Below are 72089 nucleotides of genomic sequence, written 5' to 3'. Positions count from 1 at the left end.
TTCCCTTCCTCTCCCTCTGCTCCTTCACTCGTTTTTCTACCCTTTATATCTTTCACCTTTCTGCATCTCTTCTCTTTTGTGCCTTATTTCTGCCCATTTTCCCTTCCTCTCCCTCTGCTCCTTCACTCGTTTTTCTACCCTTTCACCTTTCTGCATTTCTGCTCTTTTGTGCCTTATTTCTGCCCATTTTCCCTTCCTCTCCCTCTGCTACTTCACTCGTTTTCCTACCCTTTCTATCTTTCACCTTTCTGCACATCTGCTCTTTTGTGCCTTAATTGTGCCCATTTTCCCCTTTCTCTCCCTCTGCTCCTTCACTCGTTTTCACTCATTTTTCTACCCTTTCCATCTTTCACCTTTCTGCCCTTTTCTGCATCTCTGCTCTTTTGTGCCTTATTTCTGCTTATTTTCCCTTTTTTCTTTATCCCCTTCTTTCCTCCCTTTACCTTTCCCCGCCGCTGCTGCCCCCACGGTCCCTCCCCCCCCAGCACGACCGGCCCAATCCAGCTCCACTCCCCGCCTCCCATCTGTCCAGCCCTCCCCGACCCCTACTTAATGGCGGCCACTGCAGGGACAGGCGAGCAAGACCACCGATTCATTGTCAGTGAATTTGCTCTCCCACCCTCGCAGCTCCACCATTAAGTGTTAGTGATCGAGGCCCTCCTCCACCCACAGGTTTCCCTGCGCCTCATCCCTGGTGGTCCAGTGGACCTCTGTCTCCTTTCTCTCACTCTGCTCCTTCACTCGTTTTTCTACCCTTTCTATCTTTCACCTTTCTGCATCTCTTCTCTTTTGTGCCTTATTTCTGCCCATTTTCCCTTCCTCTCCCTCTGCTCCTTCACTCGTTTTTCTACCCTTTCTATCTTTCACCTTTCTGCACCTCTGCTCTTTTGTGCCTTATTTCTGCCCATTTTCCCTTTCTCTCCCTCTGCTCCTTCACTCGTTTTTCTACCCTTTCCATCTTTCACCTTTCTGCCCTTTTCTGCATCTCTGCTCTTTTGTGCCTTATTTCTGCTTATTTTCCCTTTTTTCTTTATCCCTTCTTTCCTCCCTTTACCTTTCCCCGCCGCTGCTGCCCCCACGGCCCCCCCCCCCCCCCCCCCCCCCCCCAGCGCGACCGGCCCAATCCAGCTCTTCTCCCCGCCTCCCAGCTGTCCAGCCCTCCCCGACCCCTACTTAATGGCAGCCACTGCGCGGCCGCAGGCACGCCGCTGGTGCACTGAAGGCGCATCAAAGGCAAGCACGTCTGCGCCCAGCACCAGGAACCCTGGACCTCTGCCCCGCCAACGCTACGACTCAGCAGCACTCCACGCACTCAACCCAGGCTGCAACAACAACTGCAAGCTAGCATCACCAGCCAACACCCATGGACCCTTCAGCTGTCACCGCTGCCGGCACACCCGCAGCACCGCCAAGAACACAGATCCAGCACAACCCACCCACAAGAACACAACCGAACCGAACCGAAGACCCTGCAATGCATCCTCCTCAACGTCCGATCCCTCCACAAACACGCCACAGAAATCTGGGACCTCCTCAACAGCACCACCCCGGACGTAGCATTCTTCACCGAAACCTGGGCCAACGCCACCTCAGGACCAGACATCCCAATCGCCATCCCCCAAGGATACAAGATCTACAGGAAGGACCACCCCACCCACCCACCCAGGAGGAGGAATCGCCATCGTCCACAAATCCAGCCTCCGCCTGAGCACACTCACTGACAAGTCCACAGAACTGATGGAACACCTTCACTTCAAGATACTGGCCAGCCCCACCCGCCCTCCGAGGAACCCTCATCTACCGACCCCCTGGACCCCACGGACCCTTCGTCAACTCATTCACGGACATTATCTCCCCGCAGGCCATCGCATCCACCAACTACACCCTGCTGGGAGACCTCAACTTGCACCTCGACAATCAACTGGACCCCAACACCACATGCCTCCTGGACAACCTCCACAACATTGGACTCTGCCAGATCGTGACCGAGCCCACGCACTCGGCAGGACACATCGTCGACCCCCTCTTCACTACAGGAAACTCAATCACCTTCAGCCACACCACCGAACTCCCATGGACCGACCATTGTTGCGTCCACTTCACCTTCAGAACACCCACCATCCACAGACACCAGCACCTGCTTCCACAAAGAAACTGGACCAAAATCACAGACGACCAGCTCATCTCCTCACTTAACAACTCCACCCCAACCATCGCGGAAAACGACGACCCCAACACCGCAGCCCGAACCCTGCATAGATGGATCTCGGACAGCACCAACACCATAGCCCCCCCTCAAGAAAAACAACAATACCCGTGCCAAGAAAGCCAGATGGTTTACCACCGAACTTCGAGAGTCCAGGCGCACATGCCGCCGCCTCGAAAAGGCCTGGAGAAACACCAAATCCACAGAACCCCACAACAACTTCAGAGCCGCCACCAACGCTCACCATCAACTCATCAGAGAAACGAGGAAAAAAGCGATTGAAGGCAGAATCTCCACCCCGCACACAACAGCAAGGAACTCTTTAGCATTATCAAGGAGTTTGCCCAACCAACCAGCGAGTCTACCGACATCCCTCCCTCACAAGACCTCTGTGGTGGAAAAAGGTGCCGAGTTTGTCGCAAATTCAAGAGCATCTACGACAACTTCGACGAAGACAATCAACACACTGAACCCTCACCAACCACCCCAGACACCCGGAAACCAGCGATTGATGACTGGACAGCCCTCACCACCGAAGACACACTGAAGACAATCCACTCAGGGGCCCCCACGGACCCCTGCCCCCACCACATCTTCAACAGAGCCGCTGACACCATCGCACCCATGCTCTGCCATACCATCAACCGCTCCCTGGCGACCGCCTCGTTCCCCGACGACTGGAAACACACCAAGGTCACCCCCTCCTGAAGAAACCCTCAGCAGATCCCACCGACCTCAAAAACTACAGACCCATCTCCCTGCTCCCTTTCCCAGCGAAAGTCATCGAGAAAGCCATTAGCAGCCAACTCGCCACATTCATTGAAGAAAACAACATCCTCGACTCCTCCCAATGCGGCTTCAGAAAAAAACACAGTACGGAAACCGCCCTCCTCGCCACAACAGACGACATCCGCACCCTACTGGACAAAGGAGAAACAGTAGCCCTCATCCTCCTAGACCTATCAGCGGCGTTCGACACAGTCTACCACCGCGCCCTAATATGCAGACTCTACGACGCAGGAATCCAGGACAAGGCCCTCGACTGGATCTGCTCCTTCCTCTCCGGCAGGACGCAACGGGTCAGACCCCACACCTACCACCTGCGGAGTCCCCCAGGGCTCCTCCCTCAGCTCGACACTCTTCAACGTCTACATGGCTCCACTTGCCCCCATCGTCAGAACCTACGGACTCAACATCGTGTCATACGCAGACGACACCCAGCTCATCCTCTCCCTATCCAACGAGCCCAACACCGCCAGACGCAACTTTCGAGAAGGCATGGAAGCCGTCACCAAATGGATGAAAAACAGCTGCCTACAAATAAACACCAACAAAACAGAAGTACTCATCATGGGCCCAAACCCACACGCCTGGAGCGACACCTGGTGGCCCACCGCCCTCAGAAACCCGCCAACCCCCACAGACCACGCATGCAACCTGGGAATCATCTTGGACTCAGAGCTCAAAATGGACCGCCAGATCAACTCTCTCATCTTCCTGCTTCCACACCCTCAGCCTCCTTCGTAAGACCTTCAAATGGATCCCCCTCGAACACCGAAAGACAGTCACTCACGCCCTGGTCACCCGCAGACTCGACTACGGCAACGCACTCTACGCCGGAATAAACAAAAACCTCATCCGCAAGCTACAGAACATCCAGAACGCCGCCGCAAGACTGGTCCTCAACCTGCCAAAACACTGCCACATCTCCCAGCACCTGCGCACACTCCACTGGCTCCCTGTCGAGGCGAGAATCACCTTTAAGATGCTCACCCACGCACACAAGGCCCTCCACGGCACCGGACCAGCATACCTGAACAGCCGGCTCAAATTCCACGCACCCCAAAGGACCCTACGATCAGCCCAGCTCTCCTACGCCGAGGTCCCCCGCACCAGAAAGACTAGATCGGGAGGCTGCTCCTTCTCCTTCCTCGCGGCCAAAGCATGGAACGCCCTTCCGCTCCACCTCAGACAGACAACACCGCTCCCCATCTTCGCAAGAAACCTCAAAACCTGGCTCTTCGACAGACCTCCTCCTTGATGGAATGGAACCTGCACACCCCACCCCTAGCGCCTTGAGACCCTTACGGGTGAGTAGTTGCGCTTTAACAAACTCCTGATTGATTGAGTATTGCCTCGCCTTGAGATGTTTTAGATATAGCAACTCTATGTCGAAACACCAACATTTCTTGGTCAGAGTTAAATGGTTGACTCTCAAATTTAATAACGAAGTGCATCCAGTCCAAGATGTAAGCTTTGTTTTTTTAGAAACAAACGGCTTAAGGCAAAAGTCATTATATTGAGATAATGGTTCAAACAGAGACCTACATCTGGAAATGATGGGCTTGCCAAGAGGGTTGGAGGAGTTTTTGTGTACCATAGAAAGTATCACTGTCCCCTTCAGTCAAACATTTTTTATTGAAGGCCTGGGTGGGGAATGGTGGGAGCAGGTGTACTGGGATCTTCTTGGCCAGAATCAGAAGATGTATCTAGACGGTAATGAACCTCCTTTTTGAGCATCATTAACATTGGGGGTTTCGGATTATTTGGATTGATGATTTTAAAGACATGGATATGTAATTTTTATATTAAAATGTTTAATGTCTCAAGCCAATTTAGTAGTGTACTGATTGACTGAAAGTTTTAAATTCTGAAATTTTCTGGTCCGCATCCCACTTTTGCACAATGCAGTTTCAAAGGAGAGTGCTAACCTCAAGAAAACCTTGTGCCTACTTCACTGCACTGCGATACATATTGTTTATCATTGGGGAAGATCACAGGTCTATTTTTAACCTGTAGATTCTAAGGGACAATATTGTTGTAAGATGTTCCAATAAAACCTGGGCATACAAATAGGTTTGGATTTGTTTCTTTTTCAGCCTCTTAAGGTTTTAGACATTATTAAATGTAGTGCTCTTAGGTGAATCGCTGTTAGCAGTAAGAAGCGATATGTTGTCAAGCAGAATACGGATTTGTTCCTTTGTGTAACTAACAATTAGTGGCTCGGACAGACTAAGGACAATGGAAAAACTGAATTAAAATAATATATATTGAGAGAACCAAGTAGTATTATCTCAACTGTTTGTCCAAAACATATGACTTGTTACTTTTTTTATCCAAAACATTACTTGTTACTAGTCTCTATGAAACCTGGGCTATATAAGGAGAATAGAACATTTCCTCAATGAATGAATATGAAAAAAAAAATATATATATATATATACACACAAATAGAATGGTATATAATTAGGGCTCCTGGTTTTATGGTATTTATTTTATTGCCATTTCCGTCTATATTTATCCATATTTACTTTGGGTTTGGTTTAAATGATAAATATGCACTCATGCTTGAATATCTGCCAGGTTTCAGTGCTGTGGACAACCACAGAAGATAAAACAGTGCATATATATAAAAAAAAAAAAACACATGCAAATTTCAGTATCAGCTTAGTGCCTATCTGCCGCTGCTTTACTAAAATCCCTTTCTTTTTAACCCCCTTATCATTCCACACATCTATTGGCCTGGCAGTTGTGACAGGCAGTATTTAGAATTACTCAAAAAGCAATCCAATTTCCGTGTTTATCCACATTTAAAAATAAATACAGGCAAGAAAATAAATATCTTCTGTCTGTATTGATCTGTAAAAATGAGTAAAAACAGAAAACCAGGAGTCATATATAATTTACATTATCAATATTACTTATTTGTGTGGAACTTTTGGGGAATACAATTTCCCTAAAAACCACATTAGTTGTCATTTTGTCCATTTGGGTACATACATGTTTAATACCTTCCTGGAAGGAAATCGGAAGATGTATCTGAGAAGTTTCTGAAGCTTCTTTTTAGGCGCCCCTAATACTGGAGCTTGGATTACTTGGGTTGTTAACAGACGCATACTGTGTGCCTATACAAATATGGTAAGGCCTGCACAGGAGCTACTAATAAAGAATTTTCACTGCTCCATTTTAGGTTATTCACTAAGCTACAGGTTTTTGCTCATTCAAAAGAATTAACAATAACCAGACTTCAACCAAGGGAACCATTCCTTCACATGGTAGTATTTTGGTAAGCCTAAACAGTCTTGCCACATCGGACTACACACACTATCTTCACCAATCATATATAACGTCTTCTTTATTATATAGCTGATGCCTTTTGTCACAATTACTTGTCGTAATGTGGGAGCACATACATTCAACCTATAATAAATAGTTCACTCCTTTCTCACAGATATTTGCCATGCCTTTGATGGTGTCACTGGGTTATCTCATCTTTTCACCATGTTTCACCAGTGGTTTATATTTGGTCCACAAACAGATACTTTAGTTGCTATGTGATTAGGTTTATACCTTATGAGCCAGCACAATTATCTTGTTTTTGCCCTGATGCGCCTTGAATAGCCCGGCAGAAAAGTGTTGCCCCCTTGACAAAGGAGTCCACATTATTCCCCTTGAAAACAAGCAAGGAGGATCTCAAGAATTGAGAAGCTCTTTCATTATCTTCTCGCTTAGTAGATTGTGCTACCATTGGGTGTTTTACAGACAACTTACCATAAGTATGCACTTTCCCTATATAAAAGGCTCTATAACAAGGACTTTTTTTCTGGGTACGCGACACAAAATAAATTGGAGGCTATCATATATGAAAAAACACCTTGATAAATGAGACCCTGTTAGACCTGGCACCTTGGCGTGAGTTTCCCTTCCACTTTTTGCTGGTGTGCCTCCGATGTTTTGCTGGTTTTCCGATACTCAGGGCACTGCGCCACGGCCGATCCGTGCCGCAGTGCAAGTGCTCCCTACTGTAAATTGTACATGTGATTGATGTCCATGATTGGTGCATTGGATTTACTGTTGGTCCCTAGTAAAGCGCACCAAGAGTGCCAGGGCTTGTAGATGCCAATACTGCTAGTGGGCCTGCAGCGCTGGTTGCGCCACCCACAGAAGCAGCCGTAAGATGTGTCTGGGGTCCGCCATTGCAGACCCCGCGTGCAGTCTCGTACTGTCATGCCGGCTGGGCAAGTGCACTCACTCGCCAGCCCCTGAACCTTCCCTTGACTGCATATTAGTCACCCCTATGGTAGGCCTACGGGCAGGGTGCATTGTAGGTGTAAGGTAGGACAAGCCCTGATGTGTGTGGCATGTCCTAGTAGTGAATTACAACTAAATTCGTATTTCACTATTGAAGGCTACCTGCTTCCGTTAGGCCAGAATGGGCTGCTGGAATTATTACACGCTATAATCCCAGCAGGCTCAGGGAGCACGGTAGAGAGTCATGTTTAGTATGCCTGAACTCAGAATAATAAAATATTTCTTTTAGTAAAGTTTATTTTAATATCCTGTGTTTGCAAATGCTACTTTTAGAAAGTTAGCATTTGCTTGCCTAACCATTTCAGCCCGCCTCTGCTGGTATGTGTATCTGACTGTCTGGGATGTGTGAGTGACAGGGCTGGGGGATGACAGGTGGTGAATGCGAAGATGACACCTTAGTGGGAGGTAGGAGTGGCTCTTGACTCTGGATCTTGCTGTGCTCTGCCACCACAATGATGGCTCCACCCTCCTGGGGAGCGACTGATGACTCAGCCGACACCTGGCCCAGGAAGGGCGAAGCCTCATCAACAAGGTACTTCTGGCTGCCCCTGTCCACACAATGCTGGCTCCACCTCCTGTGGGGCATCTGATGCGCCTGCCCCTCACACTGAAAGCAGAAGCCGGATTACACCCACCAGAGTACTCAAGGACTGAAAGTGGCTATGCAAAGGCCCCCCTGGCCTGCGAGAACAAAAGAAATGCAGTATAAAAGTAGGAGCCCTGATCCTTGTAAATTAGATCCTGTTTGTGCTACAGAAGGAACTCTGCCCGACGAGAAGGACCTGGAAGGACAAGGCGGAGTGCTGTCTCTGGCCTGTGTCTGGTGCCTTGCTGCAGAAGGAGAGGAAAAGAAAAGACTACAAGAAGACTTTTGCTTTGTGAAACTTTGTGCCAAACTCTGCTGAGAGATCTCCAAGGGCTTGCTGCTGAACTTGCCCCCTGACCAGCGCCCCAGGACCAGTGGGCGCTACACCCTGAAGAAAGCGACTGTGTGTGCTGCTTATCGCTGCAGTACTGACAGAGGAGACAGAGCGCTGGGCAATCCTGCCACGCTCCCCGTAATCCAAGGCATCGACATCCCCCCCCAAGCACCGTGACCGGGGCCCAAAGCAACAGCGAGAGCAACGTGAGGTCCAGCCGCCGCTGGCCTGAACACCGTGACCGCATCTGCACCGGGAGCCCGAGAGCAACGTGAAGGAGGACCCGTCCGGTCCAAGCTCCCGAATTGACTGCGCTTCGAGCCGTCAATCCACCTGCAAAGACGGACAGCCGCCCTGTGAGAACACCCCCTCTGGTCGGTATCCTGCCCGACAGCTCAGCTGTGAGCGCACAGCTGCAACCGGCACTTGGCTGGGTACGTCCTGCACTTGAGGACCGTACTGCCACTTGCCGCCACCACCCAGCCGCCGCCTCCAGGGTCGGAGCGAACGACGAAGGAAGGACCCTGCCGCCACTGAACACCGCCGCCCCGGATGACCCGTGACCTGCCCGGCTGAGAGCCGCAGCGAACAGCGACCCCGGAAAAGCAACGCGTCGTGGGACAGCTCCCCTGCAAGCCGCCCGCTTCACAAGATTTTGCAAGGTACTGTGTTGTATTCTCACGGTGCGAGCGTCCTGCAACTCGAGCTCGCACCGCGCTATCTGCTCCCAACGCGAGCCGCCTCTGAAACCGAGGCTCGCACGGCTCCTGGTCCTCGGAGCCCACGCGGGAAGCGTGAACTCTGGCCGGCCGGGCCCGATCTCCTCTCTGAAGCGGGCGGAGACAGCGGAAAGCGCATTGAGGCGCTACAAGACACTGAACCTTGTTGAACCTGGGCAGAAGGCCCAAAAGATTGCTTATTGCTAAGAAAGAACTGTGGCAACCTGAACTTAAGTAACCTGGAACCGCTATTGAAAGTTTGACAACTGTATTTACAAGCCTGCTTGGAATTTATATAAAGATATATATTTTTACAAATACAGTTTGGTGTCATTGTGTGGTGGGTTGGTTGTGACGGTGTAATATTGCAAATGTTTAACCCTATGTGCCCCAGAGATTAGCCTAAAACTGCTTAAGCCACACTACCTAGAGGGTAAGCAGAGGTTGTCTTGAAGGTAACCCTCAGCCCTGACTAGGAAGAGAGAGTCCCTGCTTGTCGCTAGTGTTGCACTGCGCCAACTAGAGACTCCCCCTTCCTACATTGGACGCAGCGGTGAGGATTTTCGAATTTACATTTGCAGTGTTTATACCTTAACTTCTGACCATTGCACAGTGATTTCAGTCCAGTTACTTGGCCACAGGTTTTGTTGCAAGTTTGCCGAGAGAAGATCCCTAGCGAAGAAACCATGCCGGGCACAAAGAGCCTGGATGGAGCGGAGTCCACGACCTCCGAGATGTTGGAGGTGGAATGGGATGCCGCAAAGCTGGATAAATACACCAGAGTTGAACTGAAGTTTTTTTGCAAGAAACTCAAGGTTCCGCACGCCGGTTGCAAGAACAAACCGGAGCTCTACAAGGCCCTGAAAGCCTGGATTGAGTCTAGGAAGTCCCCTGAGGATCAAGATGCACTTGAGGATCAGGATGCAACTGAGGAGCAGGGTGCACCTGTGGATCTGGTGGATCTCGAAAAACAAGACAGCCTGCACAGCTTTGATAGAGGACTGTCGCCAGAGGAGCTGGCGGACAGGAAAGAAACGAGGGATCATGAAAGAAAGCTGGCAGAATTGAAAATCCAACTGGAGCTTGAAACCAAAAGAATGGCGCTGGAAGAGCGAAAGCACCAAATGGATTACGAATTGAAAATGAGGGAGATGAGTCTAAAGGAGAGAAACTTGGATCATCCTCCCTCTGGTGGGAGCACAACGCCGGTGCAGGTAGAGGCAAGAGTGCACATCCCTAAAGACGTAGTTAAAGAGTTCTTCAAGGGGGATGACATAGGACAGTGGTTTAGGGCATACGAGGTAGCCATGTCCTCCCACCGGGTCCCTGACAAGGATTGGGGAGCGGGGTTGTGGGGAAGGTTCCTTAGCGAAGGGCGGGACACCCTGCTAGATTTGCCCGTTGAAAACCAGAGATCCTATTCCCACATGAAAGAAGCTTTAATGAACAGGTATGGGCTTACCCCTGAAATGTATAGACAGACGTTTAGGGGATGTACTAAGCGGCCTGGGAATACGTATGTGGAGTATGTGACTTATTTTTGCAGAGCACTGGATGGTTGGGTGAAGGGTAGCAAGGTGAATGATTTTCAAGGTCTCTTTGATTTAATTGCATGGGAGCACTTGTCTGATCACTGTTTTCCTGAGTTACGCCAACACCTGATCGATAGCAAGCTGTCCAACCCGAGGAAGCTTGCTGAGGAGGCGGACCGCTGGCTCAGCACCAGGGTCCACAAGGGTCCAGTGGGAGACTCCGCCATGGGTGGGCAGGGTCCCCAGCAGAAGAGTGGGGGGGACAAGGGAAAACAGAAAGGGTTCCAAAAAGGCCCCCAAAGTAATCCCCAAGGGGACCAGCAGAAAGGTTCTCAGCCTCCCCCACCCCCAAAGCAGAATGGGGCCCCGACAGGTAAACCTGTTCCAAAGGGGCCCTTCAATTGTTTCAAATGTGGTGAGCCGGGGCACATCTCCAGTGATCCCAAGTGTCGCCTGTTTGGAAAACCCGCACCCACTGGTGCTCCGCCCCGTCAAGTGACTAGTGTTCACTTAGGAGAAGAAGTGATGGTCCCGGGGGGGGTGGAGATCCCGTTCACATGACCCTAGTCTCACTAGGAGACAGTGAGATGATCCCTACGAACTACCTGCCCTCTAACACTAAGAAATATGGGCAGGTGGTGATCATCAATGGTAAGGAAGCTGAGGCTCTTAGAGATACAGGAGCCAGTGTGACTGCAGTGAGGCAGCACCTGGTGTCTGAAGAGCAGGTTGTACCCCATGCCTACTGTAGGGTTATCAACGCTGATAATTCAGAGAGAGTCAGTGTCCGATGGCTCAAGTTCCCTTCGAGGGGGGGGGGGGGGGGGGGGGGTCTCTGGTACTCTGCAGGTCTGTGTGAGGAAAACCATGCCTGTTGAATGTTTGCTAGGGAATGACTTGGAGCACTCCCCTTGGGAAAAGGTGGAGAAGACGACTCACTTGAGGATGGTGGGTCTGCCTGACTGGGCGCGCGTGACCACCCGGTCGATGGCAGCCGGTAGGGGTGATCAAGAGGTCCTGGGGCCTGAAGGAGAGGCCCAGGAACCGGCCTTAGGGAGAAGGCGCAGGGAGCGTGGGAAACCGGCCCCTGAAGTTCCCACGGTCCAGGAGGAAGCAGACCTTGAGGGGGATGCCCTGGAGCCTACAGGGGAACAGATTGCTGAACTGGGGGACCTGCCTGAGCTGACCCATTGGCAGCAAGAAGGAGGACCCTCCAGGGAGGAATTCTGCAGGGAGCAGAAAGAATGCCCTTCTCTCGTGGGTATGCGGCAGCAGGCTGCAGACCAGGCCAATGGTGTTCAGGCCAAAACACATTATGTGTACTGGGAGAACGACCTCCTGTATTCAGAGCCTAAGGCTGCTGAACCTGGGTCAGCCCGTGTGCTGGTGGTACCCCAGAAGTTCAGAGCCTTCCTACTGGGTCTGGCTCACGATGTGCCTTTAGCAGGACATTTGGGGATGGACAAGACCTATGACAGGCTTGTCACCCACTTTTACTGGCCCCAAATGCACAAGAGCTCAGATGCTCATTGTAGGACCTGTCCGACTTGCCAGGCAAGTGGGAAGAGCGGAGGGAAGAACAAGGCTCCCCTCCAACCCTTCCCTGTGGTCGGTACGCCATTCCAGCGAGTGGGTATTGACATTGTTGGGCCTCTGGACCCCAAGACAGCCATGGGCAACAGGTTCATCCTGGTCTTGGTGGATCATGCCACCCGGTACCCTGAAGCCATCCCTCTGAGGACAGTGACGGCCCCCGTGGTGGGACGTGCACTGATGGGAATTTTCTCCCGAGTAGGATTCCCTCTAGAGGTGGTGAGCGACAGGGGGACCAACTTCATATCCAAGTATATGAAGTCCCTTTGGCAAGAGTGTGGTGTAACCTACAAGTTCACCACACCTTACCATCCCCAAGGTAACGGGTTGGTTGAGAGATTCAACCGAACCCTGAAAGGCATGATCATGGGCCTAGAAGGTCCAATGAGGCGTAAGTGGGACGTCCTCTTACCATGCCTGCTCTTTGCATATCGCGAGGTGCCACAGAAGTCCCTAGGGTTCAGCCCCTTTGAACTGCTGTACGGTCACCCCGTGAGAGGACCACTGAGTTTGGTAAAGGAAGGCTGGGAGCAATCTCCCAGGAAACCTCCCCAGAATGTATATAGCTACATGCTGGCCTTCAGAAACCAAACCAAGCGCTTCAGACAACTTGCCGAGGCAAATCTGGAAGCAAGCCAGGAGGAGATGAAGTGGTGGTACGACCAGAATGCCACTCTGGTCGAGCTTCAGCCTGGACAGGAGGTGTATGTCCTGGCCCCAGTGGAACCCTGTGCCCTTCAAGATAAGTGGACAGGTCCATTTGAGGTTGTGGAGCGCAAGAGCCCAGTGACATACTTGGTGGACATGAAGACGCCCAGGAACCCTTTGAGGGTCCTACATGTCAACCGCCTCAAGCCCCACTTAAGAAGGTGAGAGAGCGCAATTTGAATAAAAAATATGTATGTACCATATTCACAAGCATATCGCATAAACGTAGAAGTTGTAACATAAAGGAGCCACTTGTAGCATAAAATTAGCCGATGTAACCAATGTAATAGGAAATGTATCTGTATCTATTCTATAAAGTGTATTAGAATTAGAAAGGCCCGTATACTTAGTGGGCTAATATAGAAATGTATAGAAATGCTTAAGAACAGTAGAACGTGCAAAACTGAATATACGTGTGTAATTATTAAACGGAGAAGAAGGCGAAACGTAAAGCGAAGAAATGTGCAGAGTATGTATAGCACTATGTAAGCACGAGAATATAAATGTTGTATTCTATGTAGAATGCATTTGCGTATAATCATTGCTTTGCTAAATTCGATTATATATAAATGTGTGTTAAAGGTTATACTGTGTAGAAGAGTTTGTAGGAATGTTAGAAAGGTTTGGTCATGTGTGATTTTAACCTAACTGACCAAGAGTTCGCAGGAGTGTAGTCCGCTGTATGTAATTTAGTGGGCTCACAGGAACCGTGGATAGCCTTGATCTGAATGTGCGAGACAAGAGTCAAAGGTCTTGCTAGATTTAAGGTGACAATGCTGGACGAAGTTTATGGCCTAAGTGAGATAAGAGACGCTTGGAATTTGGGTCTTGTTTAGAAATGACCGTTCACAGGACCAAATGAGGTTAAGAATATAGTCGTAAAGAATAAAGGTCTGTTGAGGTGATAGACTTTGCTCTGAAAGTGTCAATTGGAATGTCAATGAAGTCACCAGCAAGAAGACGAAGATGGTGCCTACGAAGCAAGGTCAACTTAACGGACGACGCGAAGAGATGAAGCTATGGAAAGAGCTAGAAATGACATCATATGTATGTGTACGTGGTGGGCGTCAAGGGGCGTTCCACCCATACTGTGATTGTGTATTTAGGGACAGCACCCCGGGGAGAAGATAGCGCAGATGGCATGAGCAGATGGCCAGAGAGAGAGAGATCAGAGCGCAAGAGAGCAGTAGGCCGAGGACCCTTAGAGAGCGGATGGGTAGGCAGAGAGGGTACTGTTTCTCGACATAAGTTACCATTAGAGGCTAAGAGAGTTTGAACTTCTTTGGAAGTCAAACTGCTGACACCTTTTTTAGGTAAGGAACTTGCGAAGTAGGGATGTCACCTAGTATAGAGTAGGGACAGAATTAACTTGTTTATTCTTTTTATAGATGACGCAACGGAACCACTTTGTGTCTATGCTTTTTAATCTGCTGATATTGGAATTGACTTTGATTGTATTCTTTTGTAGGCTGAGGTTCTTTAGGGAATTTATGTTCCTTTTAGTTCCTGTATACTTGTTGAATCTTATCCTGAGAGGATTGTATATGCAATTGATATTGATTTTATATTAAACTTTTAAAACTTTATCAGTCGTAAGTGGTTCTTCAGAGTTGCGTCAGTTTATGGGGTTTATTTAACCTATGCGGGGTTTGTCTTTTACTCAATGACAGAAAATAATCGATCCAAATAGATGAATGAGATAGGTATCTAAGTGATCAGAAAGGGTATCAAAATCTCATTCCCCGCAGTTGGTAGCAGAGAAAGATGGTTTTCTTCTTGAGGAAGACAACCTAGGTCAGGTCTAGATTACCCCAAGGTCCCTAGTCATCGACGACCAGAAGAAGAATCCTTGCCGAAGAAGGTGCTGACGGTGCGAGAGAAAAGCAGCAGAGTCGGTCGAGAGTGAGTATAAGGGTCATGCGTTGCCAGATTGCGGTGTTTTATGTTGTACCTGTGTTGTAATGTCAAGCGGAGTTGAATGCCTGTAGTGTGATTGAGGGAAGGTTGTGAGCGCGCGCAACCGGATAAAATCTTAAGTTCAAGGAGAGCTTAAGTGGTTCGGGTGTATCGAACACCCAGAGTAATTGTCTACCATTGTAAAGGGGGTCATGAGGTACCATTGATCGCCCGAAGGACCGATGATAGAGGGAGTGACAGAGTGAGTGTATGAGTAAACGGACGCTGGTCGGACGTTTACTGTGTGTAAGTAACCTATCAGTTAAGGCGAGCGTCTAACGCGAGAGGGAAGACGTCTCGTCAGTTGAGGTGACAATTACAGTTAGACTGTGGACGTACAGTCAAGAAAAGTGATCGCTTGGACGGAAGTAATCATTTTTCGGCGTATGAATGAAAACGCATGCAAGATCGTGAGACGAGCTGAGAAAGGAGGGGAACTGCTGCAGAGGGGACGAGTGACGTCAGCGTAGAGCCGCGCTGAGATTGGTCGGTCAGCGTAGAGTCGCGCTGGGATAGGCTGGTCAGCGAGAACCGCGTAGTGATTGGGTGGTTTGTCATCGGGACGTAAACAAGGAAGAGAGAAAAGGAAAATCGTAGATTCTTGAAAATGAAGTGTTTTAAACGTTTAAGGGCGATCTTTAAGAGAGATAGAGGAAACTTGTATGCAGGAGAAGAAGCTCCACCAGAAGGCACACCAGCTTACCATATGGCAGTGAATGTAGGCTTACACTCAATACTATGGATCTCTGAGTGGAATAAGCTAACAGAAGGGAATAAGGAACTGACGTTTCCGAGATACGGGACGTTTAAGCTAGAAGTATTGAACCAACTGAAAGCAGTAATGCTTGCAACGAGACCTCTACCGAGGCCAACACAGTTCGAAGCCCTTAGTGCATGGTTTAGAGCGGCACACGAAAAGAGCTTGAATAGGCGTCAAGAAAGAGTGAGACGATCGGTAAAAGCAGTGCAGGATGCTAAATGGGACGATGAAGCTAAAAAGTGGAGGGTGCAGAAGATAGAAGCAGACAAACTGTTCACAATGTTAGAGACTACGGGAGAAAAGAAACCTCTAGAAGAAGATGAGGATAGCGAGCCAGATGAGGATCTGATAGATAGGCTATTGTTAGATAGACCACCTCCGTACAACAGAGAAGCCGAAAGTCCCGAACTACAGCAAGGGGACGGAGCTAGATGGGGGGAATATAAACCGCTCCCAGTATCAGAGTGGGATCCCAAGAAAGGTGAGGAAGTACCTCATTCTAGTCCCGTACAGAGAGTAGTAGGAAGATTCGTGGTCCAGAAGGTGCCAGAAACGCAGCATGCAAGGTCGTATCAATTGCCAGATGCTCTACAAGTACCTGTTACCATAGGTCCTATAGTGTCAATCTACAACCCAGAGGGAGTCCAGCAGGAGGAACAGGCACGATGGGACAGAGAAAGGGCAGAGATGGAGAGTAGGAATAATACGATCAATTCCCAGAGGCAGTTGTTAGGACCAATGAGTCGGAGTACCCCACTAGATTCCGCAACGGGTCCCTGGATAGAACAAGGGGGTCAAAGAGGACAGATGGATTTGAGGGGACCGAAACCGAAATCCTATAAGGAATTAAGAGAATATTTGAGAGAATGGGACGCGGCCGAAGAGACTCAGAATAAAAGATTAGAAACAGGAGCAGAATGGAGAGATCAGGATAACAGGATCCTCTCTCATTGCGGAGCTGGCGAAAGCAGCCCGGAGTGGGAGAGAGGGAGTCAGGGAAGCAAAGGAGATACTTGCCATATTACCAGTGGCAATAGGCAAATGTGCGACGACAGGAGTGCAGGGTGTGGGGGAGTGCCTCGCGTCATCCTTAGTGAGGGAGAACGAAGGACGCAGGAGTACCGAGATAGTTTCAGGTGCACTCACCATGCCCCGGGAGAAAACGTGCGACACTGGAGTCACGAGAATATAGAGAGTCGTGAAAGGTCTCGCCATACATCCAGTGATCACGGACGGGATCGCGGGAACATGGAGGACCGTGAAGGACCTTTCCATTTATTAAGTGACACCAGACAGCAAGGAAGTTGCAGTGATGTGGAACAGAACGGAAGATCCTATCTCGCATCTAGAGAGACCGAGCCGAAAAGACAGAATGTATTAATGGGGAATAGATCAATGTTCCACCATACCCCAAGGGAGGATGGAAAAGCTTGGGATCTAGAGAGGTGGGAACAAAGAGAAACAAGAAGGACGCCTCCTAACTCACCTGCACCGAGACGTAGGGCTCGTAGTGGGGGAGAGAGGGATGTAAGCGAACCACCTAGGGCTGAGGTATTGAAAGCTGAGATAAAGGCAAAACGGCTCGATGTAATGAGTTTAAAATCAGACTTGGATGAAATAATAGACGGCACATTGCCAATGGAAAGAATAGAGCTGTATGATCATGATGAAATACTGTTTATGTCTAAGGACGTTACTCGAAAAGCGAGGTCAGTTCATGAAAAATTATCTGAGTTGGCAGACAGGTATATGATAGACATGTCACGAACTAAAGCGTTACAGGGCAACCATAGGCTAAATTGCACGGATCAAGATCTGGATGATCGCAGAACGATTGGGCTGAAAGTACACATAAAGGAACTGATCCTGAGTATCAGAGTATGGAGGGATTTGGATAAATGGGAGGAAAGATGGTCTAAGAGGGGATCCGTCAGAAGGAGTACACTTACGAGGTCCCAAGATGGAGAGCTAATGCGAATGGAAGCTTTTCCTTTGCGAGAAATCGCGAACGGAAGCTACGTGCATGTACCCTGGAGTAGGGGGGATTTAGCGGCATTTACCAATTCCTTTCCAAAGCTCAGAGAGAACCCCGTTGAGTGGTATAAGCAGGTAGAGAGGTTTGTGAAGATCTCTAAGGTACTGTGGATCGATTTGAACACTTTGTTTGATATCGTAGTACCCGGAGATTTGTGGACGGCATGCAAACTTAGTATTGAATGGCCCGCTTGTGAACCCCCGAGGGATGCTCAGACAAACGGTCCATCAGAGAGAGTAATGGAAAAGTACGAGAGAGTAATTGCATGGTTAAAAGAGAAAGTACCAGTGCAGGACATAGACTGGGTTAAGATAGATCGAACAACTCAGGAACCTAAAGAGACCGTTCACGAGTTCTATGAGAGATTGCTGAAAGCATTCAAACAGTACAGTGGGTTGGATGTAATGGACCCCAAAGACATAGGACAGTTTGTGTCGAAGTTTGTCCTAGGATTGAGGCCAGACATAAGCCTAATGATTCAACAGCATTTGATTTGTTGGCAGAACAAACCTTTAGATGAGATTCTGAGGTATGCAAGGTACTGTAGCGACGAAATAGATTCAAAAGCAAAGAAACTTAAGGAAAAGCTGATGTTGGTGCAGATGCAATCAGCTGGAAAGGGTGGACAGCGACAACAGGGAACAGGAACCCCAGGAAAGAAACAGAATAATCAAAGCAGAGATGAGGAAGAAAGACCGAGACCGAAGGTAGATATCGCGACATTGAAAAAGACAACGAGGTGCCATCAGTGTAACGAGGTGGGACATTGGAGACGCGAGTGTCCCTATAATGTCGAGACGGGGGAATTAGAACAGGAGGAGGATGAGGTTCAAACCAGCATGGTAAAGGGAGCAGCAGTCTCGAAGGGAAAGTTTATCAAAGGGGGGACTCAGACTCCTCGAGCACCGTTCCCTCAACCGCCTCGCATTACAAATGGAGGAAAAACCTATAGACAACTGCCACTGTTCGTAGGAGGAGAAGAATGTTACTACGTTGATCCTCTTACAGGGCAACGAGTGAATAGGGAAGAAGACTGTACTCTAGGAGCAGCCCTGGAGGTAGACCAGAGAGGACCATACGTAGAGGCTGAAGTAGCTGGATGTCCTACGACCTTTTTGGTGGATACGGGGGCCACTCGATCCACTTTGAGATCAGCGGTAGTCCCAGGTCTGCCAATGTCGGGAGAGACGATTCAGGTGGTAGGAGTCGCAAACAGGAGAATGACGAATCCTCTAACTGAACCAGTGTCAGTGAAGATAGGGAATTACAGTGATGAACATCAGTTTGTGATTTGTGATTCTAGCCCTGTGTGTCTGTTAGGAAGAGATCTGTTGTGTAAACTAAATTGCACCATATATTGCACGCCTGAAGGAGTAGAAGTGCAGACTAACGATGATGATGCCGATTTCAAGGTTGTAAACTCGCAGGAATGCGTGGAACTATATCCTACCCTAACGGTGGAGGAGCTTCCACAGGACTTGAAGGAGACAGTGTCAGCTGAAGTGTGGGATTTTACTGGAGAAGAAATAGGACTGATAAAAGGGGTAGAACCGGTGAAGATCATGGTAAAACCCAATGCTGAGTATCCAAGAACACCACAATATAAGTTGACACCGGAGACAATTGCAGGAATAAAGCCTGTGATCGAATCCATGATTAAACAGGGAATACTGAAGGAGATCGTGGGAAGTCCATGTAACTCCCCGATTATGGGTTTGCAGAAGCCTAGTGGAAAATACAGAATAGTGCAGGACCTTCGAAAGATTAATAATATTGTTGTTTCATGTTGTCCAGTGGTACCGAATCCATCAGTGATATTGTTTCAGATACCGTTCCAAGCTGAATGGTTCACAGTGATAGACTTATGCCAGGCTTTCTTTTCGATTCCTTTAGATGAGGAGAGCCAGTATCTTTTCGCTTTTAAGCTGGAAAATCGCGTTTTAACATGGTGTCGTATTCCCCAGGGGTATACAGAAAGCCCATCGATTTTTAACCAGCTGTTGAAGAAAAATCTTGAAAGTCTAGTACTGCCCAAGAACTCGGTTCTGGTCCAGTACATAGACGACCTCCTAGTGGCGTCAGAAACTGAGGAAGCTTGCAAGGTAGACACCATCACCTTGTTAAATCACTTGGCCGAGAACGGACACAAGGTGTCTCCAAGTAAATTGCAGTATTGTCTCACCGAAGTGCAATACTTGGGCCACAGGATTGAAAAGGGAAAACGGAAGGTGTCTCCAGACAGAATAGAGGCGATCATGAAAATGAACGCGCCTAAAACACAAAGAGAAGTCAGGATGTTTCTAGGCATGGTCGGTTATTGTCGGCAGTGGATAGCTAACTTTTCACTGAAGGCAAACCCTTTACTACAACTGACGCACAAAGGAGTGAGTGATCCGGTACCATGGGACAAAGATTGTTTGATGGCATTTTTGCAGCTGAGGGAGGACTTGTGTCGTGCCCCGGCTTTGGGAATGCCTGATTACGAAAAACCATTCTCGCTCTATTGCTGCGAAAGAGAAGGTTGCGCTTTAGCAGTTTTGGCCCAGATACACGGCAATGCGCGTAGGCCAGTTGCTTACTTTTCGGCTACATTAGACCCAGTAGCCGCAGCGTTGCCCGGATGTCTCAAATCCGTTGCTGCAACGGGTGTCAGCATTGAAAGATGTGAAAGTGTGGTAATGGGACATCAGTTAGTGGTGTACGTACCGCATTCTGTGGAATTGTTAATGACCAGGACTAAGACTCAGCATCTGACTAATAGTAGGCTCACACGCTACGAGCAAGTCATTTTGGCTGCCGAGAATGTGACCCTAAAAAGATGCTCCGTCTTGAATCCTGCTACTTTGATGCCACTTCCAAACGAGATTGATGATGAAATTTGTACAGATCATGACTGCCTTGATGTGACTGAACTATGCACCAAACCGAGACCAGATATCGTAGATGAGCCATTGACTGACCCCGATGAAATATTCTTTGTTGATGGTTCATGCGTAAGAGACGATATCGGTCAGCTGAGAGCAGCTTATGCAGTTTGTACTATTACCAGAGTTGTGGAAGCCGCCTGCCTGGAAGGAGTACATTCCGCTCAGGTAGCTGAAATTATTGCTTTGACCCGTGCCTGTTTAGCAGGTAACAAAATTCGAGTCACCATATACACCGATAGCCAGTATGGTTTCGGGGTAGTTCACGATTACGGGCAGTTATGGTCTCAAAGAGGTTACATGACCTCCTCGGGTTCTCCTATTAGGAATGGAGAATTCGTGAGATTATTGTTAGAGGCATTACAAGGTCCGACAGCCATAGCGGTTGTCAAATGTGCCGCGCACACAAAGAATGTAGATTTTGTGTCGCAAGGCAACAGATATGCCGACGAAGTTGCACGTTACTGTGCAGAACAAGGTTATTCTCACACCAATGTAGAAGTGGGGGGAATACAGGAAAGAACTGAATTGACCATGTTAGACACTGTAGATACGTGGGACGAGTTGAAATGTGTTCAGGAAAATGCTCCAGATGATGAGAAAAAGAGCTGGGAAACAGCTGGATGTACTAAAAGTGAAATGAATTTTTGGATTTCTGCAGATGGGAGAGCAGTTTTACCAAACGAACTTGTTAGTCCAATGGCAAGGAAATTGCATGGATCAGCACACATAGGTAGAGATGCTATGGTGAGAGTATTCAGACAAACGTGGTTTAATCCGAAATTTAGAATAGCGGCAGAAGCAGTATGTCAGCGTGTCAGCAACTAAACGTAGGAAAGAGAACGCCGGTAACGTTGAGTCACATTGGGAGATCTGGGGGGCCTTTCAATAGAATGCAGCTGGATTTTATTGAAATGCCCAAGTGCAATCGACTCAGATATGTGTTAGTGATTGTCTGTATATTTTCTAGATGGGTTGAAGCTTACCCTACACGTAGGTGCGATACACTCACAGTAGCGAAATTGTTGCTTAGAGAGTTGATACCGAGGTTCGGGGTGCCATCCTCTTTGGAATCGGACAGAGGAACTCATTTCAACAGCGAAATAGTGAAGATGCTATGTTCAGCCTTGAGTATCGATCAGAAGCTCCATTGCAGTTATCGACCAGAAGCTTCAGGGATCGTAGAGCAAATTAACAGTACGATAAAATCCAGACTTGCCAAAGTTTGTTCATCGACATCTCTGAGTTGGCCTGATGCACTTCCATTGGTTCTTATGAGCATACGTAGCACACCAGATAGAAGAACAGGTCTTTCTCCACACGAGGTGCTAATGGGAAGAGCTATGAGATTGCCATCGGTTCCGACTGCAGCGTTGTTGAACATCACAGACGATTTGATCTTGGACTACTGCAAGGGACTATCTGATGCCATTCATTCTGTGTCCCTCCAGGTCCAGGCTGCAGAGGTTCCATCAGCACAAGACTTGTGCCATGACCTGTGTCCGGGGGACTGGGTCCTGGTGAAGAAGCACGTCAGGAAGAACTGTCTAGACGTGCGTTGGCGAGGACCGTTCCAAGTCATACTAGTTACGAACACTGCAGTAAAGTGTGGAGGCTTGCCCAACTGGATACACGCCTCACACACCCGAAGAGTGCCAACACCTCTGGAAGAAACAGCTCCTCTCTCGGATGAGAATCCAGCGGAAAGCGGAGAAGCCACAGAGGGGGAAAGCCAAGCTGTAGAGGTGATCGAAGAGGCTGAGCCTGTGTCGGAGCAGGCCGACGACGGTCAGGACACCAGTGAGACCGAAGTCGTCTCAGAAGAAGAGAGTACCTAGGAGTTCGAGTCAGATATCGAACAAGCTGTAAGCGATCAAGAAACAAGTCCAAGGACAAGGAGCAGGAGGACAAGGAGTGACGAAGCTAGTTGGCCGGAGAGAAGGAGAAGGCCAAGCTTAAAAGCAAATCAAGAGAGAACCCTTGTCCCGATCTCTGAAGAGTCGGATCAAGAAGAAGAAACTACAGATTCAGGATCTGAGAGTCCGAGAAGATCAAGAAGGGTACGTGTGCCCTGCAGAAGGTACGCCACCCCTGAGTGGACTTATCTAGCTGATGTCTTGGGGACAGAAATCTGGGAGAGTGAAAGAAGTGAAAGTGATCAATCTCGATCCATTTGTGGCAGTGGAGATATGGATGTTGACGCCTGGAATCGAGACTGAGGGGTTACTGACTTTCACACTTCCCATACCCCCTTACCTGAGTCGGATCAAAGATCTAGTGCTAAATCGATTAGAGTTTCCGACTTTTGGTCATCAAATACCAGAACAAGAAGAAAAAGTCATTCGTTTGGAATTATTGGAACATGTTATTAGAGCTGCAGGTACGAGAATCATTGTAGATGCATAAAGACTTTTGTGTTTAAGCTATAAAGAAGAAGATAACCTAGCGCCGAGTGGAAAGAAGAATAAAATTAGGGATTACATTTAGAGGACGGAGAAGGGTTAGGGTTGTCTATTGTTGAAGACAAAAAGACATTGTTGCGAAAAAGAGACTTTTTGTTGATTAAGAGCACTTTACAGACTGAGAAAGCAAATAAAACAAGACAAAGACTTGAAAAGAAAACTTTTCTTCGAAAAGGAAAGAGCTACGCTGTTTTGATAACATGGAGAATGGCAACCCAAACCGAAAAGCCAAATGCATAATAGGTACACTAATAGCGGTAGTAATTTTCCTTATCATTACAGTAGTTACCACATCGTACATGGTAGGACATGCAAGTGAAAAAGAGACAACAGATGTAAAGCCTGTAACGACTTTGAAACCTGCTCTTGTTGGGAAGAAGGAGGAGAGCAATGTCATCCGTGAAAAGACGTTACTGGCAGATGAAGCTCGTAGGTTACACGTAGACGAGTCACAGGGAAATTTTAGATCAAATGCATATGCCAAGCTATTGTATGAGTATATCGATGCCATGGAGGCCAAAGAATGTTATGTATGCATGCAATTGCCGGCTTCCGTAGATGAAGGCATCAGATATCATCATCTCTCACTGACTTATGGGATAACATGTAGTTTATTGCTCAGTATATTTTATGGTAGAGAAGGGTTTGAGTACTACTTTTCAAATTATGATTCGGTACTGCCTGAAGTCCCGAATTATAAACAAATGAATAAGTGGGACTATTATAAAAAGGAAGACAGATTAACAAAATTCTTTCTTCCTTGGGATACACTAGATACTTCATATGCACGCAGGAATAATCTGACTTGCAAAGTGTCAGAGGTAGAGAAAAAGTTCATAGGACAAGTAGATGACCGATACAGAAGGCAGAAGATTCTAAAAATGTCAGGACAGTGGAAAACAGATTGGACCGAAGAAGAGAAAGCACACAAGCAGAAGGGTAGCAATGGTCCAATAGCTTTGGATAGAACGCAGAAAGGAAAGTTATGTTTAACTCGAAGCAAGACGTATTATGAGAGTGTATTTGTAGGTGAAGTAAATTGCGAACATGCTTTTCGATTAGAGTACTATACGAAAGATTTCATGAAAGGGATGCAAGCTATTCCTAATGTATATTTTGTATGTGGAAGAAATGCCTATGTAAAACTGCCTGACAATTGGTATGGTTCGTGTTACTTGGCAATTGTCTTCCCCAAAATATATCATGCAAAGGATTTAACGATCATAGAAGGAAAGGTTTCGACAAGAACGAAAAGGGAAATAGGAGATGCTGAAGTAGTTGGAGACATATTTGGAGCGATGTTTCCCATGTTAGGTTTAATACTTAACGATGTTAAGATCAGGAGACTAGCTACAGTTGTAGATAGATTATCTGCAAGTACTGCTAGGTCATTGATGCTAGTAGAAGGAGAGATGCAGTCGATTAGAGCAATGGTTCTTCAGAACCGTCTTGCTTTAGATGTACTGCTAGCAAAAGAGGGCGGAGTCTGCAAGGCTTTGAAGGTCCAAGAATGTTGTACTTACATTCCAGATAATTCAAAACCACTTGAGAAAGTCATACGGAACATTACACAGATACATACAGAAATCGAAGATTTAACAAAAACAAATGTTTGGGAAAAAGTAGGTCATGGAGTAGGAAAGGTTGGAAATTGGTTTGCCAATCTTGGTAAAAGCATTGTGTGGTACATATTAAAGCCTGTATTAATAGTATTGATTTGCATAATTACATTGTTAGGGTTAGTGAAACTGTACAAATAGTATAGGTCGAACCGGTTACAAAGGTCCAGGAGAGAGCAAGAAAGGAGATTAGCTGCCTTACAAGATCAACAGTACAAAAGTTTAAGAGCTCTTGAAACGATAAAAAGAGGGAATCTTGTAACTAGTTCTGTGTAGGGTGTTATTCAAATTGCATTTAGTGATGACTCCTAGAGGTCATCAAAGGGGGGAACTGAGAGAGCGCAATTTGAATAAAAAATATGTATGTACCATATTCACAAGCATATCGCATAAACGTAGAAGTTGTAACATAAAGGAGCCACTTGTAGCATAAAATTAGCCCATGTAACCAATGTAATAGGAAATGTATCTGTATCTATTCTATAAAGTGTATTAGAATTAGAAAGGCCCGTATACTTAGTGGGCTAATATAGAAATGTATAGAAATGCTTAAGAACAGTAGAACGTGCAAAACTGAATATACGTGTGTAATTATTAAACGGAGAAGAAGGCGAAACGTAAAGCGAAGAAATGTGCAGAGTATGTATAGCACTATGTAAGCACGAGAATATAAATGTTGTATTCTATGTAGAATGCATTTGCGTATAATCATTGCTTTGCTAAATTCGATTATATATAAATGTGTGTTAAAGGTTATACTGTGTAGAAGAGTTTGTAGGAATGTTAGAAAGGTTTGGTCATGTGTGATTTTAACCTAACTGACCAAGAGTTCGCAGGAGTGTAGTCCGCTGTATGTAATTTAGTGGGCTCACAGGAACCGTGGATAGCCTTGATCTGAATGTGCGAGACAAGAGTCAAAGGTCTTGCTAGATTTAAGGTGACAATGCTGGACGAAGTTTATGGCCTAAGTGAGATAAGAGACGCTTGGAATTTGGGTCTTGTTTAGAAATGACCGTTCACAGGACCAAATGAGGTTAAGAATATAGTTGTAAAGAATAAAGGTCTGTTGAGGTGATAGACTTTGCTCTGAAAGTGTCAATTGGAATGTCAATGAAGTCACCAGCAAGAAGACGAAGATGGTGCCTACGAAGCAAGGTCAACTTAACGGACGACGCGAAGAGATGAAGCTATGGAAAGAGCTAGAAATGACATCATATGTATGTGTACGTGGTGGGCGTCAAGGGGCGTTCCACCCATACTGTGATTGTGTATTTAGGGACAGCACCCCGGGGAGAAGATAGCGCAGATGGCATGAGCAGATGGCCAGAGAGAGATCAGAGCGCAAGAGAGCAGTAGGCCGAGGACCCTTAGAGAGCGGATGGGTAGTCAGAGAGGGTACTGTTTCTCGACATAAGTTACCATTAGAGGCTAAGAGAGTTTGAACTTCTTTGGAAGTCAAACTGCTGACACCTTTTTTAGGTAAGAAACTTGCGAAGTAGGGATGTCACCTAGTATAGAGTAGGGACAGAATTAACTTGTTTATTCTTTTTATAGATGACGCAACGGAACCACTTTGTGTCTATGCTTTTTAATCTGCTGATATTGGAATTGACTTTGATTGTATTCTTTTGTAGGCTGAGGTTCTTTAGGGAATTTATGTTCCTTTTAGTTCCTGTATACTTGTTGAATCTTATCCTGAGAGGATTGTATATGCAATTGATATTGATTTTATATTAAACTTTTAAAACTTTATCAGTCGTAAGTGGTTCTTCAGAGTTGCGTCAGTTTATGGGGTTTATTTAACCTATGCAGGGTTTGTCTTTTACTCAATGACAGAAAATAATCGATCCAAATAGATGAATGAGATAGGTATCTAAGTGATCAGAAAGGGTATCAAAATCTCATTCCCCGCAAAGGTCCGAAGTGGGCATGTTGTTGGCCACTGTTGATGGAATGGAGGAGGAGTCGGAGCCTCTTCCTGACCTCTTAGTGGCCTGTGAGAATGATGGGTCAGTGGATGGAGTAAACCTCTCACCCACCCTGACCCCCGAGCAACAGGAAGACTGCCGCCAGTTGCTGGGGCAGTTTCCAGATCTGTTCTCCCTGGTTCCGAGTGTCACAGATTGGTGCGTCCATGATGTGAACACAGGAGACAGCTTACCTGTGAAGCATAAGGCTTACAGAGTGACTGACAGGGTCAGGGCCTGCATCAAGGAGGAGGTCTCCAAGATGCTTGCCCTTGGGGTGGTTGAGTCTTCCAGCAGTCCTTGGTCCAGCCCCGTGGTCTTGGTCCCAAAGGCTGCTGCGCCGGGAGCCACACCCGAACTCCGGTTCGACTCAATTCAGTCACGAAGACTGACGCGCACCCCATCCCCAGAGCTGATGAGCTCATTGATCGGCTAGGGGCTGCCCGGTTCCTCAGCACGTTTGATTTAACGTCTGGGTACTGGCAGATCGCCTTGACCGATGGGCCAAAGGAGAGGTCGGCATTCTCTACACCAGATGGGCATTTCCAGTTCCGGGTTATGCCATTTGGGATGAAGAATGCCCCTGCCACCTTTCAGAGATTGGTCAACCAGATGTTGGCTGGATGAGTTCAGTGCCGCCTACCTGGATGACATCGCGGTGTTCAGTGGCACCTGGCCAGAACACCTGCGACACCTCTGGGAAGTGTTGATGGCCCTGCGCAGAGCAGGCCTCACAATCAAGGCCAGCAAGTGCCAGATTGGGCAGGGTTCAGTGGTGTACTTGGGACACCAAGTGGGGAGTGGCAAGGTGGCACCCTTGCAACCCAAAATTGAGACCATCCTGGCTTGGGAACCCCCCAAGACCCAGACTGCAGTGAGAGCCTTCCTGGGGCTCACTGGGTATTACAGGAGGTTTGTCAAGGGCTATGGCACAATTGTGACCCCCTTGACAGAGCTGACTTCGAAGAAGCAGCCCAGGAATGTGATTTGGACTGACACCTGTCAGAAGGCTTTTGACACCCTGAAGACTGCCATGTGCACGGCGCCCGTGCTCCTGATTTCTCCAAGGAATTCATAGTGCAAACAGACGCTTCAGAGCATGGTGTAGGGGCTGTTCTTTCACAGATGACTGAGGAGGGCTTTGACCAACCCGTAGCCTTCATCAGTAGGAGGTTACTTCCACGGGAAAGTAGGTGGAGTGCAATAGAGCGTGAAGCATTTGCTGTGGTCTGGGCGCTGAAGAAGCTAAGACCCTACTTGTTTGGGTCTCACTTCCGAGTTCAGACGGACCACAGGCCCCTCAGATGGTTGATGCAAATGAGGGGTGAAAACCCGAAACTGTTGAGGTGGTCCATTTCTCTACAGAATATGGGCTTTACGGTGGAACACCGCCCTGGCACAGATCACGCCAACGTTGACGGTCTGTCCAGATTTTTCCGCCTTAGTGATGTGGAACTCCCTGGGGAAGGGTAGTTCCCCCCACATTTCAGCTGGAGGGGACACACGTTAGACCTGGCACCTTGGCGTGAGTTTCCCTTCCACTTTTTGCTGGTGTGCCTCCGATGTTTTGCTGGTTTTCCGATACTCAGGGCACTGCGCCACGGCCGATCCGTGCCGCAGTGCAAGTGCTCCCTACTGTAAATTGTACATGTGATTGATGTCCATGATTGGTGCATTGGATTTACTGTTAGTCCCTAGTAAAGCGCACCAGGAGTGCCAGGGCTTGTAGATGCCAATACTGCTAGTGGGCCTGCAGCGCTGGTTGCGCCACCCACAGAAGCAGCCGTAAGATGTGTCTGGGGTCCGCCATTGCAGACCCCGCGTGCAGTCTCGTACTGTCATGCCGGCTGGGCAAGTGCACCCACTCGCCAGCCCCTGAACCTTCCCTTGACTGCATATTAGTCACCCCTATGGTAGGCCTACGGGCAGGGTGCATTGTAGGTGTAAGGTAGGACAAGCCCTGATGTGTGTGGCATGTCCTAGTAGTGAATTACAACTAAATTCGTATTTCACTATTGACGGCTACCTGCTTCCGTTAGGCCAGAATGGGCTGCTGGAATTATTACACGCTATAATCCCAGCAGGCTCAGGGAGCACGGTAGAGAGTCATGTTTAGTATGCCTGAACTCAGAATAATAAAATATTTCTTTTAGTAAAGTTTATTTTAATATCCTGTGTTTGCAAATGCTACTTTTAGAAAGTTAGCATTTGCTTGCCTAACCATTTCAGCCCGCCTCTGCTGGTATGTGTATCTGACTGTCTGGGATGTGTGAGTGACAGGGCTGGGGGATGACAGGTGGTGAATGCGAAGATGACACCTTAGTGGGAGGTAGGAGTGGCTCTTGACTCTGGATCTTGCTGTGCTCTGCCACCACAATGCTGGCTCCACCCTCCTGGGGAGCGACTGATGACTCAGCCGACACCTGGCCCAGGAAGGGCGAAGCCTCATCAACAAGGTACTTCTGGCTGCCCCTGTCCACACAATGCTGGCTCCACCTCCTGTGGGGCGTCTGAGGAAATATAAATTTTATGGTCAAGTAATGTTCCCTAACGTGTACCCCACCGTCTCCATGTACCAGCTTAAAGTGCATGTAACTTCCCTCCTGTGCCAGCTATGAAGACGCAAATATATTTGCGTCCAACGTTAACATGTCCTCTTTCAGACCCACCCTGAATGGGTTGAATATTCCGTTTCTAAGTATGCTATGCCAACGTCTTTTTGTGGTGTACTTTACACGTTTTTCAGCTCTGGCGAAGTAGGCCCTGAATTCTGCCATCGAGCCTTTTTTCTGTCTTCTGACTCTGAAAGCCTCAGCCCAGGCTGTCTCTGTACCCGTGACCTCTGCCTTACTCCCTGTGCGGCTCATGGCGCTTAGCTCAGCCCGCTGCCTGCCAAGATTGACTACAACCTTCGAATTATCTGTTCCGCTCCTCGAAAATACATTCCTGCCTACTAGTTTAAGTAAACATCCCCCCAGCTGCAGAGCAAAGGGCCCGGCCTCACTGTCTCCGTGCAAGTAATTCATACCCTCTGTTACCATGGTAGGCCCATGCCCCTCGCATTCTCATGTAGACACTTAGGCGCTTATACACGCACTCACAGTCAGTATAGAATAGCTTCTGCCCCAGGGACCTTTTCCGTTTAGATAATGTAGTTCCTAAACATCAGATATCAGATATGATAGAGTACGAGTTGATCTGACATGCCAGACTTCTGTCTCTTTCTGCCAGTGTAAATGTCAAGTCCCCTGCACCCTCTGGTTTCACGTCAATCACACGTCATGCAGCTGCGCGCGCATCCAGGCCTCAGATTTCTGCTGACATTGCAACATTCTGCTTTGTGCCACCCACTTGTGACACCTACCTGTGACGTTTCTAGCACACACCTCTATGTTCACGCCTAGCTCACGCCTTCTAATTACGTATCACTACCACGTGTGTGCTCTTATCTTGCTTCTCTCAGCTGTTACGCCTACTGTATTGGTTTCTACTGTACGATTTAAGTATATAAGCTATGTATTGTCAATAAAATATTGCTCTATCCCTTCCTGCACCCCAGTGGTGGCAGGAACAAGATATCCGGTCTTGACCATTCCTTTTTAAGGAATAAAACCCCTAAGAACTCTAACACCACGGACTCTGCCTCTTTCTTTCCGATTGAGTTATTATTGATTAAGTACTTACCTGCATAGAAATTAGGACGGTAAATCAAATATTTACCACAGTCTGATGCGCCTGCCCCTCACACTGAAAGCAGAAGCCGGATTACACCCACCAGAGTACTCAAGGACTGAAAGTGGCTATGCAAAGGCCCCCCTGGCCTGCGAGAACAAAAGAAATGCAGTATAAAAGTAGGAGCCCTGCTCCTTGTAAATTAGATCCTGTTTGTGCTACAGAAGGAACTCTGCCCGACGAGAAGGACCTGGAAGGACAAGGCGGAGTGCTGTCTCTGGCCTGTGTCTGGTGCCTTGCTGCAGAAGGAGAGGAAAAGAAAAGACTACAAGAAGACTTTTGCTTTGTGAAACTTTGTGCCAATCTCTCCTGAGAGATCTCCAAGGGCTTGCTGCTGAACTTGCCCCCTGCCCAGGGCCCCAGGACCAGTGGGCGCTACACCCTGAAGAAAGCGACTGTGTGTGCTGCTTATCGCTGCAGTACTGACGGAGGAGACAGAGCGCTGGGCAATCCTGCCACGCTCCCCGTAATCCAAGGCATCGACATCCCCCCAAGCACCGTGACCGGGGCCCAAAGCAACAGCGAGAGCAACGTGAGGTCCAGCCGCCGCTGGCCTGAACACCGTGACCGCATCTGCACCGGGAGCCCGAGAGCAACGTGAAGGAGGACCCGCCCGGTCCAAGCTCCCGAATTGACTGCGCTTCGAGCCGTCAATCCACCTGCAAAGACGGACAGCCGCCCTGTGAGAACACCCCCTCTGGTCGGTATCCTGCCCGACAGCTCAGCTGTGAGCGCACAGCTGCAACCGGCACTTGGCTGGGTACGTCCTGCACTTGAGGACCGTACTGCCACTTGCCGCCACCACCCAGCCGCCGCCTCCAGGGTCGGAGCGAACGACGAAGGAAGGACCCTGCTGCCACTGAACACCGCCGCCCCGGATGACCCGTGACCTGCCCGGCTGAGAGCCGCAGCGAACAGCGACCCCGGAAAAGCAACGCGACGTGGGACAGCTCCCCTGGAAGCCGCCCGCTTCACAAGATTTTGCAAGGTACTGTGTTGTATTCTCACGGTGCGAGCGTCCTGCAACTCGAGCTCGCACCGCGCTATCTGCTCCCAACGCGAGCCGCCTCTGAAACCGAGGCTCGCACGGCTCCTGGTCCTCGGAGCCCACGCGGGAAGCGTGAACTCTGGCCGGCCGGGCCCGATCTCCTCTCTGAAGCGGGCGGAGACAGCGGAAAGCGCATTGAGGCGCTACAAGACACTGAACCTTGTTGAACCTGGGCAGAAGGCCCAAAAGATTGCTTATTGCTAAGAAAGAACTGTGGCAACCTGAACTTAAGTAACCTGGAACCGCTATTGAAAGTTTGACAACTGTATTTACAAGCCTGCTTGGAATTTATATAAAGATATATATTTTTACAAATACAGTTTGGTGTCATTGTGTGGTGGGTTGGTTGTGACGGTGTAATATTGCAAATGTTTAACCCTATGTGCCCCAGAGATTAGCCTAAGACTGCTTAAGCCACACTACCTAGAGGGTAAGCAGAGGTTGTCTTGAAGGTAACCCTCAGCCCTGACGAGGAAGAGAGAGTCCCTGCTTGTCGCTAGTGTTGCACTGCGCCAACTAGAGACTCCCCCTTCCTACAGACCCAATGAATTTTTTTGTTGTATTTTTTATTGGTAATGGATCTTCTACAAGAGGCCTTCACTGAGGCAGACCGCTCTGGCTTCTTGGGTTCACTGTCGAACAGGGCACCAATTTCAGTTCTTTCCAAACCAGGAAAAGATACTCATTTGTGGCAGTTATCGTCCCATATTCCTAATGGAGACATCAAGATACTGGCAAGGATTCTAGCAGCCTGCCTTAAATGAGTCGTCCCCTCCCTTATTCTTCACTCACAAGTGGGTTTTGTCAAAGGCCGATTATCATGCAATCAGTTTTATCCAATTTCTTATGTGGCCTGGCTAGAAGCAGACCTTCCGGATGAAGCCTTAGCATTGCCATTGGACTGTGAGAAAGCCTTTGATAGGATAAAATGGAAATTTCCAGAAATTTGGCCTTGGTGAGAACTTCATCTCCAAAGTGAGATTGCTCTATGAGTCCCCCTTGGTGCAGGACAACTGTGGAGACTTTCTTCCAGACCCATTCCTGGTCCGCAGAGAACATGTCAAGGCTGCCCACTCTCCCCTCTATTATTTCTTCTTGCAAAGGAGCCTTTAGCCGCGTCTATGCAGCAATTCCAATGGAGGAACGCTTACCTCAGGTATCTGGACATTCAAATAAACAGGGGCTTAGAGTGTATGGTGGCGGATAACCTGAACCCATTAATGGAGCAAATGGGACTGGAGTTCGCAAAGTGGTCTCACCAGAGTCTCCTTCTTTGGAATCAGAGCCAGGGTTAAAAAATGGTTACCCTTCCCAGAATCACATATGTATTAGGCATGCTTCCCTAAGTAATACCCCTTAAGGCCTTAATTGGGGGTTCGGTGAGACCTTGTCTAGCAATTCAGAAGTTTATAGCCCACAGATCAGCAGGGGGATTGAGTCTGCCTGCTGTGGTACATCACTGCTTAGCTCTACATTTGGCACAAATGGTGTACATGCATCCCCAGATCCAAGACCCTCTATTAAGGGTCATGACTGAATGTTAACTCCAGGAGGCCCCCTTAGGATTTTACAGGTCCTCTATTTTCCTGGTCCTGCCACCGCCGACATACCAAACCCCATGTTAAAAGGCTTGTATGCTGCCTGGATGCTGGCTCACAAGCTCTCATCAGTGAACGTGCATCTTCATGGCAGAGCTCTCATTTGGAATAATACTGATATGCATGGGTAGTGGGGGGCATGCTTGAGTGGGGTCCTTGGTACAGAGCTGGGATCCTCTATCTTACACACCTGATCTCTGATGGTGAACTCAAGACCTTTGAGATGCTACCAGGTGAATTTGACTTGCTGCATACCAAACAATGGCGACATACACATCTACATCATTGTCTGAAGAGCAGATTGGGTACTTAATTCTAGACTATCCCATGCTCCTTGGTGCTCTCTTACCTCAATACTTGGGGTCAGCATAAAGGTGTGATGTCCTATATTCTACAACCTCCTGATTCGCCATTTTTACATACCAACACATTTGGCAAGTCTCAGGACGACTTGGCATGCTTGCCTACAGTGGAATATGATGAGGTAGAATGGACTGAACTTTTGGAGGCCCTAGAACGAGGATTCCACGAGGCACAGATGAAGCTGTCTTTTTTAACATCCTTCAGGGCTGGCAGCGGACCCAGGCACGGCTTCAGGGTTGCTCCCTCACTCTGCCGGTTGGCAATGTGATAGCGTTTATATCTTGGACAGCAGTAAGGTCTACTCTTCGGGAATGTTGGATTTACCCACACCACTTTCACAACTCCTAATTCTCCTTCATGACTTCTCAGACATCCCTGAGCTGACCCACCATGCTAATCTCTTGCTTATCACTGCCTTACAGTTGCCAACATTTATTTTACAGCATTGGTGTTCTCCAGTTGACGTTAAATGTGGAACGGCTCGGAGAGATAGAACACCGGGTACTTTTAAAGAGTCATTTACAACTTAATGGACAAAGCAGATATTTTTCTTGTTATACGGTCCCCCTTTATACAGGATACCCCGGCCCCCATAATTTGCATGGATTCTGAAATCTTCCTCATCACTATTATTGGGCCACCTGTATTATTATACTTAAACATTGCCAAACCGGTTTATCTTCCCTGTTTTGTAGTTCCGTCTTTTCCTACCTTAGTCTTCTCACTCTCTCCTTCTTCCTTTCCTTTCCCCTACACCAGTGCACTGCACCCATCACTGTGGCTAGGTGTACCACAGACATTTTACTAATGTGTCTGTGGGTTGCACTGTCACCAGTGCTGGGTGAAATAGCCTGGATTTGAATGAGGTCAACGAGAGTTCCTTGGTTTTGCTTTGACTTCTGGAGAGACCTCACAGACCCTTTATTAGGATGCCTGTGGTAATCCTTGTGCTCTCACTATGCCTTATCTAGGTGATGCCACAAAACCGCTACTGTGTCACCTATGATATTACTTGGAATTTGCCTCTACAGGAATTAAGGTTGTTTGTACAAGCCAGACATTAGGCTACAGACACTTAGATTTGTGACTAACATCATTTGTTTATTTCCTCTATTTAGTTTGTGTACCTGCAGGCTCGACTGCGACTTAGGGATGCCAGACGTCTGCAACCAGTGGATTGCCACTCAATCACTTTAAAGAAGGAAAAAACTGCCATCATTTTTTTTCTCCAAGTGTGTGCTTCACAGGTTGCTCCAGCCAGAGGAACATGTTCAAGGTAACTTTCACGAAAGGACCATCAATAATTGGATTGGACTGAACTTTATACTTTGACGCAACCATAGAAGCATGTGGATGCCCTAAATAACAGACTCTTCTTAAACTGTGTACAAGCATCTGAATACAAAATGGGTAGACTCCACTTTTGGCGACCCAGTGTGAATGACAACTCCTTGTGCGTCGCACTCTTCAGTATTTGATACCTGCCTGGGTGTACAGATATCGGGACCGCCATCAGTGGTGTGCATCTCATTTTCTTTAGTCACCCTACCTAACTTGTTTGCAGCCCCATCACTCTTGGATGAATTGACAATACGTGCTTGTGCATCTCATTTTCTTTAGTCACCCTATCTAACTTGTTTGCAGCCCCATCACTCTTGCATGAATTGACAATACGTGCTATGGCTGCATGCTTGTGGGTTATTCTCTCACTCTTCTTTATCCCTACAGATGACTACATACAACACCCTGAGAGAAGATCACTGCTCTGATCATTCAAGCATACCACCAAGCCACCTCCCACACAATGCAGCTCGACTCACCCAAGGTGCAACATACTACCAGTCCACTAATGATTTGGTGCCTCATCAGGGTGAAACGTGCAATTACCAAACATGGCCAACTGCCACTCTTGGGTGGTCTCCACAGAATACTGTTGGCCTCAACTGTGTCTCCAATGGGTTAGCCCTCTTGCTCTTGGGTGAAAGTCATTACACCTTCTGTTGACAATTGGCACTGTTGATTCCTGTTGGACTCCAGATATTTAATCCCTCGTGGTTCAACACTGCCACCAATGGATTTGTAGGTATCTTGACAATACCAGGTGAGCTTAGGGAGTCAACTGATGCACACCCATGATGGTTTTTATGCATGATCCCGTCCTCTATAAATATGGTCAAGACCTGCATGCATGACTGTTTTCACATCTTCATGACACCCCATGCACAGCAACATTCTAAGCACCAAGCTTCTTACACATTGTCAAACTATGCACACCTCAACTTACATGTCTCTTATGGGTCAAATGACAAACATCATTCCAGTCTTGCGCTCTACATGTCCCTAGCGAGCAACAGGAAACATCCTCTACCCCGCAGTCACAAAAACGACCTGCCTACAAAACGCAGTAACTAACCCGACAGACTTTTCCACGCGTTCTTTTGAACCGCAAGTCATTACAACAACTTGCTTTCAGGGGCGCGTTGTTGGACTGGTGTTGGATGTATAAGTCCCACACCATCCCTACTGTTGCGTAGACTGGAGTTGGAATAGCAATTTATAGTATTCCAAAGTCCAGCGCGCCCTAAAGCAAGTCTCTATGTGAATAATGGAAGACAAACCCAAAAGTACTTTGAGACTTTCAAGGGGTAGGAAAGCGATATATAAATACAATATAAATTAACAAAAGTGTGAAAACAGCAAATAAAGGCTTGTGTTTCACTTGCTGTCTTTTTGTTCTCCTGTGCTTTGTATTTTTCTTGAAGGCTAGCTTCGGAGTGGTGCTCATTTGTCTCCTACTTTAAGCTGACCCTCAGTATCATATTTGAAAGATGGAGTCGTGCTTACAGCTTTGCACTTGATGGCAGAAATTCTAAGTGAGCTGGGCTTTTTGACTGAAAAAATAATAATGCAAGATGCACAATTGCTGGGGGCTACTGAACTGCCTTATATTCTGGTTCACAGTGTTTACCATTGGATGCCTCATTTCTAATGTACATTGAGGGCACAGCTTTTGCATCTCTACATTTTGACTTTGAAGGATGCGGAGCACAAGGTGTAACAACTAAGCAGAAGAGTTTCCCTTCCCAAAACATGTTAGACACGCAATGGGCAAATATACTATTGCCTTCGCTGTAATGTACATTTACCTACTAAATAAAGTTGCACTTTTCCACCAGTTCGGCCTACTGGCATCAGCCAGGCCGAAGATAAGGGAGAAGAAGCCATCTCTAGGAGCTATGTAGTTCCATGCTCTGATTGACAGTGCAACTTTCTTTTAGCCATTTTGGGGTTGGAGACTCGTGGTGGTAAGTTTGGAGGACACAGCACACAGTGAGGAGAAAATAAGAGATACAGTTTTATTATTATTTATAACTCGTGATCACCTCAGTCCCATACCACACACCATGCTCATTACACCAGTGGACCCAGCCTCTCTGGGATACAAGGGGAGCATAGGCCAACCCCTTAGGCACATGCAGGGAGCACCTCAGCTGTGAATCGGGCTGGACGCGTTTGGTTTATTTCTTGATCTTCTGTGCTCCCTGCCTGTAAAAGGTTGTGGAGATGTAAGTCTGTGCCAGCTCAACCTCTTCGAAGGCTTCCATCTTTCAATGGAACAGAAACCAGGCTGTGAAGAAACAGAGGGGGATTAGTGAAAAAGGCTTAAGTCATACAACACAGCACCCAGGAAAAGAAAAAGATTGTAGCGGAAATCAGACACAACAGCTGCTCTTCACAGAACTTTACCACAACATTCAGAGGAAACAAAGGTCACATCCTGAGAAAACAATCACCAAAGCACTGTTCTGTAGGAAGATAGGACAAAGGGTGTATTGGACATTTGGCACCAAAAGTGCTTGGTGGGAGTATTTGCCATGTCCCTGGCTAAGTCCCACTTGGTCTCGCTTCTAGGGACGAGTGGGTGAGGGAGGGCATGCAACGATTAAGGCCACCTGCAGGAGTGTTTCTGAGTAACCAATAAGTAACACATAAATAACAAATAAATAACAACCTAGTCTTTGTTCACTGCTTGGATTTTCCATACCGATAAATTCTATTCTACATCATTCGATGTACATGAGGAAAAAACCTCACAGTGCAAATATGTATTACAGGGCCCCCTTTTCAATTGGGCCTTGTATTTTAGATATCTCTGCCACACACAGATGTGGCTGAGGGTGCAGGATGGGCTGGCATCAATTGGGCCGATTGCAACAGAATCATTCTAAAACACACATCTAAAGGTGATAAAGAGACACGAGGTTGGAAAGTGAATGTAAACCTTAGGTAAATAAGCAAGCATTGGCAAAGCAAATTGGTCTATCCTTTATGGCCAGTGGCTCTGCCACTTCCTTTTGTTAATGCTGTACAGCATGGGCATTGTCGACTTTGGCAATGATGTGTTGCCATGCTGGATGACTAAAATAGTTTAAGAGGACTGATGCACTTTAAATAAATACATTTTTTATCCCTCCCTGCCTCAACTCTTTTTAAATTAGTTTTAGCCACACTGCAATGCTTCTGCAAAGCTGTACAGCATAGCTTTAAAACACTGCCAAAACCAATAGCTCTCGTAGGCGAGACCGATTGACTTTGCCAATGCTTGTTATCATCATAGGTCAAACATACCCAGTTGTAAGGTAAAACGTCATGTGCTTGGAGCAAGGGATTACAGGACTAATATATTGCCGCCACAGGGATGCTATGATGTTTTTAAGTTACACGGCTGGGGTTGGATAAACCACATAATAGGGTGGCTTGGTATCTGATAGGATTTTCAGAAGGTGCAGAGTAGTGACGGGGTAAGAGAGTTGAACTCACATTGTATTTTGGGAGTAGAGGGGATGAGACCATTGTAGCAGGGATTTCTGCTCCTATACAGAACTGTGCATAGAGACTTGTAACCTCAGTGAATTAGGGTATGCCAAAACTCCCTTTATTATCCAAAAGCCCCAACCAGACTAGCAATCAGTGTCTCATTGGTTCTTACCGACCCCCAATGATTAGACAACCCAGAACATGGATTTAGAACACCTCAGGTAACGTGGAACACATGAACACTCTTTCGTTATACTAACATAACAATCCAGAACGAGGAGTCAATGAGGACACGTGCGAGTTTGAAATGTTTATTTCTAATGCAGTGTTCTCAAACGCAGTATCTTAGCTAATACAAGCAAACATATCATAAGGAACAAGGTTAACAGCATGGTTACTATTCCATAAAATACAAAGGGTGAAAGCATGTTAAAATACTAAAGGAAAAAGGTTTAAATAGAACCTCAGTTTACCCTCCCTAGCTAGTATATTATAATCTATCTACAGAAGGTCTCTTTGGGTCTAGAAGGGCGGGCCCATACCTTTGGGTTCAGCAGAAAGAGATCACATCTTCTGCACCAACTCTCTGCATACGGATATTCATCAAGTGTGTGTCTCCTGCTTCACGCAGTGCATTATTAAACGCACCTAAACCCAAAGTTGGCCACAGCTGCATCCATATTATGTCTACTCTGTGCGCTGATCAATCCAAACAATAAGCGCTGTGTTAATATAACCTTGAAGGCCTCGGCACTCACTGTACAGACATAGCTTACCAAGCAAGGCTGATATTATAAGAAAACATGTTATTCTTGTGTAAAGCAAAATCAACTAGGCAAAAAGCTGTAATAACAAAATGTGTCGTGTGCAGAGGCAGCAGAAAAGGAAAAATGGCGTTTAAACTTCTAACAATCTCATGCCAACTTAACACAATGCAAAGGTGAAACCAAAACACAAGACACCCTCCCTTTGATCCGAGCACTGATAGGACAAGTATGAAGAGACGAATGTAGGAACGCAGAGTTCAAGTTCGATAGTTCAAACACAAGTCTCTAATTTGGCACTTTAAAAACCAAGAGAAAAAATATAATTGTTGCGAAAAAATCTTAGTATTGGACATTGATAAAGTCAATAGGCAAGCGTTTCAAAAATTCTGAGTCCCCAAAAAAATCCAACCAGATGTGTAGGTCAAAAAACCGAGACTACAAACAGTTCATCCTAATAATGAATATGCAAAAAATGCTGCAACAGCCTCCAACAGGAAGTCATTGTTATCATTCGAAAACAAATCGGCCATCCAATTTAATAAAGGTAAATAACATGCATGCTCTTCAATTACCGGAGCCTCTTGCACCATCAGAGGAAAACTCGGTGGGTTCTCGAGGAAGCTGCGAGCCAAGAAATCTTGCGCCGCTGCAAACACATTCCAACAACCCAGTATACCATGCATCGCTGCAAAGGCCATAATCCCGCCATCAGAACAAAGCAATTCATGAGTAACTAAGGGACTCATAAATTGATTATAATCCGCATCGGGAGACACCGTATTGCAGACACACAAATCCAGGGCCCATGAATCTGAAATCGAACAGCATCCCATACAATCCCATCTAAGACAGGCCAAGCAGTGATGTTAACAAAGGCCAAGTCTCTCTTCAATCACACTATACTGCATTTAGGCTGTAATGTTTTACAAATCATGTGCAATTTATTGGATGAGGTCTTCTAAACTACAAGTCCCAGCATGCATACCTGACAAGTATTTCCTTCATTTCTATACATCACATGGAGGGGGTCAAAGCATCACATTTTGAAAAAAACTGTATAAAAACTAAAAGTGGACTACGTGTTTGTAAATTGAGAAAGAATACAAAGGTATTCGAAACGCGTCTGACTAATTTGGAAAATAAAGACCTGCATTTCCACGATACTTTGAGTCGGTTGTTCATCCTTTGGCGGGGTTCCGGCTGGGCACTGCAGAGAGGAGTGGAGGTATCGATATTTATTGCGGAACACCGGGTCGATTTCGCAAACAGACCCCCTGCCCCGGAAGCGGCTGCTGTGTATATATAACACTCGTACCCAGTCAACAGATCCATCACCGTTTTTTAGCTCACTGCACCATCACAGCTCAGAACCTGGCTACATGCAAATTAGTCAGTCCATGGCCCAGTGCATCATGGGAACAGGGCAGACCTTTTCTGAATCGTTTTGTCCACCATAAGCGTGGAAGGGTATACTCAGATGCGAGTCCCTTGCTCACTGCTCCATCAGGATTCAAGCAAGACGGGCCGAAGACAGATGTAATGCCAGAAACCGGTCCCCGGAAGCTTGTTTCCTTTCCAGTATAAGAATTAGCTTGGTAGTTTGGTCTGCCCTGTTCCCATGATGCACTGGGCCAGGGACAGACTAATTTGCATGTAGCCAGGTTCTGAGCTGGGATGGTGCAGTGAGCTAAAAAACGGTGATGGATCAAGCCCTTATCTTTGGACTGGGTAGGAGTGGTCTGCTTAATTCAGATACTCTGTCCATCACCACCCCCTTTTCTGAATCGTAATATCCTGACGTGCACCTGGAGCTTTGTACTACCCACGTACTTCAAGCCACAGGTGCACGTCAGGACATAGACAGCATGGTTGGTTTTACAACTAAAATTGCCATTGATCGGTTGGGGGTCAACACTAAAGGGTGTGGAATAATGGGACGTGCTGACCCCAAATTTACAAGCCCGACAGCATGAACATTTGAAAAAGCCTTTGGAGGGTGCTAACCAAGATCTTTTGGCTTTTAACTCTGGGTCTGCTTTGTCCAAAGTCATGCCCATGTTTTTAGCCCGTCTAAAGGTGATGATGGGATTAGCGGGTAGCCTAGAGGTAAGAACATGATCACGGAGTACAATAGGCCAATTCTTTCTATGGATGGCTGTCAATTTTCTCTCTTCCCTGCTAAATGTAGTGATCAACCGTGAACAATCATCCTGTGGTACAGAAGGGGATGCCATCATGGGATCCGAAGGTGCTTCAAGGAATAGACTCACTCTTGACCTCAATTTTGACTTTTCAATAGCTTGATTGAGGATTACATCAGAATAACCTCTAGTTTTTAATCTCACCATGAGCTCATTAACACACGAGTCAGTCAGATGTGGAGCTACATATCCTTTTTAGCCTGAGGATCTCACCGTACGGGATACTTGCAATAGTATGCTTAGGATGCATACTCGTAGCGTGGAGGGTGGCATTCCCTGCTGTCGATTTTCTATGTAAAGTTGTATTGATCTGGCAATCAGCTATATACACTTCTACATCTAAAAACTGTATTTTGTGTTTGTCGATATGGGCCGTGAAATTCAAATTATAGGGGTTATCATTGATAGTCTGAATGAATACTAGGGCCTCTTCCTTAGTGCCTTGCCAAGCTATGAAAATATAGTCAATATAACGCAAATAGCAACGGACATGGTTATTCATCCAAGCCCCATGCTGAGTGGCAAGGACCTGTTCCTCCCACCAGCCAACCTGCAAGCACGCATAGCTGGGGGAGAAACAGGCCCCCATCGCCACTCCTCTCAATTGCCTGTAGAGGTCTCTGCCAAAAGAAAAATAGTTATTATCCAGGCACCATTGTATGAGACATAGAATGACTTTATTGTGCTCATAATAAATAATGGGGCGCTTGGATAGATAATATTTGATAGCGGAGAGGCCTTGTGAGTGGTTGATGCTAGTATATAGCGCCTCTACATCTAGCGAGATTAGCCACATATCATGATCCCATTCAATGTGCTCAATTTTGGTTAAAAAAAAATAAAAATAAAAAAAAAAATCGCTAGTGTCGCGCACAAAACTAGGCAATTGTTTGTCAATGTCTTGGGGAAAAATCTATATATTCACCAATTTTCTCCCCCACACTTTTGATGACCGAAACAATTGGCCTTCCCGGCACTGGGCGGGTGCCTTTATGTATTTTAGGAATTAAATACAATGCTGGTAAAACAGGAAATTCCACATACATAAATTTATGTTATTCAAAGGAAATGAGGCCTTCTCTTCTCTATTGTCCTAACATCTTATATAATATGCCTCTGGAAGCAGTGTATTCTTTCTGCAAGGTTTTCTGATAACATAGGGGGATCATCTAGCTGGCGTTTGGCCTCCTGTATATATTGCTTTTTGGGCCAAATCACCAGATTTACCCCCCCCCCCCCCCCCCCCTGTCTGCTTTTTTTATGACAATGTCATGATTGTCCCCAAGTTTCCATTAATTTCACAGACTCCCTGGTGATATGGGTGACTTTTTTCTTTCCTTTAGTTTTGCTGTAAGTCCTTAAATAAAGTTGTTTGATGTCGTTAGTGACACAGTCGTGAAACACGTCGATAGCATCCTTAGGCATTAAAGGAATACATTTGGATTTGCTTTTAAATGGGGTTAGTCCTGCTCCTTTTTGAGAAATGGCAATTTTTTGTAGCCTGGCTTGAGTGGCCACATCTGGGTCATTACTAGAGTCATACTCGGGATTATTTAAGTCGATAGTATCAAGAAAGGTGCGAGTGTCAGAGGCAGACAACTGATTGATATCAGAATCAATGTTTTCTTCAGTAAGATTCTCGGGAGTTAAAGAATCTTTAGCATTTTTTAGAGCAAAATGTTTTTTCAGCTTTAATTTGCGTATATAACAGAATAGATCAATTCGAGTCATAGCGTAGTTGAAACTCTGCACAGGGCAATAATTGAGTCCTAAAGAGAGAAGCTGCCCTTCTGCCCTGCTCAGGGTCACATCAGAAAGATTTATGATAGTGTTGTCAATTATTGTCGTTTGACCACGTTTTCTGCTTTTTTTGAGCAGTGTTGCCACTTGTATCTCCGTTCTTTCCTGCGCTTATTCCTCCTGTTTATTTTCTCTCTTTGTTGCCTCGGACGCAAGGTTTGTAACCTCTCTTCGACTATAAAATCCATTTCCTGCTGGAGGTTTAGTTTGGCCAGTCCTGTTAAGTTTAAATCAGAAGAGGAACCAGTGGTGCCGTCACTTGATCCGCTTGTGAGTGAAATCGTGTCAACGCTCACCTGTTCAACAACATCATCAGTTTCCAAGACAACTGCGCTAGTGCTGGGTCCGGCATTGGCATTGACTGCACGTGTAGCGCTTAGATTGGTCTGTTTCTTACTGCTGTAAGCCTGCCTTTTAGCTGTATTGTATTTTCTTGAAAATGTGAAAATGCGCCCATCGCGGTAATCATCTGCATCGCGGGTGAATTTGGTGACTTTGCGTACCTTTATTCTTTCCTCGTGTTTTTTGAGGCGTTCGTTCATGATTTCAGTAAGTTTTTTGATTTCATCGACCTCAGAGCGGGATGATAGTTCAGATTCGATAGCTTTAATTTCCTCCAAAATTTTGATATATATATATATATATATATATATATATATATATATATATATTTTTTTTTATTTCTTACTGGCGGTCGCCAGTAGGTAGTTATAGTTAGGACCTAGTTTCCATAGGAAATCCCCTAACATTCTATTGGGAATAACGTTGGCGCCGGTTGATGAATCTCCACGAATTTCTCAAAGAAGATGGCCCGCTCCTTCCCTGAAAGTCTCGGGAAGATTCGCCAAGCGGGGGCCAAGAAAAAAGGGGGGTCCCAAAACATGTTTTCCCCATGTTAATTTCCATAGGACGATTAGACACGGCTACAGCCCGAACCGCTGAACGGAATTACACCAAATTTGGGAAAAGGGTAGGGTCTGGTACGCAGATCACGCTTTTGTAAATGGTGTAAATCCCTCCAGTAGTGGCTGAGAAAATTAAATTCGAAGTCAATTATATATCTATGAGCGCGCACCGTGCACGCACCCTGCCGTGCACGAGCTTCATGCTGATTGGCTGCCACTGTCTGTCAACACGCCAAAACAGAAATTGATGGCAGCCATCTTGTGCCTCAGTAGACTGAGGAACAAGAAAGCAGGAAAACAAAAGTGTAGAAATCAAAAAGGGGGCAGGGTAGAAGCACTCTGACCCCCTAGGCCTGCTCAGGGGGTCCCACAGGGACCCCCAAGGCAAAAAATAAATAAATAATAATTTCGAAATATGCACGCACCCCGCAATTTTCCACAAAAAAAACCATTTTTTTGCCTTGGGGGTCCTTGTGAGAACCCCTGAGCAGGCCTAGGGGGTCAGGGTGCTTCTACCCTGCCCCCTTTTTGAGTTCTAAAACTTCGAGCACGAGCTGCATGCTCATTGGCTTTCAACACTTCAAACCAGGAATTGTTGGCAGCCATCTTGTGCTCGGTAGACCGAGGCATAAGAAAGCAAAACAACAAACATGTAGAACACAAAAAGGGGCAGAGTAGAAACACCCTGACCCCCTAGGCCTGCTCATGGGGACCCACCCACAAGGACCCCCAAGGCCAAAAATGTTTTATTAAAAAAACCTGATATGTTTATTTAAAAATTACCCCCCAGGGGGCCAAATTGTGGGGGCATAGTGATAAAGAAGTGTGGGGGTGCCCAATTCCCCCCCCCCCACACTGCCCCGGGGACCGCCGCCCTCCGGGGCAAAGCAATGCAGCCCCCTGGTGCATACTGGAGGCTCATGGTGGGCTAGTTGCCTCCCAGGGACCCCCAGTATGCAAGGGGAATTAGTTGCCCCTCTGCAAACACGCCCGGGGGCTGCGTTGCAGAGAGGTGTAAAAAGGGGCATAGCCTCATTACACCTCTGCAATGCAGCCCCCTGGCGCATACTGGAGGTTCCAAGTGGGCTAGTTGGCCCCCAGGGACCCCCAGTATGCAAGGGAAATTAGTTTTCCCTCTGCAAACGCGCCCGGGGGCTGCGTTGCAGAGAGATGTAAAAAAAAGGGTGTGGCCTCATTACACGTCTCTGCAATGCAGCCCCCTGGCACATACTGGAGGTTCCAGCTGGGCTAGTTGGCCCCCAGGGACCCCCTGTATGCAAGGGGAATTAGTTCCCCCTCTGCAAACATACCAGGGGGCTGCGTTGCAGAGAGGTGTACAAACATTTTTTATCAATTTATATTAAAAATACGTAATGTAATTATAACAATAATATATCTAAAAATAAAAAAATAATAAAAATATAGTAAATCAGTATATAAAAAAAAAAAAGAGTGTTACATTAAAAAATTTTCATTTACAAAACCATTGAAATTCACTGAAAAAACCATAGGTTTCAGCCACGTTATAGTTAGGCATTAGCATTTAAAAAACCTTGCAAATTCACTGAAAAAACCGTAGGCTTGACACCAGTTATAGTTAGCTGGACAGTTCACTCATAAAACCATTGAAATTCCCCAGTTCTAGTTAGTTCAGCTAACTATAACTCGCGCGCCCTCAATGCACTGCTGATGACGTCCCATATTACATCACGCATGACATGGTCAGTGACATCACTCATGACATCACTGATGACATCTCAAATGACATCACTGATGACATCATCCTGGAAGAGTGACAGACCTCTCACCCTAATATAACCTTTATTACACACATTCAAAAATAGAAAATAACATTTTCAATACAATAGACATACCAATGCCACTTACAACACAATTTAGTAATTCCAAGATCTATACACACATCCACTCATTCATCAACAGACATATACAGTCACTCATACATATACTCACTAATCATATGTACTCATACACTGATACATCCTGATCATCCTGTTACACACCGACACTCATCCATAGAGTTACTCACACATAACTCATATGTACTAGTTTAAAACATATGTACTTACTCACAAATACACTATTAAGACAGTCATTCATTCACTAACACACCCATATATACACTCATCAACCCATACAGAAAAAAAACCAAATAATAACCTAAATAGCTACTCACCACACACTCATCCACCCATACAGTCCTGCACATATGCTGCCTTCAACACATACAAGTAGTAAGTCACTCATTCGTGCATCTATGCACTACGTAAGACCTCCCAACGAAGCATACAGACACTCCTACTGATAATCAAACAATAACCCATATAGACACTCATGTATCACTCATATAGCTACTCACCAACACATGCAGACACTTATACAGAAAGTGAGAGTCTGATACAGAAATGTATATATTTAAACATTACTCACTTACCCATGTATTCATTAAGATACACTTAATCAGTCAGTTGTACAATCTATTGTTCACCAAAAAAGCAACAATTTACACACTTATATACCCATTTCTTCTTCCATCAACCTTCAGATATACATATATAAAAAATATTTAATTTTCAGAAAAACACCCATTCACTGGATGATTTCATCAGTGATGTCATTTGAGATGTCATCAGTGATGTCATGAGTGATGTCACTGACCATGTCATGAGTGATGTAATATGTGACGTCATCAGCAGTGCATTGCGGGCGCGTGAGTTATAGTTAGCTGAACTAACTATAAGGGGGGAATTTCAATGGTTTTATAGGAGTGAAATGTCCAGCTAACTATAACTGGTGTCAAACCTACGTTTTTTTCAGTGAATATATATATTTATTGAAGAGACAGCACAAGCGCTGTCTAGGCTCGACCTAAAAAGGGTGCAGGGAAGTTGACCATTTGGAAGAGATTCTCAAGTCTATCTCTCTCCACAGGAACAGAATCATGAGATATAGTACTGCTTTTTTTTTTTTTTTTTTTTTAAACAAGCTTTGTCATGCTTCACATATACTGCAAAGCTCCGCAACCCAGGAGACAGCTGCACATATCCAATATACAATAGCAAATGACATTGACTTTTTATACTGAAGAAATTAACAAGAACACCCCACCCCGCCTCCCCCTGATTGGGCCCATGCCCCTTCGGAAACACTTAGCATTGAACTGGAATCACATACAAAACCCACCCTCCCCCAGGCAGAATCTGGTCTTCTTCACACTCATCAACCTGTCAGATGAGCATCCCCTTCCAACGGTGGACCCAAATCTAGTCCCCGGTAGTCTGCCCATTGTTTCCAAATCTTATGTTTACGGGGACACCCCCTGGCAGTGAAAACTGGCTGTTCAACGCCCATGCAGAAATCTATCCCATTTCTCCATGCGGTCAGCGACGAGGCCTGGGGTGCTTTCACCACCCTCGCTATGTCCCTCTTTGCCACTGTGAGATCAAGCAATAAGAAATGCCGCTTATATCTATTGCCCCCACCAAGACGTGTAACAGTGCCAAACGCGGCGTGCGAGGAAGATCCCAACCCAACACTTCTGACAGACCGGAGAACACCCCTCCCCAAAACCTGTGTAGCGAAAGACAACTCCAGACGGTGTGCAAAAAAGGCGCCCTCTTCTGAGCCACATCTAAGACACTCAGGGGAAACAATCATTCCTGCCCTCCACAACCGCACCCTGGTAAAATACACACAATGTAAGTATTTAAATTGAATCAGGCGCAGTCGTGTAGCTATTGCCGCCCCCGCTGACTTGCTAGTGCCTCTGCCAAATCCTCTTCCTCCAGTTCACCTACATCCTCCTCCCAAGCCGTCTTGAGCTGCTGTAGAGTCGGGGAACAATGAATGATCAGTATCCGATATAAGCGGGAAATCTTGCGGTCTTACAGTCCCCCCCCTAAAGACCTTAGCTTCGATGGGGCTGAAATCAGGGAGAGATTCCAGGCCCTCCTGACAAGGCGCCAGCGAATGTCGGAACTGGAGGTATCTAAAAAACTGGGAGCGTGGCATGGCGTACTCGCCCTGCAGATCCTGAAATGACTTAAGCGTCACATCGGACATCACGCCTCCTAGAACCGAGATGCCAATGGAGCCCCACCCCCTAAAGCCTTGCAGGGCAGCAAGCTGGGGTAAGCGCCCATTACCCCAAAGAGGAGTCTCTCTAGTCAGAACATTCCACCACCCCATCATACGCTGGGCCTGCCTCCAAATATGAAACACCACCTGTGTGGCCGGGGGCAGAGTCTGCCGACGCGGTGCGGAGTACAGTAGCGAATGTAAAGCGTGCCTGCCCATGAGCTGCTGCTCAACCGCATAGGCTGGATCATTTATATCCCTGTACCACCATTTGTTGAGAACCAGCAAGTGTGCGGCTTGGTAATAGGAGAGGACATCTGAAGTAGCGAGTCCACCCGTGTAGGTAGATAGGAAGCATGTGCGCAGGGCTACCCTAACCACGCCTCCCCCCCCATAAAAACCCACCCAGTGCCGAGTTGACCTGTCTGAACCATAGGGGCGAAATTTGATAGGGATGGTTTTGTAACTGGTAGAGGAGACGAGGGAGTGCCACCATCTTAAAAATAGCTGACCTACTGTAGATAGTCGGGGCATGCGAGACCACACCTTAAGATCCTCCTTAGTACGATCCCACACCGGGACCAAATTGCGATCCCTGGATACTGCCGGGACATCGGACAAGAATACCCCCAAATACTTCATCCCCCTGTCGCCAATTGAAGGGCCGATGCCCATTCCCCCGTCCCAGAACCACCCCCCAGGACCCACAGTGTGGATTTAGGGTGATTCATATATAGCCCAGAGGTCTCGCCGAAAATCTGGAGAATGTGCAGTAATCGTGGCCCGAGCTATCTAAGTCCGTAAGAAAGAACAGAACGTCATCCGCATACAATGCTATTTTATTTGTAAGACCTGGTGCCCAACTAAACCCTTTAAGCTGAGCATCTATACGCACCCAGGCCGCCAGCGGCTCCATGGCGAGCGCAAATAGGTAGGGGGAGAGGGGGGCAGCCCTGGCGGGTACCCCTCCGGATAGGGAAGGAACGAGTAATCACCCCCACCCGCACCAAAGCCGTTAAGGTAGTATATAACAGCTGCATATAAGCCATAAAACGCGCGCCCAGATTGAGCCTCCGCAGCAATGCGAACAGGTACACCCAACTCAGAGAATCGAAGGCCCTGTCCATGTCCGCAAGCAGTAGCACCGTCGATTCCCCGAGCCGCCCATGGGCCGACACAGCCACGTGCGCAAGCCTAATATTGTGGCAGGTCGCCCTGTGAGGCATGAACCCTGCCTGGTCCGGGTGTACCAGAGTTGTGATGTGCGGCTTAAGTCGATTGGCCAAAGCATTGGCCAGCACCTTTGCCTCGATATTGAGGAGGGAGATGGGGCGATATGATGCATGCTGCTACGGAGGTCTGCCTGGTTTGTGGAACACCACTATCTCCACATGTCTCCAGTCCGGGGGAAGCAGGCCACCCTCCCGCGCCTCCTCCACCACCGGCCGAAAGTGTGGGGCCAGCTGCATAAAAAACCTTTTACAAAATTTGCTGGGGAACCCATTCGGACCGGAGCCTTCCCCGGATTCAATTCTCCCAGGGCTACACCCAGTTCATCATCCGACAAAGGCCGGTCCAAGTGCTCTCGCACCTCATCCGAAACGGTCTTAGGCGGGAGATCATCACTAAATTTCACAATAACTCCTCCCCGAGACATTCTTTGGGAGAATACAGGTCCTCAAAGTACAGCGCAAAACTCTCGGCTATAGCAAAGGGCTCTAGAATTGGCTCCCCCGCCGGGTCCACGACCCGTGGTAAAGGCTGGGCATGAAATGTACCTTGGCACAGACTGTGATGCATTTTGCTCGATTTATCCCCCCATTGATAGACCCTACTGCGTGTTGCCAGCCAAGCCTGGCGACCCTCGTCCAGTAGGAGTGCAGCGTATGGCTGAGCCAACACCAAATGTCTCCTAGCCGGGCCCCCTTCCACCTTCCTACCCCTACGCTCCAGTGCCTCAATATCCTCCTCCCGACGCACCAGATCCTTCTGCCGCTCCCTCACACCAGGAAATATCCACCCCGCAACGTGGGTTTCATTGCCTCCCAGAGCACCGCCAATGACTCAACTGACCCTACATTCGCAACCAGGTAGTGATCTTTCTCCTTGGTCAGGTGTTCCCTATATCCCTCTTTCTGCAGCTACCACCCAGACGTGCGCCATCTAAGAGGCGGCCTCCCCAGGCCAATCAGAATCATGAGTGCAACGGGCAAGTGATCAGACCGGGTCCTAGGCTTAATATTCGCTGACATCACTCTGTGTACCATCCTCCTAGGGTTAAATATGTAATAGAGTCTCGAAAAGGAATCGTGTGCTGTGGAAAAATGTGTGCACTCCCTGAGAGGACCCTGTATGTGTCTCCAGACATCTGTCCAGTCTAACCCGGCAGCTAGGGAATGTAGCTTGGTGGGGGATCCTCCGACCCCTTCACTCTTCCATCTATCCCAATCCCTTTACATGACATCATTCCAATCTCCCACTACCACAGAGAATACATCTGGCATGTCCCCCATAGTGTTAGTAGCCGTTCCACCAGGGACCACTGTAGTGGCGGCGGTGCACATACGCTTCCCAGGATCACGGTCTCTCCCCCAATTTTGCCCTGTATGGAGACATACCGTCCCTGCACGTCAGACCAAAGTCTTTCGTGTTCATACTGGACCCTACGATGAATCAACACCGCCACACCACGCGAGCCTCTCGTGAACCCAGAGTGAAACACCTGAAGATATCCATATCGTTGGAGGCATAAGGCTTCGGTGCCCAATAGGTGTGTTTCCTGAAGGAGCACATCGGAGCCTGCCCTCCAAGCGTACTGAAGAAGTGCCCACCGCTTCACCTTATCCAATGCCCCCCTGACATTCCAACCGACCACACATGGATCCAGGGGGGTCATCCGCCGTTCATTCTCCGTACCAGGCATGTCAAAAAACAAACATTCTTACGATATACGTATGTGTCCTCCAAGATACAGCAAGAATTCCAAGTAACCGGCGCAATCAAACAAGCAAAACAAACCCCCCCGCCCCAACACCTTCCCCGCCGCCCCACCCCATACATGGAAGCATCTGTCGCGGTCAGATAGGAGCCAGGTCCCCTAATGGGAGCCTGGTACCAACCCTTCCAATGTATCCCCAACTGACCCATAACCCTTAGGGCCTCACCCCTTCCCGCCCACCACCACGTGACCGGGTACCCAGCCCAACACATATGCCTATTCGGACGTCAAGAAACATTCACCAGGATTTCAGTCCATGTAGAGCCAGTTAAATCAGTCCGCTGAAGCCTGTCTCTCTGACTACCGGTCCCCCCGCCGGGGGGCCGAGCTAGACAGCGAGCGCTGCCTGGACCTCGATCTCCTGTCCCCCTCCGAGCCACCTCACTTGACGAAGAGTCAGAGTCTCGGCCAGGCGGTGTGTGAACCCGCACCCTCACAGTTTCATCGGTCCATGTAAAGTCTTCCTCTGGCGAGTCAAAGAACAAAGTGCGAGTCCTATAAACCACTCTCAGGCGGGCTGGATACAACAGCGCATACTGGATCTTCAATTGTCGAAGGCGAGCTTTGGCCGCTAAAAAGGACTGCCGCTGCACCAGGCGCGTGTAGTCTGGGAAGATGAGGATCTTAGCGTGGTCGCATGTGAGAGATGCCTTAGCCCTGGCCTGCTTCAGGATAGTATTGTGGTCCATATAGTTCAAGAATTTGGCGATGATCGGCTGGGGACGCGCCCCCTGAGGGGGCTTCTGCATTAGGGCCCTGTGTGCATGCTCCACCACAAAGCAACGGGAGAGGGCACCAGGGGGGCGCCAGCCCTCCAGCCACCGTGTCAGAAAACACTCCACACTATCTCCCTCGCATCCCTCCGGAAATCCCACAAAGCGGAGATTGTTGCGCCGAGCCCTCCCTTCGGAATCCTCAACGCCAGCCCCTTCTGAATAACCTGAGCTGGACCACCTTTCCCTTTCTTGGGGGCTGCACCGTGCTGCTCCGTGATGGGGCCCCAGTACACTTGTCACACCGCCCGCTCTAAACGGCTGCTCCTCAACCGACAGCCCAGGGCGAGAGACTGGGTGTCAAAGTCCTGGAGGGCCCTGCCCCCCCCTCACTGCACCACTGCTGTCTCTGCGGCCAGACTCGGCCGCCGAACCCCCTAATGTCCCCAGGACAGGCCCATAGAATATGTAGCGGGGGAAGGTGGGGGGGGGGCGACAGCCCCCGACCGCCGCAACCAACAGCCTGCGCACCCCCTCACCGCTGCTCCTCAGATCCTCGCAAAATGGCCGCTCCCGCTCCGGAGCTTCTGCCCGTCCTGGTCTCCAATACCGAGCCGCCCCTTGGACAGGCCCATCTCCTTTAGGCGTCCACCGCCTGCCACTCAGGACTCCCGGAGGGTTGGGGGCAACCGCGGGACTTCTCCGCAAGATGGTTGACTCCGCCCCCGATGACCCCGCCACCACCACGCCAGCCTCTGGGTCTCTGCTCCCGGCCAACAAATCGAGGCCCCAGCTCTCCCTCCGCCGACCCCGACTGGGCCGCCTCAGACCGCAGGACTTCGATCGCCGCCGCTCACCTGGACCCCCGGCCCGCCCCGGAGAACTCGGCAGATGCTGTGTGGGTCTCCGGCACAGGGCACAGCTTAGGGGACGTCCGAGGGCAGGATATTATCGAAGGATATTAGTTGGCTGGTCGGAGCTTTAGCAAGCTGCGACCGCCATCTTCGCCAGTTAGGCCACGACCCCATAGTCACTGCTTTTGAGCGTATGATTATTATCTTGAACGTAAGGGCCTAAGATAGCTAGCATTTGAATATCATTGGAACACTTCGTGGCACATATACATTGCTGCAGTCTACATGTGAGAGAACATGTGCTGACCGTTTCCAAGTGACCTCTTTGTAAACTGCATTTAAGTGGGGGTTCTTTTTTCAACTAATCGTTATTAACGAAAGTGAACATTCTAATGTGTCTATCTGTAACCGTGTAAACTCAGATAACCGTTTCTCTGCTCCTCCATCATATGTGGTCATGTAAATGGAGGCCTGTGTTGTTAGGGGGACGTGCTGATAACTCAAACGGGTCTGAAGCATTTGTTTACTACTGAGGAACTATGCATGTACAATTGACATCTCCATATTCAAAACTGGAAATATCCTCATTCAAGCTTCCGAATACCACCTCAACATTTTCGAGCACCATTTTAGCACCTTGTCCTATCAATTATCCAACCCAGTTTCTAACACTTCATCATCCATACCACACAATGCCTTTTTGTTCTCCCCCTCCCCCAGAGTGTCCCAGAGACTTCCCAACTGCACATGCTGTCATCCAAACTCCATCATCCAATCATACTCTCTCTCTCGAACGACCCCCCCTACCCCTGACATCTCAACTGCACACACCATCACTCCAAACTCACATGCTCTCTTACAACCGATCTCCTCCTATCCCTCTCGCTACCTTTAACCTTGCTCCTACCTCCCGGCCACTCCACCTGGAATTCCCTACTGTACCCCCCCATGCCAACATCTCCCTCTTGGAACTGCACTCCTCCCCCTAATCCAGATGTTGTCTCTCCACCCCCCACCCAAGCCCCCTCATCTTCTCAAACCACATTTCCTGACTCTACAAATGTCCAGTCCTTCCCCACATCCAACAGCATGAACACTCATCCTACCCCCCTACTGGCCTCTCACCCCCTGCCCATCAGATATCCTTCCCTGATCACCAGGGAATGCACTCTATCCCCACCCTCAGTTTCGAATACGCCCCCCTCATTCTTATAGCCCAGACACTAACATAGAACGTCCTCTCTCATCCTTGATGACTGAACTTTCATGACTCAGAGAGGATTTTAAAGCCCTCAACTCCAGGACCCTCCTCAATTTGATTTCCCTAGTTCTTGCTTCCAAAACATCTCCAAGGACAAGCAATGGAGAACTACACGCTCTGCAGCCGTACACATAGGCCTCTCCGCGCTGTGAGCCACCTCTCCTCTTACGACCTATGCAACTCCTACCTCCCTAATCTTTTGATTAATGATCTTCCCCTTCCTCACACCAGCATCCCAGTGATTATGGGAACTAGCAGAATCCCCTCCACACCCATCTCCCCTAGACCCCCACCTCATCTCACCACCATTCACTCCTGCTCTCCCACCAAAGACAACCCTAAACCCCTCACCTGCATGCTTGTGGACTGCATTCAGCTGTCCGACATGCGACTGAAATATCAGAAACCATCCTCAGCGAAGCTATCAACATCGCCTTCCTCGCAGAAACCGGACTCAATGACCACTTGACGGCCATCCTGGACCTACACACCCCCCTGGTTATTCCATCATTAGAAAGGACAGACCTGTCAGAGAAGGAATTGGCTTAGCTATAATCTTTAAAAACGAACTTCAACTCTTCCCCCTTTAAAGAACTCTGACCACAACCTTTGAATACCTGAGAGACGAACTCACTGTGCAGGGTTCTTCCTCAATTGGACTACATAACATCTACCCCCCCAACTAACAGTATCCAACCCATGAAATGGACCAGAAATCCTAACCTTATCTCCCCTGGTGAACTAGAGTCCAAACTCCAAGCACAACAACTTCTCACCCCTCCAAAATGCAAATGAGTTCACCGAACATTTTAATAAAACTGTCATGGATGACCGGGACCAAATCGCCCCTCCTAAACTAAAAAACACAAAAAAATATGCCATCCAAATCCTGGTTCAACTCAGATCTCAATAATGAAAGACGCTCACTTAGATTGACTGAAAGAACATGGAGGCAACGCCCCTCTCCTTCCCAGCTCGCCCGCCTCAGATCCGCAAGACCCACTTTCAAGAAATACATTCTCAATGAAAAGGAATCCTTCTTCCGAGCTCAACTTGATCGTGCTAAAAATAGACCTAGAGAACTGTTCAACATTATTAGAAACCAAACATCTTCCACCCCCCCAAAGCTGACTGGCTCAACAGACAGATGCGAAGAAGTTGCCAACTTCTTCGCCGGAAAAAATAAATAATATAAATATATATATATATATATATATATATATCAATTCTTCAATTTCTCTCAGATCCCACCCAACTTGCCGTTGACTTTACTTCTATATTACTCTCCTTATTATTTTTTTCTACCCCCTGACCCCTTCTCGCTACAAACCTCTCTAATTTACAGCTAAAAAAACAATGCCTCCTGGCATAATTTCCACCCCATAACTGAACTTGAAGTCTTTAACACCATTGCCAAATTAAAACCACCCTCTCACACCAAAGGCTCTCTCCCTTCTAACCTTGTACAAGATCTCAAGCACATCATTGCCCCATACTGGACTACTATAATAAACTCCTCCCTTGCCACGGGTTGTGTTCCTGCCTCCCTCCAGTTCGGGCAAATCACTCCCATTCTTAAAAACCTGACCGCCGACCCGAATGACCGTAATAATCTATGCCCTATCTCTAACCTCCCCCTCCTTTCCAAACCCCTTGAAAAATGTGCCCTGCTCCAATTGGACAAACACACTGACAACTTCAACCTACTTGACTCCTTGCAATCCGGCTTCAGAAAAGGCTGCAGTACTGAAACCGCCATGCTAAATATAGTTGAGGACATCCACTGCTCCATTGACAATGGCAAGACCTGCCTACCATTCTCCTCGGCCGCTCTGCTGCATTTGATACAGTTAACCACTCTTCCTTACTCAATGCGCTCAAAGTTCGCTTTGGCCTCAATGGTCTTGTCCTCAAATGGTTTGCCTCAAACCTCCAACACAGAACCCAAAAAATCAAAATCAATGACTGCCTCTCAAACCCTACACTTGTCTCACTTGGTGTCCCCCAGGGAGCCATTCTCTCCTCCTCCCTCTTCAACCTCTTTATGGAACCCCTTACCCTCCTTCTACAACAAGCTGGAATCAACTACCACCTTTATGCGGACGACACCCAACTTTACTATAAAATTAGGTCCCACTTTGATGTTCTTCACCTTTTTTTTTTTAACTTTATTTTTCAGCAAGATTAACAACATACCCTCCCCCCCAAAATTGGCATCGGTAGAAAGAAAATACATGTGTACATAGTTCATTGCCCCAATACGGCCCCAGCAGGTGCAGACATAACAATTATAAGAGTCAAATCCTCGGGATGCAAAGTAAATCATAAAACTGACAGTATGGAACATTGTGCGTAGCCAGCAGGGCATTACCCCAACACCATCTCTCCCTCCCCACCCCCAGCTTCCTCACCCTCATTCCCCGACTCCCCAGAGGAGAACAATTCAGCACTAGTAAATGTAATGTAAATTGATACTTGTATAGCGCACTACTCACCCGCAAGGGTCTCAAGGCGCTTGTACGAATACCGCTGTGGAACCCGTACTGGCTTTCCCTGTGAGGCGTCCACTCCTGGGCACCCCCAGGGTGAAGGCCAGGCATCCTTAGCGTTGTGGAGATTAAGCAAGCTATTGCCCAGAGTTGCAGAGTGGGACTCCATGATTAGAATAGGCACTGAGGCGAGAATTATCAGGTCCGTGGAATTTTGAGCCCAAGACCCGCCGAGGCGGGGAATTGAACCCTGGTCCCGGGCTAGACCTCTGCATCAGGGACTGCCGCTCGAACCATTGAGCCACACTTCTCCTGCATCCGATCGCTGCAGACTGACCCCGCAGCGCACATCATTCGCCAGGCAAGCAAGTCCTTCTGCCGCCGCTCATCCTTGCGTGTACGCTGCATGTGTGTCTCCTCAGCCAATGTCTATTTCCCAACATCCCGAAGCCTTAGTGACATGGCAGGGGCCCTCTGTCCCATCCAAGTGATAGCCACTCGTCGCCTTGCCAACACCAAGAGTAGCTGCAACATTTTGTAGGATAAGTTCCTCTTTTTGGGTTTAGGGACCAGGGCCAGTAAACAATGAAGCGGGGTCAGGGCAATATGAAGGCTCGTGACCTTTTGAATGTGGCCCACCACAAGTCCCCGACCAGCGGGCACTCCCAGGCCAGATGGAGAAATCCGGCTCTGACCATACCGCATCTAGGACAGGCATCTGTTTTATCTGCGGCAATGCGGTGTAAAGCAACTGGAGTCATGTAGGTGCGGTGCACAAAATTTAAATGAATCAGTTTGAATCGTGCATTACACAACACCTTCCGAGTAAGGGTCCCTATTCGTTTACGTTGTCCCGGGTCTAGGGCGACCCCCAGATCCGCTTCCCACGCCGCCCAAGACGGGGATATCGGAGGGGTCGAGTCACACCTCATAGCCGTATATAACAGCGTAATCAGCCGTCGCCCCCGCCACAGGACAGAAGGATATTCAGAGTGTGGGACACCTGGGGCGCTTCCAGATACTGTGGCCAGGTCGCCCTCGCCATTTCCTGAAGGCCTCTATAATGGAGATACTGTCCCCCAGTGAGTCGAAAGGCCTCCGTAGCCCTCTCTAGGGTCACGAAAGAGTCGTCCGGATATAGGCCCGGCAGAGTCTCACAACCGCCCTCATGATGTCCTTCACCTTCACAACATTCTAAATAAGATCCAATCCGGGTTCCACTCCAATCATCTCAAACTCAACCCTAAAAAAACTGAAATCATTCTCTTCTCTCCAAAAAAACAACTAGCTCCCCATCCAAACCTGGATCTCAGACCTCAATGTCCTCAACTGTTCGCCCTCCTTATCTAATTCAGTGAAATCTCTTGATTTCACCATTGACAATAACCGTACTCTTAACGTCCACATAAACAAATTCAGCTAAAGAAGCTCTTTTCACTCTCCGTCATCTCAGGAAAATCAAACCCTTCATTCCAGCGGATGACTTCAAATTGGTTATCCAATCTCTTGTCTTCTCTAAAATGGACTATGGTAATGCTATCTTCTCCGGAACCTCCAAAGTTCACCTTGCCCTACTCCGATCTGTACTCAACCTTGCGGCCAGGCTAATCACAGACTGTAAACACATTTCCCCAGCCCTCAAAGCCCTTAAATGGCTTCCCGTTGAAGGAAGATCCTCCTAAAAGACTGCATGCATTGGGCACAAAGCCCTTCATCAAAATGCCCCGCTGTACCTCACAAATAAACTCAAAAAAGCTGGCTGCTCTCGACTGATGAGAAGCACCAATGCTCTCCTCCTTATCCCACCTCTGTAAAAAAAAAAAAAAAAAAAAAAAAAAAGACCACCACACAATCTCGCTCCTTCTCCAGGAACACTTCAAACATCTGGAATGCTCTCCCCAAGGACCTGCGATGTAACCCCTCCTACGTCAGCTTTAAAAAAATACCTCAAACTTCACCTCCTCAACAAATATTGGGGTCCATAACCTCGCCGCTTGACCCATCACTCCGCTTCCCCCTTTCTGGTTCCCCTCTACCACTCTCCTCCTGTCTCACCTCCCCCCCCTCTTTTTCATATCTCTGCTGTTCTACTCTCTTCCCCTCTTTCCCGTCTCGCCATCTCCTATTCTCCCCATCCCCTCCCTTAATCTCTCTGCATTTATATCTCCTTTTCCTCAACATGTTTTTTCTCCCTCCTATTTTTCATCTAAACTAATTGCCACCTGCAGACCATTGAGCTTCCCTCAGTTTCTTGCTACGGTTTAAAACTAGATTACCTATATCCCTGTATATAGCTCTCTTTCTTGCCCATTTGTTAATTGATTTGTGTTTCTCACCTGCTGAAAGCTATGCCCTTGAACAATTAATGGTTTTATTCCTGTACTGTCTTTATAATCTTGTAAAGCGCTCCAATACCCCCGGGTCTAGCCAGCACTATATAAAACCTTTAAAATAAATACAACCTTTATTAGGCACAAATGATGGAAATATGCATCAATGAGGATCTTTGCTAAATCAGAGGACTTCTATGTTACAGCAGATAGAAGGAATAACTGGGTAAATATCCAGAAACCAGTAACCTTCATGAGTCAGGTTGCACCGAAAGTCTGTAACACATGCCCTCTTATTCATCCCAACCCCGGCTCATCGCCTTTGGAGAAGCGCACCCTAGCATCCCACTCAGGTTTCCTAAGTGCACCACACTCTGGCTTCTTCTAATGGACAAATATACTCTGTAAGCTCTTATCCACACAGGCATCTTGTCCCTCCAATTCAACCGACCAAGACTTCAGCCCACAAGAAGAATGCTCCACTCATACTCCTGTACCTTTTAGTCATCGTCGTCATCATCCTCTGGAACAAATATATCGTGCTCTTCTAGAAGTGCTGCAAAATTCTTGCTGATAAGTGTGCCCACGTACAGGAAGGGAATGACAATAGAGAAGACGCGCACCAGTCCAAAACGTGTCTGCCAGAATAGAAAGTGGTGAAAGTTAGTAAGGGAGGCTTCTGGGTCAGAGGAAGAAAGTGGGTTTGATTGCCTGCAATGGGGTTTAGTTAACAGTAATCAAATGACACTAGTATTTGGTGATGGACATAGTCTGAAACTAACTGTATAATCTAAAGAATGGATGGAAATACAGCATATAAATAGAATACGACACATGCAAACATCCACAAACTAGGTAGGACCTTAAGTGGATGGCTACACACTCATTTGGATTGGTATACTATTCACAACTTCCATCAAAATAGCCCTATTCTCCCCATCCCCTCCCTTAATCTCTCTACATTTATACTACCTCCATTTCCTCATGTTTTTTCTCCCTCCTATTTTTCATCTAAACTAATCACCACCTGCAGACCATTGAGCTTCCCTCAATTTCTTGCTACTGTTTAAAACTCGATTACCTATATCCCTGTATATAGCTCTCTTTCTTGCCCATTTGTTAATTAATTTGTGTTTATTCTCATCTGCTGAAAGCTATGCCCTTGAACAATTAATTGTTGTATTCCTGTACTGTCTTTATACTTGTAAAGCGCTCAGATACCCCCCGGGTCTAGCCAGCGCTATATAAAACCGTTAAAATAAATACAACCTTTATTAGGCACAAGCCCCTCTACACACCTGCCTGCATGTTAATGAGCCGCTATTTTAGAAGGCAAGATATTATATTACAGCATTACTGATTACTTCAGTCATTCCCATTTCTATTTGGACCCTCAGAGTGGAACTGATAATGGACCAGACTTTCCCCACCTTTGGAGTGTCTCTACCCTTGTACCAGAAACTTTAGCTGTGGTGAAATACTCTTCTACTATCCTAGCCACTCTTAACGAGAGCCTAAGAATTGTGCTCACCTCCGCGTTATCCCGCAATCAAGCTGCAGAATGTCTATAGTTAAGGGTACAGAGACAAACAGCTTTGTGTAGACGTTTCTGGGTCCATGGGTACAACTTTATCTTAAGCTACTGCTTGTACATCTTCTCAAGTATTGGAAACCTGCTTCTTAAGGCTTCAAAAGACTGATTCCAGTGACTGTTCATCTCTTCAGCCTCCATTAGAGATGGTGGGGGATGGAATCTCTGGTTAGATACCTCTTACTTCACCTTGGTCTCCCTTTAGTAGTAACAGATGCCAGTACAAAGAGATGGGGAGAAACTCTTAAAGACTGGTCTGTGTAGGACAGAAGGCACTTCGAAAAAATTGTTTTCAAAGGGGGTTTGGGGTAGATTTGCTGCATTTTATTAAGTAATGCACCATTTTTAATACTTTCAAGAACACCAGCTTGTGCTGGTTCAGAGAATAGAGTAACTACAGTGCACAAAACCATGCAGGAAGGAACCATATCAACGTCTTTCAAACTGACTGTAGTGAATCTGGGGGCCTGGGCAGAACTTCATTTTCCATTGCTGAAGGCTGTCCATATCAGAAGTCAGGGCAACTTCCAGGCTGAGCAGTGTTTGACACACATCTATCAATCAGTTCAGAGCCTTTTCCCAGCGTTTTGGAAGCTCCCTCCAGGATCTTTCTGCTTTTGTAGAGAATGAACAACTTTCAGATTTCTTCTCCCTAATTTCCTACTCTAGGGTCTTGGGGAACAAATGCTCCGTTTACACCTTTGCCCCATCACTTCCTCTATGTATTTCCTGTTACTTCTGCAACGTATTTTCTTCTTAGAATTAACGAGAAAGTAGCTGATGATTATTCGGTCTTTCTTTTCTGGCCTCTGAGAGAAAGGATTCCTCTCCTACAATACATAGGTTTACTTCCATCCTGAGAACCAGGATATTTTCCCTGTCATATTGGTCCAGGGTTGAAAGGATTAGGATGCAAAACAGGGATCTCCCAATTCACTGTGCTGATGTTATCAAAGATCCAGAATTTGCTTTACTTAAAAAATAAAAATGATCTTGACAGGGATATTTTCAGAACAGATGCTTTCCAGAGAATGAGTTAGGCAACAGAAAGCAAAACTGAGTGCAGGGGAGAAACATACAATAAAGACGACACCCGCTTTTTCTTCCAGGAACAAACCCGAGGGCACAGAGGCCACTCACGCAGGAATGTTTCTGAGAAGTGAGTCTGTCCCAAATGACTGGGTGGGAAGACACAGGCTGCTATTGTACGCCATGGGGATCTCCTACTTGGAGCCAACACAAGAGGGCCTCCTACACTCTATGGCTACAAAGTTGACATAAGTACGCTGGAAGCTGGCTGCCTCTGTTGGTGGGATGGCGACTTGGTGCCACTTCCAGTGGATTGTGTCTCCTAACTCGGGGTTAGACCAGTGGCAGCTCCTCTGCTATGCACCCCACAGCTTTTAAGCAGTGCGATGTAGAAACAAAATTATAATAACTGAGTCATTATCATTTTATGTGTGTGCTGCTTTGCGGGCAGGCAGGGCTGCTCTGCTCTCGGAACTGTGCAGGGGAGGAGTGGTTTGCCCACTCAGTGCACGATTGTTTGGCTGGCCCTCTCGGGCCGCCCAAAACAGTAATGCGCACTTTCCCTGTTCTTCATGCAGGCAACATTACAGCCTGTGTGGAGAAAATTCCCAGGACCCCATTCCCTGGCTGAGCTTCAAACCAGGACGCTCAGACCAATCAAAACGCTGGGAGCCTGGATGCTTACAAATCACAATGCTGCATGTCAGCATTGCGATTGGTCGGTAGGGGCTGGCTGTGCTTCCTGTTCCTCAAGTTAGACAAGGAGGGCAGGGGCAGACAATTGGGATCCGACGGTAAGCTCAGTAATTTTTTATTTTTAATTGCCCACGCCCACCTCGCCACCCATGCCGGCCGCCAATGGGCTAGGCCCCAATGGGGTGGCACTAGTGTTCATTGCATGTTCTCATTCCTTAGTTGCCTGCTTTAACAATGTGCACAATCTCGCACTGGTTTATCCAATCTGTAGGTCTTACCTAAGCACTGACACAGAAGTTGCTGACGACCCTGGGGATGGCTTAACTACCTGGCAAAAGGGATTAGTGTATCCATACACCCTTCACACCGACACCTACCCCCAGTCAGTTGGCCAACACTGGCATACATTGTCAGTAAGTTTGTGTCTCTGCTCTTGAAATTAGGTTTTTCCTTTTGTTGTTTTTCACTGGTTTGACGTTATTGGCTGTACCTGCCTAGACCACTCACTTCTGGGTGGCCCTGGACCCACCCTCCTGACGGGAGCCGGATTATACTCACTTAACGGCTAGTACCATAACCGACAGTAATATACTAATCTGGAATGTTCGGGGATGCACAGCCCCTCCCACTGGCAGATACGATGGTCACTTCTTCTTGCACTGCAAGACTGCCAAAATAGTGTTCCGGCAGAACGCCACCTAGCATAGGTAGAGGCTATGCGATTACAGAAATTATGGAGGGCTTACGTTTACTCTACTAACTACTTTACATATGCTTATGGGGGTCCCGGTGTGGATAAAGGCAGGGGTCCCAGTCTTTGTGGACAACAGGGTCATAGACCCGGAGGCTAGTTCTGTCTTTGTTGAACTGCCTGAAGGGCTACAGTGTACCTCTTGGAGCGATTTATGCCCCTAACTCTGAGCAGGCCTCTGTAGGGGTTCTGGCGAGATGGAGCAGACTCCCCTGGCTATTAGGTAACTGTAATAGTGTCCTTAACGTGGAATTAGACTGATCCTTCCCATTTCTCCTGCGCACCACCGCCAGCTCAAGAGCTCCAGCTTTAACTAGTTGACTGCAACACTGGAACCTGCTTGACATCTGTCACCTGCACAATGCCCTCACAAGAGTATAATCATTTTATTCATATGCCCACAACCTACATGTCCCTATTGATTGCCTTGTTAGCATGTCGGATCTAATCCCTCACATCACACAAAGACTGCTGTGGCAGGACGCACTCAGACCATAAACCCATACACCTACTACTAAACTGTGAGTAAGGCCCTCCCCATTCAACAGGGCACTTGCAAGCAGCAGCTTAGGAAGACCCCTCCCCCCCCCCTTTTAGGACTTCCCCCAATGGTAGTATTTTGTAATATTTAGTTATAAATGCGGATACCACCACCTCTTGCCTGATCGAATGGGTCACCTTCAACGTGGCGATTAGAGGTCACTGTCTGGGTAAAACCTTGAACATGCGCAACCAGACTGACCAAGAGGTTTCGCAGGTGGAATGGGAGCTGCTCCAATGGGTGAGACACGCCAGACTTCTGCTGAGGGCAAGGAGTGCCTAGCCCAGGCGAGGCACAAACATGCAGCCTTGCTAGAGAGACTGTGATGGCTCAATTACATGCACAACCCAAATGACAGAGGTCTCGCAGGTGGAATGGGAGCTGCTCCAACAGAGAGATAAGCTAGACTTCTGCTGAGGGCAAGAAGTGCCAAGACCAGGCGAGGCACGAACATGCAGCGTTGATAGAGAGAAACTGTGACAGCTCAATTACATCGCCCACACTGCAAAGACAGACTGAGGCGGACAAAGCGGGAGCACTGCTTGCATGGCTGATCCGGCAAGAACGACCGGGGTGCCCCATACTGACCATCCGTTCAGATTCAGGAGCCATTATACACAAGCAACAGGGCATACATACTGCATTAATGCAACACTATGCTTCATTATACACTTAGGTGACGGCCGCTACAGTGGATGAAGTTGCGTCCTTCTTGACTGATGTGACCCTAACCAGGGCGACGCCTGATCAGAGGGAGGAACTCAATGGAGGCAACATACTTTTTGGAGGTGCAAGAGTCCATTTGAGCACTTGCCATGGGCAAGACCGCAGGCCCCGACGGGCTCCCATCTGAATTTTATATTGGTTGCTGCGCACTACTGGCCCCAAGGCTGAAAACACTACACAATGAATCCATGACAGCTGCCTGTCTACCACCAACATTATGCGAAGCATTACTTCTGTCACTACCCAAACCAGGTAAGTACCCGGATGCATTGGAATCCTGCCAATCATTGGTGCTTCTCAATGCAGATTATACAATACTCTCTAAGATACAAGCAGACCGCCTGACCCCTGTGGTCCGACAACTAGTCCACTCAGGCCAAAACAGATTTGTCTTGGCCAGAAATACCTCTCTGAACCTGCACAGGTGCTTCTGTGCACCGGAGTATGGCCCTTTACATGGTCAAGTGCATGCTGCCTGGTGCTCAACCTAGAAAAGGCTTTTGACTTTCTGGAGTGGACCGATCTATTTGAGGTGCTTCCAGCTAAGGCCTGGGTACCCACTTTGCCCGTTTGATTAGACTCCTCTACACCCTCCCCTCTGCCAGTGTAAAAACAGGTCACCTAATATCTGACCCGATCCACAGAGGCGCCCGTCGAGGATGCCCGGTATGGCTTCTGCTTTTCTCTTTAGCGATGGAGCCGCTGGACATCTTCCAGGAGCAGGGACGGTGTTAGAGTATACCGCTGAGCGGTAGCCTTCACTCCATTTCGCTCTATGCAGACAACATGCTCCTGTAACTTAAAGGCATATGATGTCCTAGCAAACAGCGCAGTTGCTTAACAGATTTACTGAGGCATTGGGCCTCAGGGTTAATTGGGCAAAATCTTGCCTCTTCCTATTTAGTGCCACAACGCCTGACCCTGCTCTTCAGATAAATGGTGCCCACTTGTCATGGCAGCCCATCACATTCTGTTATCTGGGCATATGGATATATCATACATCAGCAAATCTCCTGGCTGGAAACCTTACCCGGGCGGTGTCCTCCTTGCGCATGCAGATGTTGTTCTGGCAGACCCTTACACTTTCAGTGGCAGGCCGAATAGCTCTTTCGAAGATGGCAATGCTGCCGCACCTACTGTACTATTTCACCAACCTTCCACTATATGTTACCAAATCCTTCTTCTGTTCTCTCGAGTGCCTGACAAGCGACTTCACATGGCATGCTATGTACTGTAGAGTGGCCCTAGCGGAGCGCTATCTCCTGTCCAATCAGGGTGGTTTGGGAGTGCCAAATTTTAAACACTACTACCTGGCCTCCTAACTACAATGGGAGGTTCTTGAGTTGCCAACTGGAGGGCACTGCGAGTGCCTCTCCCCGTAGGACTTAGCATGCATATTGCACCTATTTCACCCCTCTCCAAAGCAACCCTGCCCCACTCTGGCTCTTCTCCTTCCAAATCGCATGATCACCAGCAGATGGAAGTTGCCCAAGTCTCCTGTACTCTGCACCTGGGCACTCTTAATGATTGTCTGGGCACAAGCTGAGAGCTCAGCCTTGCACCGGGAAGACATGAGGAGTGTGCTCAAATACCCTATTTCCCCCAGCTAGGACGTTTCTCTGGTGGACCTGCGAGCGGATCTGTGGGACGACGATAACCCCCCCTTAACAAGACACAGCCGCCCCTCCCATTAATATATTAGCTACTTTGATAGTTACAACACACAATGAATGACATTGTTCATCCTCTTAGCCCCATGCCTAATTATACTTTTGCACTATTGTCACATCGTTAATTCTAGTATGCAGTGGAGACCAGCTAAAAAATTTATAGTTACGAAAAGTTCTCTTTATATTGATGGTGGAACTGTATCCTTAGCCTATGTCCAGCAGCATCCGACTATGCACCACAGTTGCCTACTGCATAAAAGCCTATGCAACACGCGATTTGATTTCTCATAGATAAGCTACGTAGTGTTATGGAAATTTCTTGGTATGTCCATTGTTTATATACTGCATTATAAGTTAGTCAACAAAAATTAAAATGTGCAATAAAAAGATTTCTTTTAAACAGCAAAAACTAAAGGAGAAGACTTGAAAACACTTTCATGAGGAGTACTTCACACAAAATAATAAAGTAGTGGAAAACCACTGGAAAAAACAACACAACACTCCCTTGCACACGCTAAAGAGTTTATACAACAAATTAGTAATAATGTAAGAACAATCTTGGTCCGTAGCTCGATCATATAACACAAATTATTTCTTTTTCTCGTGATCAAACGAAAACAAAGCCTTAGCCAACACATGTTTTGTCGCATTCTGCTGCTGTGAGCAGACTTCTTCAGGGCTAAGAAACAAAATGTAAACAATATGGGAATTATAAGTACCCAAAAACCGTTCCTGATATCACATTCACCACTGTGACAAAGCATCCAAAGCAATTTGGTTCATGTTGCCTACTAGAACCTGTGGAAACCCATGCGAATGTAAAGTAACAACATGGTGATCTATGACCAACTGGTGCATTGGTAGTTCTACAGTGATGTGTACACACACTATGTAGAGTAGAAATGTATTCGAAGACTCTTTCTGCAAATTTGCGCATTGAGCCACTTCAGGTACCAATGTTTGGCACCTTCGCACTTTAGGTCCAATTTGCTTATTGAAGGCCTAGCATTCAAGCATCAAAAACTGGTGTCCAATGTTACTCTGGTTAAAGGTTAACATTTTTTCTGCAAATCTGCACATGATTAGGCCCTTTTGGTTTGAGATATCAATGTTTGGCACTTTTGCACTTTAAACCAGACTCGTCTATTGAAGACATAGTATTTTTGCACTGAGAAAACGATGTTCAAATGCTATCCTGGTGCACTTTCATTGTAAATTTGCACTTTGCTCAGGCTTCCTTAGTTCCAGACAGTCCAGGCATTTTTTCACTTTAGGCTAGACTAGCATAATTGTTTGCCTGGTAAATCCTTTATCAAATGCATCCTTTTATGTGAGAAAGATTATGTTATTACAATCAATAACTTCATAATAAGATTTTATTGATGTATATGGTGTGTGTTGCATGTTTGTTAACTAGGTTTATGGTTTAAATTAATAAAGTTACCTTCCTAGAACCATCTGCTTGGCTAATAGCAATATTGACAATTTAATTTGCTTACAAAAAGCAAAAACGGCGGACCTTGAGGAGGGACTCACCGAAACACTGGGGTGGGAAATCCCACATGATCCAAAACACACGATTCTAGGCATTACAGACGGACTGGATAGGTCTAGAAACGAGAAATTGTTTTTTACTACGGCGGTGGTGGTGGCTAAAAAAGGGATATAGCAAACTCCTGGAAGTGCCCTGATTCCCCCCTCCAAAACATTGGGCGATGGCGAACCGGGGTCGAATGGTACGCAACACAGGAAAAAGCCATGTATGAGGCACGTGGGTGTCCCAAGAAATACCAAAGGGTCTGGGGGAAGTGGTAGGGGGGGGAATGGTTTAGTCTCACTGGAATGTTCAAATTTAGATCGCTTTATATCCATCCTTCCCTGTTAAATGGGTTAACTAGAACGTTGACTATATTCCTGTGTTATCATGGTGTTGTGATGAATTGCTGGTGCTTTCTGTCAAATCGATAAAAACAGGTTTATCAAAAAACAAATGGCAGAACGTCAGCAGCTTTAGTCATGGACATGAGCTGGGCGCCATATAAACACAAATAATAGGCAATAAATAAAAACAAGCATTGGCAAAGCCAATAGATCTTATTTTTTGGATTAAGCAATACTTTCTGCTCACGCTGTTCAACATCAGCAAAAGATGAAATCTGATGATGAGCACACGCTCAAGTGTCATTGTGTTGCTCCAGAGTGATGATGGACGCGTCATGACACTGAAAAATAATGTCCTTTGATTTACAGAGCCAACGCGCAATGGAAGCCAGAAAGAACTGTAGACTTCGGAACTGGGAAACCAAGTTTGAGTCCCATAAGTCAACTCTGCATCCTGTGATTCTGGACAAACCCCTTTACCTACCTGTGCCTAGAAACATTTTTTTTTTAAATGGATATAGAATATATATGAAACACTCTCTCCTCGCAGGAAAGACATAGCTGCACACCCAACGATGAGGATCACAGATCATTTATTTAATTTCAGCATGGGCAATCCGATGCGTTTCGGTCATCACGACCTTCTTCCCAGGTGAGCCCTGGCATTAATGAGAAAGCGCTCCCTTCAGTAACATGCTTGATTTAAAGTACTTGCCCTCTGGTGGACCCCCTTGTGGGACTGTTCTCAAGGCATGCTGGAACTTGTAGGACGCTTCCACTCGATTCTTCCCTCCAGTGGGTATTGCTGTTTATTTTTACATTTTAGCTGTTCACAAAGTTGATCCGTTGCATTATCATTTTTAGGATGCATAGAGTCCATACCGAAGTTGGTCTTCGGCGGCAACCGCTGTCCCTGCTCGTTTTCACGGGCTGCAAGGCGGTTCAATCGCGGGACAGTCACTGCGCTCTTTTGTTGGTGGTGCGTAGCTTGCGGCAGAAACAAGCCGCTGAACATCTGACACTCTTTCCTCGCAGGAAAGACAAAGCCGCACACACAACGATGAGGCTCACAGATCATTTATTTAATTTCAGCATGGGCAATCCGACGCGTTTCGGTCATCACGACCTTCTTCCCAGGTGAGCCCCGGCATTAATGAGAAAGCGCTCCCTTCAGTAACATGCTTGATTTAAAGTACTTGCCGCTCAACTCGCTGTGGTTCCATTGAAGAAGGTTTTTACCGAAACGCATCTGTTCTTACCGTGTGTGTTTGCTGTCAATAAATCGACAGAAACAGCCCCCACGAGTGATTTTCCTTCTTTGACGGAAGTCTGTGTGAGAGAAGAGTTGAGCGGCAATTAATATGCGGGAGCACCCCCGCATTTGAAGCACCCGCCTGCGAGTGCACCAGGCTGGTATAGGTAGATAGATAGATAGATAGATAGATAGATAGGAGAATCCGAACCGGTGTGGTGCGGATGTAAAATACCCCAATTTTTTGGCCCATGTCTGTGCTAAATAAAAACTAGAAGAAAATAAAATTTACATTTAATAATGAATTTTAAAAAAAAGTCTCTCACTGAATCTAAGCAGTTGAAGTATTCAAGGCATCTAAGCAAATTAAGGGTAAAGAGACATGCTCCAAATGAGTGACAGTCATAAGTAGGTAGGAAAGAAAATTATATAAGAGATATAACAAAAATAAGACATCTGGAAAATAAAAAGCAAAAGGAGACTGAAAAAATTACGTTAGGCAACGAGCGAGCTTAAACTTGATACTACCCATGACAACGGCGAGACCTAAAAATAAAGGCGTGAGGATCCACACGCGTTGCAGTAAAAACACCCTTCTATGACCAATTTATGTTCAAGACCTGGCGATCAAAGTCTAACCCCACCAATAGGGAAATTTAAAATTATACACCCGATTTAAAGTAACTCCCACAACAAGGCAAGGGGACCAGCAGAGCAACTCCTGTGTATATCAATCACTGCAGTGAACTGTCAAACGGTTTAGTTGAAATTGGTTGCACTCACCTTCTCGGGCTTCGGCAGGATAGCTCCAGCGTGGGTCACAATAGCCGTACGGGCAGGGCCTACGGGCAGGCAGGTGCGCCCCCCACCCAGCAATGCCCTGCTGCTGCCAGCTCCCACCCCCGCTAGAGTCCGTACAAAACCGGCCACCGCCATTTTGGATCCGGAAGTGTTATGGGCGTGTCCTAACGGGGTGAGGTCACTAGATCATCACGTAGTCATTGGACGCAGCCTATCACTGCGCGCTGCGGCATTGTTCCTGCCAACGTTCCACAGTTGTTGTGAGCTCACAGTAGTTGCCTCGCTCCGTTTAATTCGTGTGTGCGGCGGCCATCTTCTGGACATGTTTGCTATTGAATTATATATTCACCACGTCTGCTGTGTTAGCTTTTGTGACGCTATAGACTTCGAACATTTACGCCACAGAGGCTTGTTATTGTCATTTTCCCGTCACTAGATGTGTGACCTTTATCTATAGCCTATCACTGAGGGTGAGGATTGTAGTATGTGGTGTTGAGACCTTATATAGCCTGGCACCGTTAGAGGGGCCGGTCTATAGTCTTTTGCTGGTTTCGAAGGCCTAAGCCATTACCTGTCAATTGGGCGTGAAGGTAGGTTAGATGGTTATTTGTCAGAACGAGACTTGTCCTAGGGGACCGTCAGTGGGCGTCTAGTTTTGTTGTTTTTGTTGCTGTTTTATGTAGCGCGAACTTGACCTGAAGCTATTGGAGGGCTTTACATGAGCACAAGTTATATTACACAAGGACATATTCGTTTTTTTAGCAGGAATGGGGTGAATCAGTGATTTGCCCAGCAGCCCAGAATCATAAGAGGTTAAACCACTTTCTCTCTTACTAGGGGAGTGAGGCCAGTGCATACTAGGTGGTCACTACTTGTTGGTAAGGGGTTGCAACTCCCATAGGTTTTCACATTGGGTTTAGGCGGCACTTGCCCACCTACCTTTTGATGTAGTGTGACCAGACGTCCCAGGTTTTCACCAGCTGACCCGGCAGACTTTGGCTCATGTTTTAGAGGGGAGAAACTGAAAACCTTGAGAGGCACCTTTTTGGTGTTCTAAAGCTGTGCTATTTGCAGCTGTTGTAAGTAAGCAATTTAATCAACCGGTATGATGCTGGTTTTTAGAAATAACATTTTATTTTCTTGGTGTAGGGTGACCAGAATTTTAAAGCAAAAAAGGGGACAATTTACAAAAATAGAAGAAGGACTATAATTTGACGTCAAGGGAGCGCACAGAATGACACCGCTTCTCAGCAGAGAATTACAAAACAGGCAGTAAGAACATACATAAGATGCTATTTTTAAACCCAGTAGCTTCCCTGTGAATTCAATTGCTTTCTTGGAACAACTGCTAACTATCCCCACTTTGTAAAACATAACCACCCCCGTTTTAGTTGACCCTCTTCAAAAACTGGGACATAAGCTACATTTCTCGAAATCTGCCTGGACAGCCAGTGAAAAACGGAGACTGTTCTGGCAAATCCGGGACGTCTGGTCACCTTATCTTAGTGCCTTTTCTGTGTTGAAGAGAGCTGTCATTTTGTGCCACTGCGTTGATGTAAAATTGTAGTCCTTCCAATTTTGAAAAATGTGTTGTTTCTTGGTTCTCAAGATCTGGTCTACCTATATTGACTGTCACGTTAAGCCCACTCAAACAAAGCAGCAGATTTGGTAAGATTCTCGTCCATGGCATGTCCATATCCTTGAAGATGAAGCTTAGACCCTGCTACCCCGTTTAAAGCTGGCTTGACGGATACAGGGATGTTGTTCCAGATTCTGGGTGCATAGATGGAAAAAGCTTGCTGCCTTTTTTTGTTTTTACCAGGGGCGTAGGTCTCTGGGGCTGCACCCCACTTAGATTCCTTCACATTCCTGTACTAATAATAAATAGATACATTTTATTTAGAGATACAATCGTAACTTTTAAACAAATCGATGTATTTAAGTCTGGGCTGTGTATCACTGGCTGCCTTCCCCACCTCGCTCTGAAGCAGGAGACAGAAGCCAGGCAGTAATCCATTTTCTGCACTGTTATGCATGATGCAGGGCTTACTGTTCTAAATCCCTCCATAATGAATCATTGCAGTCTATGACAGTATCTACTGTACACAAGTAACGCTTTCAGGGCCATAGCTTCGGACATTGAAGTCTCCGTCCCTGTGTGAGAGCAGCCGTCGGTTATTTACAGGCATAGATTCCAGCCTTTCCCATTCGTCACACGTAGGAATGGATGCAAACACATGTGTTTTAGTGCCTTGTTCTCAGTAATGGTAAGTGTTAGAATGCTAATCTTCTGTTATACATATTGTGCTGAGACCCAGAACCATGCTAACCTCCCCACGATGACACCCCATGCTCTGGAAGTGCTGTATCTCTTCCCCCGCAAAACTGATCCAAAAGACGAGCAGGCCAGGGTTCTTGTGAAGTTGATCCAAATATCCGAGTCAAACGCAAAGTGAGAAAAATGTGCTTACAGTAGATAGTTATCTGCTGTATGACATTAAAACTAGGCCTATCTTCATGCCCTTAACATTAACCGCTTCAATGTGGCGCACATTTCCCTGCTGTGCGGTTGACTTCTACGCGTGCGCAAATCGGATGGCCCCCAGCCGTCCGACGCACACGCCCACCGTGACGTCAGACGGCCGGGGGCCTTCCGATGCATGGAGGAGGCTAATTCCAAAAATATG

At 47.2% G+C, this 72089-nt stretch overlaps 1 protein-coding gene across 1 annotated transcript; it reads right to left on the bottom strand.

The window, feature by feature from the left end:
- Positions 1-36575: 36575 nt before the first annotated feature.
- Positions 36576-69561, bottom strand: SMDT1 (single-pass membrane protein with aspartate rich tail 1). The gene is made up of 3 exons (XM_086958488.1): positions 69385-69561; positions 58962-59102; positions 36576-36861 (listed from the first exon to the last, which is right to left on the bottom strand). The coding sequence occupies exons 1-2, from the start codon at positions 69535-69537 to the stop codon at positions 58965-58967; spliced, it is 291 nt and encodes a 96-aa protein (XP_086814614.1). The 5' UTR covers positions 69538-69561; the 3' UTR covers positions 36576-36861; positions 58962-58964.
- Positions 69562-72089: the final 2528 nt, after the last annotated feature.

Source organism: Lissotriton vulgaris, chromosome 1_1, assembly GCF_964263255.1.
Source record: "Lissotriton vulgaris chromosome 1_1, aLisVul1.2, whole genome shotgun sequence".
Classification (NCBI taxonomy): Eukaryota; Metazoa; Chordata; class Amphibia; order Caudata; family Salamandridae; genus Lissotriton; species Lissotriton vulgaris.
The sequence above is the reverse complement of the archived record's forward strand: the minus strand, read 5'-3'. Positions and strand labels throughout refer to the sequence as shown.

Bases quoted from the DNA above. Each gene is read 5' to 3' on its own strand.
- SMDT1 (XM_086958488.1), bottom strand. From the start codon at position 69,537: ATGGCGGTGGCCGGTTTTGTACGGACTCTAGCGGGGGTGGGAGCTGGC. The intron at 59,103-69,384 runs GTGAGTGCAACC...CTATTCTGGCAG, and splicing joins TCCTGCCGAAGCCCGAGAAG to ACACGTTTTGGACTGGTGCG.